Source organism: Andrographis paniculata, unplaced genomic scaffold, assembly GCF_009805555.1.
Source record: "Andrographis paniculata isolate CXL003 unplaced genomic scaffold, ASM980555v1 Contig86END, whole genome shotgun sequence".
Lineage (NCBI taxonomy): Eukaryota > Viridiplantae > Streptophyta > Magnoliopsida > Lamiales > Acanthaceae > Andrographis > Andrographis paniculata.
The window spans coordinates 3795660-3867748 of NW_026137624.1; the positions used below are offsets into that span (position 1 = coordinate 3795660).

The following is a 72089-nucleotide window of genomic DNA, read 5'->3' on the forward strand; positions in this document are numbered from 1 at the left end:
TGATGTAAACGAGGTATTCAATCACTTGGACTACAATCTCTTTAGGATTCCCTTATGAGTTTTGAGTGGCATGAGATTGTCTATTGTAAATTGAGTGAACATATGTGAAATTTTTTATATTAACGGGTCAAGTGATAAGGTATTTTGTGAGAGCATTTGTAACATCCTCGGAGTTCGGCCGTTGATTGGCCAACTTCCGTATGTGAATGAGCCGGTATTAGGTTATCCGAAGTTGATTAGAGATTTAATGGATTGAATAGACTACTCATGGCAACAATGTGCACATTCATTTTCGAAAGTCTTATTGAAAGAATTTTAAAGTTAAACGTGTTTGCTCCAAAGTAATTTGAGGATGAAGTCTCCTAGAGTGCGCACGAGTGACAACAGAAGTGCGCTGAAAGAATTCGTGTTGACTTATGGGGCTAGTTTCCAATCTCAACATGCCCGACTTTGCATGGTTTGCGGGCCGAGGTGTCACAGTGTTTAAGACGACGAAGGTTTTTGATAACGTTGTGTATTGCCGATGACACAATGTTTGAGTCCGGTTCAATTTGCTCGTGGGTGAGTAGGCAGGGACAAGCCACCTTAATATTATTGTTTTGGATTGAGGCTATATATTTTTTACATCTTTTTAAAAATATTCTTTTATGTTATGATTGTTATCAATAAACTTTTCCTCGAGGAAAATTTCTATCATATATTTATAACAATAATCCATATGACCTACAATCTCTTGTCAACCTTTAGTCTATATATGTGTATTTGTATTTCTTACTTTATTTGTATATTGTATGCTTTATAATTATAAAATATTCCTTCCAAAAAATATATTAAATTTATTTATGTATTGTCTTATTAAAAATATTATATTAATATATTTTTTATTAAAGTAATTTAAATCCAAACACTACAAAATAATAATTAAAGAAAAAGTTAAATTATATAATATTACTTGTGTTTTGGTAAAAATACATAAAATATTGTTGATGCCGATTTTCAACAATAAAAAGTAAAATTTGAAAATAGAAATTATTTTTGAATTTGATAAAATAAATGCCGAGATTAAAAATCTCTAGGCACCGTACAATACATAAGTAAACTAGAAAAATAAATACTACAGATTGAAAAAAAGTAAAAGGATGATCCCCAAAGAAATGCACTGATTTTGATGTCGATTGAAGATGGTTTCTTTAGGTCATGAACAGATCTATTTAAAACCTATGTCAACTGCCACAACCAGGTCGTGCCTTCATATCCGCTCGCTGGTTGTAACTTCTCTCAACCGTCTTAGAACTGCTTTTCGTCCGACCAGCACACCTGCTACTACGTCTCCTCTTGCCCGCCTTCCACTTGTTCAATCCGCTCGCCGGTTGTAACTTCCCTTAACCGTCTTTTCAGATGGATCATAAATCACCATCTGACTGAGAAACCATCTGGACCATCCACCGACTGCACCTACCGAATAACCCAACGATTGACCAACCGACCAATCCAGATACTAACTAGTCGCTAGACCAAACGACTAATCAGTTGCCCACTCGAGCGACCACTATTCAGTCCCTTCAAACAGCTGAACAACCATTCGTCCAGACGATTCATCGATCGCGCAATCAAGCAACCACCATCCAGTCCCTTCAATCGGCTGAACAACCATTCGTTTAGACGATTCATCGGTCGCCCAATCAAGCGACCACCATCCAGTCCCTTCAAACGGCTGAACAACCGTTCGTCCAGACGATTCATTGGTCGCCCAATCAAGCGACCAACTGACCGCCCTTTCAAGCGACTGAACTACTGTTTGACCAAATGACCGGTCAATCGATCAGACGATTAACAGGTCGCTTAATTAAGCGACCCATTAACAGACATTTCTTTCAAATGGGCCCCTAAAAGCCCATTTTCCTCTCGTCTGACCCCTGTATCAACCGTCTCATCTTTCTTCGTCCGATCTTATCTTGTCCGACCTCCTTATCGGCCGTCTCATCCTTCTTCGCGCGACTTCATTTCGTCTTACCTCCATATTGGCCGTCTCATCCTCCTTTGTCCGACTTCATCTTGTCCGACCTCCGTATCGGCCGTCTCATCCTCCTTTGCCCGACTTCATCTTGTTCGACCTCGTTATCGGTCGTCTCATCTTTCTTTGCCCGACTTCATTTAAGACCCTACTACCATTATCAGGCCCATTGGACTATACATCAATCCAATTTATAAGCTTTTTTTACTCAACAAATATCATATGTTTTTATTTATTGTCTAAAGTCTTTTTGTGTTCAAATTAAATTATGCGCAAAACAGTTTCTTCGTGAAAAGTTAATACTTGAGTGTAAATACACACCAAATTATGCAAGATTTAAATAATAAAAATAGTAAGATAATTTAAATAGTATTTTTAATAAAATAAATAAATGAATAATTCATTAGCCATCCATTTAATAGTTTTCTTTTTTTTTTTTTGATAAATTGTTACTTAATTTATTTAAAAAAGATTATAAAATGAAAAATCGATCATTTTTTATTATTATTTTATTAAAATAAGATTATTTAAGATGTTTTTATTCATTTTATTTTTATAAAATTTACATAATTAGATGTCTATTTACCAAAAAAATAACTTTTTGAAGCCAAAAAGTACAAAATTCACAATAAATATTATATAATTTATCATAATAATAATTAAAAAACACACGTACCAAAAAAACTGTTAATCTTTTATATAATAGAAAAGGCATCGTTGATTATTAACGTAGCCACAACCTACACTATTAATTTATTTAATTATTAGTTTGTTACCAATCAAAATTCAATTATATATGAAAGTAAGTGCCTGCCAGAATTAATTAACCAATAATTTGTTAAGGTGCAACTGTCGAATTATTATCCTGCAATTAAAAAGTCAACTCTACAAGTTGCTACTATTCCTCTTTATTTAATATTCAGAATTAGGAATTAGTATCGACATTGGGTGGCTAGGATCGTTGCATTATTATCTAATTTAAATGTTAATATACAATTGAATTTAAAATCATAATAATATGTACACCATTAATATTTTAATTTAGCAATAAATATAAATTTGGTTGTGATTTAATTCAAACTAAAATTAATATACGTCTATCTCACGTACCGTGTCTGCTACACTGTAGACACAGTATTTTATGAAAAGTATAATTAGTAGATAATTAAGAATGTATCAGTGAAAATAATTATCCTATAATATAAATAATTATACATTAAGATTAAGATAACTAATTAATTTAATTAAAATTTTTAAAAAAAATAAAATTAAAAAGTTTAAAATGAGATTAAAGTGTGTAATCATTTTCCAAAAAATGAAAGTGACATAGTATGTGGAACGGATAGAAACGAAAACATGGACATGGTATGTGGGACGGAGGGAGTATTATTTATTTTGTACAATTATTAATAAAATATATTTAATTGGTTTCGAAACAATAGTTTTATTTTGTCATTTTTCTCACTCTCAAAACAATAGTCTTATTTCTATTTTTGGTAACTACATTTCCACATTTTTAGAAAATTGTCCCCATTTTTTCACAATAATTACATAAAGTAGGACATTTTGGTCTTTTAGAAACACTTTCTCACCCGCTATCAATATAATACTATTATTTTTTAATTCTAATGTTAATTTCAAATGTATCTATTATTTTAGGACGGAATGAGTATTATTTTTTATTTTCACAAAATATTACATAAAAATATTATTTAAATAAAAAGACAAATTAAGATTTTATTTTAAATCAATTTTAAACAACCAAATAAACTTTTAGTGTTCATTTGGCACATGTTGGTAATAATATATATAACGGTTAATTCTCCTAAAATTTCTATTTTGCAAATTGCTTTCCTTTTCGGTCTTTATTCATATATTTGTTTCTTGTAACTCCTTATTTATTCCTTACAACTCCCCATTTATAATTTTACACATTTTCATCTATAAACTTCCAATATTGCCTTCAAAATAATATTTTATTTATAATTCTATATACCTAATGTAACATAAAACTCTTGATTTATGTAAACAATTATCAATTTTATTATTTCATTTTTCGCAAAATGACGATAAACGATACAAAATGTTCGAAGTACATGTTCATTAACTTATTTATACTTTATTCAATCAAAGATTAATATTCTTGATAAATATTTTGTATTAAAATTTAATAGTTATGAATATTTAAATATATATATATGTAATTTATTTGTAAGAATTCATATATAAAATTAATTTACTTATTGTTTAACAGTATTTGCAAAATTGAGTATCACATTCATTGATATTTTCTATAAATATTTTGTATTATTATTTAAGGGTTGCAATATATATAATAATTATTTAATTTTCATATTGTTGTCTACCTACTTATTTATTTTTAAATGATAAAAATGTGAAATTATATGGTAGAAATTAAGGCTTATATGTGAAGATAATAAAAAAAATCGAAGTTAATAAAAATAAATAAGGGTATTGTAAAAATTTTAAGTGAATAGGGAGTAAAAATGAATAAATTAATAAGAATATGAAGTAAAAGAGAAGAATTTAGTGTATAAGTAATAAATAGGAAATTGAATTTAGAATTACGAAGTTTAATGAAAGTTACCCTATAAACAATAGGCAAATGATACAAACAACACATCTAAAACTTTATAATATATAAACATATAATTAACATTCATTCAACATAGAATTATAAACAATCTTTCATAGAAAGGGTTAAGTTAATTTGTCTCACAGTAGATGTCAAATCACGTTCTAATGTATATCTTTCCGGGTCATTAAAATCATGTGAATAAAATTCACTTAACATCACTAACTTTGATATATCAAACATAAATAATGAATTGCATACTGAAAGCAGTCATATTAGTGAGCAAGTCAGTACTAACTTTAGTAAATCGATTATCAAACTCTTGAATTTGTATATCCAAAATAGTATTGAAAATGTCTACTACAAAATGGTGTCGATTGGAGATGGTGGTTTTTCAATTTCTTGAATTAACATAGCAATCCTTTATATTTAAGCTTTCAAGACCATGCTTAAAAAAAAAAAATGAATAGTCCGGTCTCCAAAAGTGTATCAAACTCATTTTTTCTAAACTCTTGCTACAATTTTTTTGTTCATTTTATTAATGAGACTGTTTTTATGATATCTTGGTCTTTTATTTATTTATTTTCTTTTAAGAGCTCATGACAACACATTCATTAATCTTGAAATGTGCAATACCATGTGCAAATAGAATTCAAAATCAAATGACTGAAAATATTCTAGAAGATCGGTTGCAAACAAAATACTCAAACCTTACAGTGTTCTTTGATGAGAACCTCAATGTGTATCTTCTACACAAATGAAAGAGGGTTCTTGATTTTATCGTCTTCTAGTTTCAATTTCACCTCTACTAGTAGTTTCTTATATTATCTCCTATAAATTTCTCGAATCATATCTTTTCATTTGCACGAAGCACAAGCCAGATTCATCATTATTGCTAGTACGTCAAAAATATTCCCAACACCATCGTGATTTTTCGCTACAACAACAACTACTAACTGAAGTTGATGAGAAAAACAATGCACATAATATGAAGAGTTTTTCTCCTTCAAGATCAAAGCTTTCAAACCACTAAACTCCCCTTACATTTTGCTTGCTCCATATCCTTGACCTCTTTACTTATTTTAGTTAAAGTAAAAAATTGTAAATATAAATTCACTTATAAAATATATGCATTTACTAAATGTAATTCGGGATGGATCGGTACAGTATACTGAAAATCATACCGCATACTGAACCAAAATTTTTGGTATGATATTTTCCATTATCGTACCATGCCAAAAATTTTGTATGATAGATATGCATATCATACCGTACCAATAATTCGGTATACAAAAATTTTTGGTATATACCGATATATCAAATACCAAAATATCAAGATGATATACGGTATATTTGGTATATAACGAAATATTCAAAAAAAAAAAATGGTATTTCGGTGTATACCAAAATTTTCAATTTGCATACCGTTATCGTATAGAAAAAATTCGATATGGTATTAAATTGTACAAAAATTTTGGTATTTTTGATATTTTTTGATACGGTATGTGCAGTATTTTGGTATTTTTTTTCCACCCCTAAATGTAATACTGAAAAGCTTACCTGATTCAAACTTAATTCATGCTTAGTAAATAGAGAATCGATGATAGATTTAAGAGTTGATGACGGATTTAAGAGTTGATGACGGTGTCTCTATCACATGAACTACATTAATAAATCTCTCCTAAACAAGTTCATATGTATCTAGCTTGCCAACACTATGGACCTTTATGATGAGAGCCAACCGAGGATTTTCATTCCATTGTAAAATGATTGTCTTTTCGTCAATAAGCCAAAAGATCGCGATTCAAGATAAATTCATGAGGAAACAGTATTTCTTTAGGATCCACTCTTCCCTAGGGTTGTACGGCTCGCACAACCCTAGAGAACGAAAATCATTGGAAACATCTACCCATCATTATCGAAAGAACATGTTTTCAAATTGGCAACTATTGATTACTTTATTAGGTTTGTTGAAGTCATCCACTAACTCAAATATGCCAAGACTATGTTATCAAATTTGTAAAAAATAACATCATTAATCGATTTGGTATATCTAATATCATCGCGACCAATTAATGGATAACCTCTATGAGTGTTAAGGTTAAACATTTCATAGTCCAGTACGGGATTCAAAACATAAATTCTTGACCATGTTACCCTCATAGGCCAATGGGTAGACTGAAGTAATGAAGAAGAAGTTGATCACCCAAAAATACATTTGAGGACAACACGAGAAGATAACATGGTACTTTAGAAAAAGTATTATGAGCTTATCGAAATTCCAAGTCAACCAAGGGATGGTTGTAGCCCGTCCCATGTGTATGAGCCCCTGTCCTGTACGACTGACTGATGACCTATATCTTGGTGCAGGTACGTGTTCCCCATGATTCTTCCATATTGCATGGTATATCTCGAGCATGTTGCGCACATGAGACGGTTGGTCTGGGCCTCAGCACGGGCATGGCCTAGGCGCCGGACGTGTCAACTTCCGGACATGTTACATATAGTATCAGAGCGGACCTTGACGCTGGTGGCGAACGAAGCGGCGAAGTGGACATTGCTCCGAGAGCATATCTGTGAGCACGTCAAGGATGAGCATGTCCCAAGGGAACTGGACATTCCAAATAGGGGAGTGCTCCCAAGGAGAGGGAGTACGCTCGACGTTGCTGAAGGGCCAAGAGGGCTGACCTTTGTTCGTGAGGGCAAAACCACGTTAAGGACGATCTTCGGGCGAATATCGCACAAACTGTAACAACGGATTTCCCGGATGGTGTGTGGAGATGCGCAGCGAAATGTGGGTTGCATTTGGGTTGATTATGGCAAAAGACCTCGCTAGTTGTTGGTGAGTACAAAGAAAAGGGTATGCAAGAAATGGTCGACGGAGTGACACCGGAGGCATACCGAGGGTGCAAGAAATAACGTCAGTGCACTTAAGTAGCATCGCACGAGGGCGTTTGCGACTTGAAGTGGGGGAGTATTGTCATGGGCTGACATTCCTACCCCAGGTTCTCGGCCATAGTCCGTCTCATATTTGCGAGCCCTTGTCCTGTACGGTCGACTAATGACCTATATCTTGGTGCAGATACATGTTCCGCATGATTCTCCTATACTGTATGGTATATTCCGGGCGTTTTGCGCACAGAGGAAGGCCTCAGTGCGGCGTGGCCTAGGCGCCGAGTGTGTCAGCTTCTGGACACGTTACATAGTACTCCGTAGAAGCTTACTTGATGATGTCGTCCTACCTTTGGGAATCACTGTACCATTTCTCAAAATTTGAAGCAACAACAAACGAGCACTTGACCACATCCACCTCAACAAATAGAATACAAATAAAGGATTCATCATGCATGTCCAACCTTAATACTTCTCAAAAGCGATATAGTGTGGAAAGTAATATATCCGAGAACACTAACGATCAAAAAATGGGAAAATACTCCCTAAATTTGGAAGAACCGTAAAAATGAAAAAATATTCCCAAAATTATCAGGTTCTGCACATTATCTCAGTGACAACATCAAATGGTTCCTACAAGTTGATAAAACCAGATAAAGATGAACTAAAGACATTCATAAATGACAAATATCTAAAGAAATTATATTCATCCATGTGGAAAATAATAGGGGATAAAAGCTTTGTACATAAAGAATCAAAATAGAATACATATCGGATGTGTAAAAAAAAAAAAAAAATCAAATTCCTTGCATAAAAGTCAAAAGACCTAAAATTCTATTCAAATCGTGCTATGTCAAACTACCGAGAAGGGATGTCCCTAAAAGAATCATCCTAACCAACACCTACATTAAAAAGAGAATACCCACTTGAGGCACTTCATGAGGAATGGTGTAATGCCTCGGAGTTGGGCCGGTGCTAGGCCAACTCCCGTGGAAGATTCAGTGTCAGACTATCCGATATTGAATATAGGTTAACTGGATTGAATAAACTACTCATGCCAACAATGTGCACATTTCTTTTCAAGAGCCCTACTGAAAGAACTCTACAATTTACGTGATTTTCCTAGAGTAATTTGAGGATTGGTGTGCGTGAGTAAGAGCAAAAGTGCGCTAGAATGACTCATGTTGATTTGTGGGGCCAGTCTACAATCCCGAAACGCCCGGCTATACGTGGCTTGCTTGCCGGGGTGTCACAAACGGATAGTATAGTTTCCAATTCATCATTATAATGAAAATCACTCTGAGTAGCAATTGGAAGATCGGTCATAACTAGTGCAGTCTGTATTACCTGATCTAAAGACTTCTTCAAAGATTATTACACCCTGACACTAGGATGAGAAGTAGAATCCTTCTGCAATATATCCTAGGTAAAAATAATATTCTTTAACGAATTGTGCAAATCTTTCAATCCATGCTTCTGACTTCTTGAAATTCTTCTCATAAATGATTTTATTATGACACAACTTGAACAAAGAGAGAAAAATCACAAAATGGAGAAGAGAAGATGATTTTAAAGAGGAAATATATATCATTCACACGTAATATGACGACCTTCATCAACAGGAATAATATTTTATCATACTTGGACAAAAATATTAAGCTTCCAAAAATTGAACACTTAGACGTATTTTCAATTAAATATGTTTTTCAAGTGAGAAATATTTATTACCTTTGGCTCCAAATTTTAAAACCCGTCCCAAAATCATCAAGAAAGAAGCTTGACTCACAAATAATACAATAATTTAAGAACTCTTGAAAAGCCTAAAAAAACGAATAAAAATATAAAGTGCATGAGCCAAAATAGTTAATAATACATTATATAGTAGAATCGTGATCAAACTCGAGTCATGATTAAATAAATGAGTATAAAAAAACTTCTATAAACAAACACAAAAAAAAGGACAAATAAGTGAAAAAAAAAAATTGATAAAAAAACAAATTTTCAAGACTAAAGAATTTGATGATTATTCGTAATTTCCTTGGTGGTTTTTTGTTTTTTCCTTTCTAGTTCAACTTCAAACATTTCAGTTTAGTTTATACTCCCCCTTGTCTTGAATGAAAGTACTTTTGAGGTTTTGTAATAGATTGAAAAATAATAATTTTTTCCGTTCAAAATATTTTGTTTTTTCCGTTCAAAATATTTTGTAACATTTATTTTTTGGTATATTTCAAACATCATATAATATTTCTAAAATAGAAAATAAATAAATATACTTAATCTCTACTCCACATTTTATCCCATCACATCACTTAAATAAATATACATTTTTCTCTTTCACCATACCACATAATTATCAAATTATCATATTCAATACTACCTACCTAAATTTTCGTACCGTAAACAAATGTTGCACTATTTTTAGGATGGAAGGAGTAGTATCTTATTGATTAGTGAAAGTGTGTATAATATTTTAATATTCTTTCCTTTTAATTTTATGTATAAAATAATTGTATATGTAATAGTATGTTTATAATTTAAGCAAAAGTCAATGATACTTTGATATTAGTTTATGATTACTTTTATTTAAATAAAAAAATATGATACTTGTAAATAGGACAGATGAAAATTGTAAAAATAGTACTTTGAGTTGGAACGGATGAAATACAATTTTAGTTGACACTATATTGAAGTGTAGCCTTTATCTTATCGATGTAAGAATTTGGATGTTAAGCCTCTTCAATTGTTGCTCGCAAGATTAATTAACTTTAGATATTTTTTTGAATAAGCTAGAAAAGATGAATTTTAATGCAACAAAATTAAAAGTTAATATTCAAAATTTGATGTAATTTTATTATAAATTAAGAAAATATATATAATAATAGATATTGTTCATGTTTAATACTACTGTTAACATTCATTCAATACATTTTACTAAATACTTTTAAATATATTAGAAAATTTATAGTGTGTTTTTTTTAATTTTTTTGTAAAAATTATATTTTCAAAAATACATTTCTTTTAAAAAAATTAATATCACTCTTATAATTTTTATATTATTTACACATTTTTTTTATACTTTATCTTTTCAAACTATTTTTCGCACCAAACAAACCATTAAAGTTTTATATTTATATATATATATATATATATAAACAATAAGCATTAATATTTAATTTAAAATATATATAACTACAGAAAATATATTATTACCATCTATTCAATATATTTTAGTAAAATAATTTAGAATATGTAAACAACATAATGTTAATATCCAAACAGAAATATATATACAAACAAACAATACCTAATTTACACCTGTTTAATATCTCATTAAGAATTATTTCAAGATAAACAACACAAATATTATCATATAAGCCATAATAATTCTTAAATAGTAAATATCTATAAAATTACAAATTTAACTTTACGGAAAAAAGAAAAAAACATCCAAACAATAATAACTTCTATATTTGGAGCAAGTATTTGTTCTAAAAATAAATATTCTAATCCAAATTATTCACTTTCTTTTATTTTATTATAATTTTCTTTTTTAATAATAAATATCACATCTTTTTTCTTTTTTTATTTAACTTTAAAATAAAATTTTTTATTTTTATTTTTTTTTAAAAAAATTATGTCTGATTAAATAAACACATAATTAATATATAACGCATAAAGTATTCTATCTGTTTAATTGAAATGTTATCATTTTCGATTTTTTTTCTGTCATAAAATAAATTTTTTTTTATTTAATAATTGTACTGCATACTTAATATAATAAATACTTTTTTAATTTATAATATATTATACAAATATTATTACTTTTATACTCCATTCGTCCACTTACCATGTTTACATATTTCTATTTTGGGATGTCCAAGTACAAAGTTTAAGTTTCATTAAATACATTATTTTTTTTTCACAAATACCCTTACTTTATATTACATCGTTACTTTTACACAAAAAAAAGTAAGGGTAAAAATATCATTATACTACTTTTAATTACTCAGTATAATTAAAATATCAAAAATATATGTAAATATTGCAAGTGGACATAAATACGGATAATTTTATTTTTTTTATTAAAAAATTTATGTGAAAAATAAAGATAGGCCTTTGAATAGAAAGGAGACCGTATTTAGTTTTGGAGTGATAATCATTATATTTTATTATTATGGTAAGAATAAGTTGACTTGCTATTGTTGAATGTCGATCCCAATAATGAAAACCACACCACCACCGGCCTTGTACTTTCCCCACGTACCAATTACCAACTCCAACTCCAACTCCAACTCCCCCCGATTTTTAAATACAGTATTACTAAAATTTACTATAAATTCACCGCAGGCAAAAATCAACCACCATTTCTCATTTATAAATAAATTTACAGATAAGCATGGCAGAGGAGGAGAAGGAGAAGGAGAGCAACGTAGGAAGAAAGTGACAGCGACTACGCTTTCACAGGTAACGATTTTTTGTGTGGTTGATGTGCTCGTGGTGATTCATCCATTTCCAATCGATTTGAATATTTGATTGTTGATCTGTGATGGAAGCAGGCATTTGAGAGCAGAGAGGATGATTTAGAGCAGAGATCGGAGGATATAATAGTATAAGGGAGGCAGGGAGTTAGTGAGAGCAGACAACGATGGTTTTAAAATGGCGGAGAGCATTTTGCAAGTCAATTTCAAAGGAGGATGATACGAGAGGCTCACCGATTATTAAGGAGAAGTTGGAGCCTGATCCGAGCCCTAGGCTTGGCTCTAGGTTTGGTGGAATTTTCTCAAATCCATCGACGCCGCGGATGAAGTCGAAGCCGGCGGTGAATGTGTCGGTTCCTAGCAGTTCTGCGCCTCAGAGTCCGAAGCTTCGTTGCAGAACCCGAGAGAGTTCGGATTTATTCACTCAGAGTCAGAGCACACCTTCTTCGCCTCGATCGCCATCTGCGTTTAACTTGCTCAAATTGAGTATCAATCGCGCACCAAAGGTACGGTGTTCGTTGCTATAATATATTGATGCTTTTGGTGTTAATTTTTTCATGAATATAGTATTCTGAATTTTGATTCTGGATATTTACAGAGTAGATGCGGAATTTGCTTACAGAAGATGAACTCAGAACAAGGAACGGCGATGTTCACGGCGGAGTGCGGCCATACTTTCCACTTTCCGTGCATGTCGGCGGCGGTGAACAAGCATGGAGCCCTAACGTGCCTCATTTGCAACTCCACATGGAAGGAACCTCCTCTTCTGCCGTCCGATGAACCCTACCAAGGACGAATTAGAACTAGAAATAGAAGCGAAGCTGTTGCGAGAGATTCCAATCCGAAGAACAGCTCGAGATGTTTGTTGAAAGTCTACAATGACGATGAACCGCTTTCTTTCCCAGCCTTCGGCGTTCGATTCAATCCAATAATCGAATCGGATGAGATAGACGAAGAAGAAACGGATGATTTTCCTAATTTTCTAGCAGAGAGTTCTAGAAGCTTCGAGATCTCTCTATCACCGGAGGCGGCGTCGATTTCAGTGACTAAGAGCAGCGAAACCTGCGCAGTTGTACTGAAAATCAGAGCTCCGGCGGTGCCTGCGCGGAGAGCTCCGATCGATCTGGTTATGGTGCTCAACGTCGGCCGGAGCATCACATTTGAAAAGCTCCATCTATTGAAGAAATCAATGAGGCTGATGCTCTCGTCTCTCTCCGAATCCGACCGCCTCTCCATCGTCGCATTCTCCGCCGCCGCTTCGAAGCGGTTGCTTCCGCTCCGGCGGATGAACACAGCAGGAAAGAGATCGGCGCGTCGGATAATCGACGCCGTCGTCGCATTAGACACCGCCGCAACCTGCGCCACCGACGCACTCAAAAAGGCAGCCAAGGTAATCTCCGACCGCCGTGAGAAGAATCCGACCGCCGGCATCGTCCTCCTCTCCGACGGCCACCGCAACGCCGCCGTCGTGTCCTCCACAACCTTTACAGGTATTCCCCTCCACTCCGTCAACCTAACCGCCGCCGTCGACGCGGCCGACGGAAACACCTTCGCGAAATGCATTAGCGGTTTATTGAGCGTAGCCGTACAGGATCTGAACGTTAAGCTAGAATTCCGTGCCTCCTCTGCTCCGGCGGGTGTCGCCGCCGTCTACTCTCACGAAATTAAACCTGCATTACTCGCCGGCGGCGGTTCCGGCTGGTTTCGAACCGGCGGTTTCCGGTCCGGCGAGGAGCGAGAATTTCTTATAGAATTGAAATCCGGTCCGTCACGGCGGCGGGAGCAGCGGCGCGTGCTGTTCATACAATGCTCGTACAAAGATCCGTTAACGCTACAGTCTGTACGGCACGATGACCAGGTGGCGCTTCCCGTGCCTCCGCCACGCGCCGGCGGGTCATCGACGCACCTCAAATGCTTATTCATTACGACACGCGCCGTCGCCGAGAGTAAAAGATTAGTCCAACGAAACGACGTCGTAGGGGCGAAGCGTATGTTGGTTTCGGGTCGGGCTTTGGTTCTAAAATCGGGTTCGAGTTCGGATCCGGATTCCGTCGTGCAGTTTGTCCGGCGGCTTGATGCGGAGCTGGCTGAGCTGAGCTGGACGGAACAAGGGCAGCTGGTAGGAAGGAGCAACTCTGGTAGCGAAGCCGGAAGCGTGGAGGACAAGCCCGAGCCGCTTACGCCGACGTCGGCTTGGAGGGCGGCTGAGCGGCTGGCAAAAGTAGCCATCATGAGGAAGTCATTGAATAGAGTCAGCGACTTACACGGCTTCGAAGACGCTAGATTTTAAATAGAAACTATTAAACAAATAGATAATAAAAAGAGTAATTGAATTTACATTATAAAGGACAAAAATTTAGGACAAGTGGTGGGAGCATTCTGGAAAGCCCATGTAGCGGCGCTTTAATTTGTGCACAACACATTACTTTTTATTTTCATTAAATTAGATTTTATCTTTTTCTTACCCATTTTTTTATAAGAAAACCATCACTCTTGCAAAATATTATTTCATCCGTTCATAAACTAATGTCCTACTTTTTCATTTGGGATATTCAATAACTATTGTCCTATTTTTTTTAAACACAAATTTTATATTTTTACCCTTCATTCATTTATTACTTTTAATCTCTATCAAATTTGTCAATTCATAATAGAAAGACAATCACCTAAAAAAATTGTACAAATATATTTAGGATAATAGAAATTAAACAAGGGAGTACTTTTTAGATCAATCCCTCTTGCAATAAGATTATAAGAACATCAATGTTTTGTTCATGTTATTAGTGTTTTTAATGTTCTTAATGCAATCTTTAATTGATGTTTTGTTCATGTTATTAGTGTTTTTAATGTTCTTAATGCAATCTTTAATATCAATTATATCCTTTCACAAGTATATTATATTTAAACTATATTATTCAAATAAAAAATTAAAATTAACATTTAAAATAAATCACTGAGCCAATACATCCAAAAAATAACTTTGCTAAGTTTTCAATAAGCATGCCAAAGAAATAGAATGGTAAATAGTTCTTTTATTTTTTATTTTTGGAAATTTTGTATTATACAAATATAGTGTTCTCAATAACAATATACATATATTTATTTATATATATAAACTATAAAACATAATACTTATTTTAGTGATGATTGCAGGAGTTGTTTATTTGTTTAAGTTGGGTTATAGTTTTTGGTTGGGTTAGGGTTTAGAGTCTAGTTTTTGTAAAAAATGTTTTGAATGAGAATTGCATTTTGTAATAAGCTAAAATTGTTGTAATATTATTATAGGATGAGCGAATAGAAATATTAATTATCTTTACCGTTAACCACTATTTTATATATTGTATATAATATATAAGTAAATATATATATGTATGATGCGTGAGTGTATATATATATAATATGTACCTTTATATATTATATTATATTATTAAGTAGGATAGTATTAATATGAATGAAGAGGCAGAGAGAGATTGAGAATTGTATTGTGTTTGTGCATGAATGATCCTTTCATTCCATTCCATTTATATACATGTACAGGTAAAAGTTTGGTTGTTAATAAAAGCATCCACGTATCCTCCGTGTCGACATCGTCGTGTACACTTCACAACACTCCCCCTTTGATGCTTTTGTACGAAGAATGTGCCTCGTTAAAACCTTACTAGGAAAAAACTCTGTGGGACAAAAAAAATCCTAGTGAAGGAAAAAGAGTACAACATTCTCATATCGATTCGCTCCCCCTGATCTGAGCATTATTTGAGATCCCTTAACCGGGACATCCCAATCTTCTTCACCAGTTTTTCAAATGTTACCGTCGGCAATGCCTTGGTTAATATATCCGCCAAATTATTATCTGATCGAATTTGTTGCACATTGATTTCACCATTTTGTTGTAGATCAAGAGTAAAAAAGAATTTTGGTGAAATATGTTTCGTTCTATATCCTTTAATGTAATCCACTTTCAATTGGGCTATACAAGCCGTATTATTTTCATACAATGTAGTTGGGGAAATTTTATCGTTAGGTATTAACCCGCAATTTTTCAGAATATGTTGAGTCATTGACCTCAACCAAACACATTCTCGACTAGCTTCATGTATTGCCAATATTTCAACATGATTTGAAGAAGTGGCAGTTAAAGTTTGTTTCATTGATCTCCAAGAGATCACTGTTTCGCCACAAGTAAATATATAGCCAGTTTGTGACTTGGCTTTATGAGGATCCGATAAATATCCTGCATCGGCAAATCCAATTAATTCATGTCGAGAATCTTTCGAGTAAGATAACCCGAAATCAATTGTTCCTTGGAGATAGCGAAAAATGTGCTTAATCCCGTTCCAATGTCGTCGAGTAGGCGATGAACTGAATCTTGCCAATAAATTTACAGCAAATGATATATCAGGTCGGGTGCTGTTAGCAAGATACATTAATGCGCCTATAGCACTCATATATGGCACTTTTGGGCCAAGTGTTTCTTCATTTTCCTCTTTTGGTCTAAATGGATCATTTGCTGGATCGAGTGCTCTGACGATCATTGGAGTACTTAGCGGATGTGATTTATCCATCAGGAACTGTTTTAGTACCCTTTTGGTATAATTTGATTGGTGGATAAAGATTTCACTTTCCAAATGCTCAATTTGCAGACCAAGGCAAAACTTAGTTTTTCCAAAATCTTTGATCTCAAACTCCTTTTTCAGATATTCAACAGCTTTCTGGATTTCATCAGGAGTTCCAATCAAATTGAGATCATCGACATATACAACGATGATTACAAATTCAGACCCATTTTTCTTTATAAAAACACATGGACAGATAGGGTCATTTATATAACCTTATTTGATTAAGCTTTCGCTGAGACGATTGTACCACATTCGGCCTGATTGCTTGAGCCCATACAAAGATTTTTGCAATTTGATGGAATATGATTCTTTTGGCTTTGATTTAAATGATTCAGGAATGTTGATCCCTTCTGGGATTTTCATATAGACGTCATTGTCTAAAGAGCCATAAAAATATGCAGTAACCACATCCATTAATCGCATATCAAGATTATTGTGTACTGCTAGGCTCACCAGATACTTGAATGTTATCCCGTCCATGACCGGCGAATATGTTTCTTCAAAATCAATACCCAGTCTCTGGGAAAAACCCTGGGCTACAATCCTTGCTTTATATCTTGTGATATCATTATTTTCATTTCTTTTTCTCACAAACACCCATCTGTAACCAACAGGTTTCACATTTTCCGGTGTTTGGACTATAGAGCCGAATACTTGCCGTTTTTTCAATGAGCCCAATTCAGATTTAATTGCGTCTTTCCATTTTACCCAATCATCTTTTTGCCGACATTTATCAACTGCTTTTGGTTCATAATTCTCGTCATCTTTAATTATATCGAGTGCTACATAATATGCAAATGCATTATCAATATTTGTTTTCTTTCTGTTCCAATATTTTCCACTGGTGGTATAGTTAACAGAAGTTTCAATAACTTCGTCATCACTTTCATCAGAATTTTTAGTATCAACCTCTTCAGGGGTTGTACTGACATTTTCAGGTATCTGATCATTGTTGATCTTTTCACCAGTATTTACAATTTTATTCTTTTGTGGATTCTTATCCTTGGAACCCAACGGTCTGCCACGTTTTACGCGGGCAGTATGCTCATTAGCACTCGGCACTTTCCTTTCTGGGATATTTATTTTGGCTGGTGCATTTGTTGCTGCAATATATGATTTCGTAACTCTGGCAGCATCATTAAAAACATCAGGCAATTGATTTGCAATTTTCTGCAAATGCACAATTCTTTGAACTTCAAGTTCACTATATTTCGTACGATGATCAAATTCAAGTGGTATTTTCCACAAAATTTCTTTTTTCAGTTGATTACTGTCTCCCCCTAATGTCGGGAAATGTGATTCGTCAAAATGACAGTCTGCAAACCTTGCAATAAATAAGTCACCCGTTGTTGGTTCAAGATATTTCGCAATCGAGGTTGATTCATACCCGACATATATACCCAACCTTCTTTGAGGTCCCATTTTCGTGCGTTGAGGTGGCGTAATTGGAACATAAATAGTACACCCAAATATTCGCAGGTGAGATATATTTGGTATTTTTCCAATAACCAATTGAGTAGGGGAATAACAGTGATAACTTGTCGGCCTTATTTTCACGAGGGCTGCTGCATGCAATATAGCATGTCCCCAACATGATACTGGGAGTTTAGACCTCATTAACAATGGTCTAGCAATTAATTGCAATCTTTTGATAAGGGATTCAGCCAGGCCATTTTGCGTATGTACATGGGGAATAGGGTGTTCCACAGTAATCCCAATTGACATGCAGTAATCATCAAATGTATGTGATGAATACTCTCCAACATTATCTAGACGTATTTTCTTTATCGGTTGATTTAGAAATTGTGCTCGCAATTTAATTATTTGTGCAAGTAGTTTAGCAAAAGCTAGATTGCGAGTAGATAACAGACATACGTGTGACCATCACGTTGACGCGTCAATTAGTACCATAAAGTACTTGAAGGGTCCACATGGTGGATCTATTGGTCCACAAGTATCACCCTGAATTCTTTCCAGGAAAGCTGGGGATTCAAATCCAACCTTTGTTGGAGATGGCCTGATTATTAATTTCCCTTGGGAACAGGCAACACAAACAAATTCATTCGGACTCAAAATATTTTTCTTTTTCAATGAGTGGCCATTTGAATTTTCAACAATTCGCCTCAGCATTACATTGCCAGGATGCCGAAGTTGATCGTGCCAAGTTTTAAATTCGCTAGTAGCCATTTGGTCTACTAGGTGATACGTTTCAATGGCACTGATTTTTTAATAATATAAGCCGGAAGAAAATGATGGCAATTTTTCTTTCACAATTCTTTTGCCATTCACAACCTGAGTTATCAAGAGATACTCATTTTCTGCCTCATTCAATGTTTCAATGTGATACCCATTTTTCCGAATATCACTGAAGTTCAGTAAATTCCTTCGAGCTCTGCTCGAGAACAAGGCATTTTCAATTGCCATTTTTGTCCCTTTTGGGAGATATACAATAGCTTTTCCCGAGCCTTCAATCATTTTCGATGCACCACTGATAGTAACAATTGTGGTCTTTCCCATATTAAGATAGGAGAAATAACTTTTGTTTTTCAGAATGTTGTGAGTCGTAGCACTGTCGATAAGGAAGATGTTGTCATCGGCTCCAAAATATTTGGCATCCATATCTTTGCAAGAAGGTAAAAATAATAAAAGACATGTATTAGTAACATAATCAAAATAGACTTATATTATAGGGGGTAATACAAAAAGGGGGCAGAAAACATCAAATTAACAAAAGAGATACAACATCATTTTATCATTTAACATCATCAGCTATATCAAGCAGATCATCGGCATCCAGGTGCGTGATATTTTCATTCATCACATCGTCAAATGTGTCATCATGGGCAGCGTGATTTGTTTCGGGGGCAATTCTTCCCTGTCTTTCTTTTGAGGCCCGATACAGTTCAGCCAAGTGACTGGCTGTGCGACAAACATGGGCCCAATGGCCTTTGATTCCACACCGGATGCATTCCTCGTCATTATTTATGTTTCTCCTGGTGTTGATCCTCTGTTGAGGTCTGTACGGCCTTCTGTCATTATATCGCCGATTTGGCACATATCGGGACCTGTTTTGATAATTATTGTGACTGTATGCGTTTGCCCGGCCCCCTCCGCGATTCTGATTTCGATCGCGATCAATTCGCTGATTTCTGACTTGCCCACGACCACGCACCAGATTTGCCGGATGTATTGCATTTGCCTCTGGAAATGGATTTGCACCTGTCGGCCGAGATTCGTGATTTTTCAACAGCAATTCATTATTTTGTTCGGCCAGCAAAAGACAGGTGACCAGCTCAGAATATTTCTGGAAGCCTCTTTCGCGATACTGTTGCTGCAAAACCATGTTAGAGACATGAAAAGTGGAGAAATTTTTCTCCATCATATCAGATTCAGATACATTTTCGCCACAATGGCGCAACTGTGATGTTATTTTAAACATTGCACAATTATAAACTTGGACTGTTTTAAAGTCCTAAAGCCGTAAGCTTTGTCATTCGCTTCGTGCCCTTGGCAATAATGTCAGCCTCAAATGATTGTATCTTTCTTTCAATCTCTCCCACAATTCGAGTGGGGATTCCAGCGTGACATACTGCATTTTTAGTGCCTCATCAATGTGATGGCACAAAAAGATCATGGCCTTTGCACGATCTTGGCTCGGGGAGTTTTTATCCCGGGCAATGGTATTTTCCAAGCCCATTGATGCCAGATGCATTTTAACATCGCGAGCCCATGCCATATAATTTTGGCTATAAACGAAGAGAGAGAGAAATTCCTGTTTGGCAAGGTTAGTCATAATAAACAGATAAAATATAAAATATTACCTTACAGAAAATAAAATATATAATCTACTGATAACGTGTTGTAATATTATTATATGATTAGCCAATAGAAATATTAATTATCTCTACCGCTAACCACTATTTTATATATTGTATATAATATATATAAGTAAATATATATATATATATGTGTATGTTGTGTGAGTGTGTATATATATATATATAATGTGTACCTTTATATATTATAGGGTAAACTGTTTTTTTAGTCCCGTAACTGGACTCCTTTATCACTTTAGTCCTATAAGTGGAGCCTATCGCAAACTAGTCCCATAAGTGAAAAGTTTTTCCTGTTTTAGTTCTCCGGCGCCGGAGACGCCCGCGTGGCTCGCCGGAGGTGACGTGTCCGCCAGGCGTCCCGCCAGGTCAGCGACACCTGGCGGACACGTGGATTCATTTTTTTCATTTTTTTTAATTGTACCAAATAAAAAAAATAAAAAAATACAAATAAAATTTAAAATAAATTAAAAATAAGTTTTTTAAAAAATTTTAAAAAATGAAAAAAAAATAAAAATCCACGTGTCCGCCAGGTCAGCGACACCTGGCGGACACGTCACCTCCAGTGAGCCACGCGAGCGTCTCCGGCGCCGGAGGACTAAAACAACGAAAATTTTTCACTTATGGGACTAGTTTGCGACATGCTTCACTTACAGGACTAAAATGATAAAGGGGTCCAATTACGGGACTAAAAAAACAGTTTACCCTGTATTATATTATATTATTAAGTAGGATAGTATTAATATGAATGAAGAGGCAGAGAGAGAGATTGAGAATTGTATTGTGTTTGTGCATGATCCTTTCATTCCATTCCATTTATATACATATACAGGTAAAAGTTTGGTTGTGAATAAAAGGATCCGCGTATCCTCCGTGTCGACATCCTTTCATTCCATTCCATTTATATACATATACAGGTAAAAGTTTGGTTGTGAATAAAAACATCCACGTATCCTCCGTATCGACATCGTCGTGTACACTTCACAACAAAAATTATATTTTTTGTTTTTATTTATATTTTTATTTTTTGTTGTAAGCTAAATTTATATATAATTCATTTATAATAAATAATTTTATAACTTATAATTTTATTATTTTTATTTTAAACAAATAATAATCAATTTGTTACTTATTTTTTTTACTTATTGTATTATTATATTTATCAATCATTTGATAATTTTTTTTTATAATATCTTATTTTAATATTAAAATATTATTATTTTTTAGTTTTTTTTGTACTTAACCAAATTTATATAATTTTATAAGATTGAGAGAAATAAAAAATAATTGAATTAAAATTGATAAAAGTTATATTGTAAAAAATTAAATATGATATATAAATTAGAGTTGGTATTAAATATAATTATATAAATGTACAACAATTATTAAATGAAAATAGATATATTTCATTAGGAAAAAAAATGTAATTGATTAGGATTAACGAATATAATGCAGATTAAATTGAATGAAAATTAAATAGTGGATGTATTTGATTTCTATATTTAGTTTGAATTCTTATAGGATAATATGTTGTCATATAAAAAATAATATTTATATTTGTTATTCAATTTTGTATTCATTTTTATTTTTTAACTTTCATTTAAAAATGTCTTCATTACTTATTTAGTAAAAAGTACATCTGCTCTTCGAAATTATTATTGTTAATGTTTATATATATTTACTAAAATATCATTCATTAAATATAATTAATCACATATCCTTAAATACATTTTTAATTTAATAATCCAAAATTAAAATTTAACATACTCGTCCATTCACCCACTTCCTCTCACTTGTTCACCTCCTCTCACCCCGATACGTGTTCTTCGCGATCTAGGGTTCCATTTCATTGTCGTCGTTCGTAATTTTTTTGGCCCCTTTAAAACATTTAGTTGTCATCTCAACTGCTCAACCATCATCCCTAATTTCTCTTCATGATTGGATTTTGAGAAGTGATGCCAAAATTTAGAAAGCCATTACATAATGGAGCAACTTCTTCGGACATCTAACATGGAAGGTAGTTTCATTGAATGATATGAAACTGAGATACATGTCATTCTTTTTAACTTGGAGACAATATTCATATCCGAATTTTTCAATAATACGGAACATCTTCCAGTACATTTGCCTTACGAAACAAGAATAGCACGTCCAGTTCAATTTGGTTGGATATACTCCTTTGAGGGGTAATATCTCTATCCTTAAAGTACGTTGAAAATACCATGTGATTGTAGCAAGCAAATAAAACAACGCAAAGTTATATATCGTTTGAAACATGTGGTGAATAATGAGGCACAAGTTAAAGGCTCAATTCTCAATTCTTTTCTAATTCGGGAGGCTAATTTCTTTTGCTTTTATTACTTCGAATAACATGTGTTCACAAATGCAAATAATGCACCTAGATAAGATTATGAAAGACCGAGATTAACTCCTGATGTTGGAATGACAATATTCACACATTCTTGCCGCTTGCAAGCCAAGCGGAAGAAAAAATACTCGTTGCCTCAGGAAAGGGAGAGTAAAATTACATGATTGAATCTATTTTAAAATTTTGTCCTCTCTCCGTCCCAAATAAGGTGCAACATTTATTTTTGGCACGGGTTTTTAGGTGGGTAGTATTAAGTAAGATAATTTAGAAATTATGTGATGTGACAGAGAGAGAAATATATATATATATTTTTTTATTTGGATGATGTGAGGAAATAAAGTGTAAGGTATATATTAAGTATAATTAATTATTTCCTATATTGGAAATGTTGCAGGGTATTTTGGACATACCAAAAAGGAATATTGCAGGTTGTTTAGGACGGTGTGAGTACTTTTTAAATGTAGATCTTATTTAACTTTAAATTAGATAATTGCTTATTGTTTTGTTATAATTTCATTATATGGATATTATATGCATGTAATCTGATTGTTATTTGAATAACATACACGTTATGTTATGACAATTTTTAATTGTATTCATGAAGTATATATTGGCTACATAGTACTTAAACTTAATGTTGGAATAAGCTCACCCCTTTCTATTTTGAGGTAAAATTTAAGAGTGTATTTATTTAATATTTATAATTCTATGTATTTTTATTGTAAAATATGAAGACTTATGAATAACTTTTGGTGATTTTTATTGTTACGATGAATGGTTCTCTTTGTCTTGAGCATAATTAGACTTATATAGACTTGCAAACTCTTAGAAGCAAGGCTAAGAGACGTTCGAGGATTTTGAACTCATTATCTTACGGTCACAAGTCCACTTCTAATCCCGGTAGGCCACCTCTTTACAAGGCTTTCACAAATTAAATTTAGTAGGCCACCTCTTTACAAGGCTTTCACAAATTAAATTTATTTGGTTGAATGTATGATGATAGAAGATCAGCATTGAGTTGGTATCAAGATATAAATCTTGTTTTGGATTGAATTGGACAACTATTTTTGTTGTCAACTCATTACGCTGTACTGATTTGATATACATGTAATATGATTGTTGTGGAAAAAGACCACGAAAGAATCCTTAACTTAGAAATCTTTCCTAATTCCCATGTATATATATATATATATTAATGATTTGGTAACCCGCAATCGTTACCCGAAAAAACGCACTAGATAAACCCTCGATCGAACCTAATAACCATGTATATATTTTGTTTGCATGGATACTGAGGCTAAGAAAGATTAAGGGGACTAATAATTCCTAGACCATATTAATATAACATGTAATTATTTTAATTATTTTTTTTTTCACATATTAACCAAATTAATAGGTATAAGTTATAATATTAAAGTTATTAGTTTTTAACTATTATAAAATTTTTGTACTATTGAATTATTTATAATACTACCTTCATCCAACTCTAAATGTTTCATTTACTTTTTGTGTGTTTATATTTGAATATTAATTATTATATCAAAACGTAGTACAAATTAAGAAAAAACGGAAAAAAAAAAATACTTTTATTGGTATCTTATAATACTAATAGAAGGACATTTGTACAAAAAAATCATACAAATATAAGGATATTTTAATGTTAAGTATAATGACACAAAAAATAAATATGACTCCCTTAGAGGCGGACGAACGAAGCAATATTTTATAATAATAAGTATATTTATCATAATATTTTGTAGAAAAGTGTGGGGAATACAAGTGTTTAGTTATGATTTCAAATATTTAGTTTAACACTATTTAATTGTACGATTTATTAGAAAAATATATTAATTTTTTCATAATATATCACATCAAAATATTACGTGTGGTGATTATGATGGTTTCTCTGGCTTCGGATCAGTAGAAATTCTTCTATCGATATTGCCAAATGGATTTTGTGCGGCGATTATGATGGTTTCTCTGGGTTCGGACCAGTATGAATTTTTCTCTTAATAGACGAAGAAAAATAAGAACTATTTGTAGATTCAATGAAAAGATAAATAAATATAGAAATGAATGGCGAAGATGAGAATGCCATATTATAAATTAATATTTTGGCTGAAATTATATTAGATTTACAATTTGAAACTCTTTATATAGAATCATTTTGAGAAAATTTAATAAGAATGAAACAGTCATTTTTAAAAATAAATTTATAATAATAATATGGTAAGGCTACTAATTAGTTTTGCATATTTCAAGAATATAAAATATAATTTTATTTAAAGATTAATACCCTTGTTTGTGCATTACTTTAAAGATTAATACCCATGTTTGGTTGATGTTTTTATTTGAATTGTAGATTTTTTGAATTAGAATAGTTTTTTGATGTGATATAAATAGTTTTTAATATTATATTTTAAATATAAATTAATTTTTAATATAATATAAAAAATAAATATTAGACGTTTAATTTGATATTTTTAAGAAGAATTTTAATAAATTGTGAGAATTCACCCAAATCACTCGAACAAACACAAACGTAGTTATGACTATTACAAAATTATTATATTAATTTTATTTATTTATAAAAAATATCTAATCTAATATTAATATATATTATATATATATATATATATATTTGACGGTGTATGAGTCATACTCCGCAATAAGATTTTTATAGTAAAATTCTTATAGTAAACAAGGAATTACATTTCCGTATGAATATATATAGTCAAATTCTTATTGTAAAATTTTATGTTGTTGTTTTTTTTTAATTTTAAATTTGATTAAGCGAAAATTAATTATCATATATTTTTATATCAATTATTTTATTTTCATTAATACTAATTTTTAAGAGTAAACTAATTTTTTCCCGTAACTACATTCTTTTATCATTTTACTCTCATAACTGGAACATGTTGCAAACAATCTCGTAAGCGGAAACTTTTTGCAATTTTAGTCCTCTGCTGCTGAAGATGCCTACGTGACATCTGTGTGGCTCATCAGATGATGCGTATCCGCCAAGTCAGCGACACCTGGCAGACACGTAGATTTTCATTTTTTTCTTAATTTTTTTTAAATTTTCAAAAATATTTTTGAAGTTTTTCAATTTTTACAAAAAAAGATAAAATAAATAAATAAATTTTATTTTTATAATTGTTTTTTTTTAAAAAAAAAAATCTACGTGTCCTCTGGCAAGCCACTTGGGTGTTACGTAGGCATCTTCGGCGCCGGAGGACTAAAAGTGCGAAAAATTTTCCACTTACGAGAATAGCTTACGACAGGCTCCAATTATGAGACTAAAATAATAAAAGACTCTAGTTACGGAGCTAAACTATTTTTTTAGCCCTGTAACTAAGCTTCTTTATCATTTTAGTTTCATAAATTGAACTTTTATATAAAATAGTCCCCTAATCGGATTTTTTTGGCACATTTGGTCATTTGTTGCCAAAAATGTTTTGTAGCACATCGGAGGACACGTGTCCCCCACGTAAATGCCACTTGGCGGATGTGTGGAATATTATTTTTTTTGGAAATTATTTTTTACATCTATAACTAATCTCCCTTATTATTTAGTTATGTAACAGAAGCTTGTCTAAAAATAGTTCTGTAAGTAAATTTTGTATGATTGTGTACACAAACACACAATCGTTTTTGTTCTACACGTCCTAATACATGGACGTATCCAACCCCCTAGCACTATTCTATTTTTTTTTAACATGGTCGTATGTATATTCAACATAACGTGTTTCTTATACACGGTCTGGTACATTGCCGTGTCCATCCCCTCACAGTATTATGTTTTAACAATACGGCCACATTGTTATCAACATGGCTTTCTCGTACAAGGCCTGGTAGATGGGCGTGTATAACCCATTGTACACCCCAAGTATTTTGTGTTAACAATATGGTTGTGTTGTTATGAACAAGGCCGTGTTGATCATACATGGCCTGGTACATAGGCGTTTCTATTCCCTCTACATAATTTTATTTATTTTTTTAAATACAACCCTGTTATTTATAAACACGCCCGTGTTTATATAAACACAACTATTGAAACAGTTGTGTTGTAAAATTAAACATGGGCGTGTCTACTTTAACATGCCTATGTTTTTTGGTTTATATGGTAATAATATAATTGAAATCAAATATAGTTATATAATAAATATATAATTTATAATATAAATATACAACTATGAAATTATAATATTATTTTTGTATTGTTGTAAATTTATTTCGAATCATTTGGATTTATCGAACAAACTTCGTATACAAGATACGAATCAATTAATAATAACGGAAGCAAAATTCGAATAAAACTCAAATTAAACTAAAATCGAATCGAAATGAATTAACACATATAAAAGTAAAGGCATAAGTCTGACTATAAAATTGGGAATTTAATCAAAGAAAGAAAACTCCCTTAGTATGCTCTCTCTATTCTTGTCTAATGCCGAAATCTTCCCTTCCTATTCGTGTTCAAAGAGAAAAGAAAGACAAGTCAATCCGCCGACTACGATGATGACGATTCCCACCGATAGACACCTCCGGCGGACAGCTCCTCCTCTGGCGACGACGCGACTTTTGTATTCTCCGGCAAAAATCGACGTACAACTCCAAATCAACGGACGATGACAACGACCAGTGACTCCTTCAGATTCACACCGACGAACAGCGGGACAACGGCAGTGAACTCCGGCAGTCATCTTCTCCAATCTTCATTCCTTTCACCGACGAGAGGGACGGCGAAGTAAGGCTCAGCCCATGGTGCGAGAATGGCCTGAGGTAACCACGTCTCAAAGTGGAGGTCGGCTCTTTACTTCAAGCCTCGAAATCCACCGGAATCGGCACAAGAAAAGGGTCCCGAACCTCACCGGGAACTCACCGGAATCGCTCGACAGTTTCTCTCCCTCTCCTTCACTCTCTAACTCTCGATCTCTCTCTCGGTTCTGGTGTATCTCTCTACACTAAACTGACTCACCCAAAAACCCTTTCAAACTAATCTTTAATAACTTCCCCAAACAAAAAAATCATACACGGTTATAACCAACATAACAACCAAAAAAATTGACTTAGGGTTTGATATATGGGTTTGGGTCGAATCCGATTGGCCGGGCTAAGGAGTGGGTCAACTTATTTATTTATCGAAGGACTTGTCAGCTTAGGCCTCGAACGGCCAAAATTCCCAACATGTATATTACTAATAATTTTCAATATTTATTAATATTACTTCCTCCATCCCAATTCAATGAGGTTTTTGGGATTTTGTAGTAAATTATGAAATATTATTGTTTTATTGATTAATGAAAATATGTAAGAGTTTTTAACATTTTTACCATTTGACTTTATATATAAAATAATTGTATGTGTAATAGTATGTTTACAATTTAAGTAAAAGTTAAGTGTATTTTGGTAATAGTGTATGATTAATTTTTATAAAATATGAAATAGATACTTTAAGTGGTTCGAATAAACATCTTTGTTTCGTTTTGACTTACTGATTGGAATATGGTCTAGTGTTTGAGCATTTTTGGGTTGAAAATATTGTTATTATTCAATTTGTAATCTTCTGGTTTCATTTTCATAAATGTTCCTTGCGGCTTCTTTTCCGATATTATTTTTCTTTTGATTATTTCGCTTTGATTTGATTCTGTGAAATTTGTTATTGTTTTAGTACGACAACTATGTATGTATGTACGTCTGTTGTTTGCGGCTACGTCTGCAGCCGATAGAGAGAGGCTGCGAAGGATGTTGTGGACAGAGCGTTGCTATCAGCCTGGCAAAATCACATTTATTTTATTTTATTTTATTTTTTGAAAAAGCATTGCGGTTTTTTCAGTTTTAATTTGTTTAGATGGATCTTAATTTTCGCGGATTATTGAGGTTAACAGAGTATTAGAATTGCCAACGATCATGTTCGAGAATGCATTGTATGAAGTTAAATTGAACTAGTAATTGACACTGCAAATATTTTTTAATATATTTGCTTCTGTTTTGTTTTTTGATAGTTTTCTTGCACATTGTGTATTCATCCCCAAATATTTATTTGGGGAAGAAATAAATAAATGTATTGATTGATTTAATTGGATATCAATTTCCTTGGGTTTTAAGATCTGAATTTTTGGGTTTTGAGTTTGATGTTGTATGGATCATAGGAAGACTATAAGATTGACTTCTTGTCAATGAATATGTATTATGTCATGTTTCCAAAACATTTAGTTTGAAATTCGATTCTTGTTATTTACTTAGAATATTTTAAAGAATCAACTATGAACTAGCTTTGGTGAAATGTGGTTATTTGGTTATTTTCCTTTTGTAGGAATGTTATGCACATTTCTGTTCTAATAGAATGAATGGGATATTTACCCTTTCATATAGTCCAAAAGTAACTAATTAATGCAAAAGTGGGTTTCTGTCAATTTTTCGGAAAAGTTGATCGCAAGATTGTTAATTCACTAATTAATGTTCTCAAGTTTTATACTAATGCTACAGAGCCACTTTTCTGTCAAAAGATTTGCTTACCATCGTATTTCATTAATGAAAACTATAATTTAGCCATGAAATTATGTGATGTATCATGAAAACTAAAGAATTCATCAAATCTGATTTTTATTATTATGTTTTTCAAGTTTTGAGATTATGTTAATCTTTTCAAAAAAATTTGGTACTAAAATTGCATGTCATCTTATTCGATGAAAGAAAATCTGAGTTAGACTTGAAATTTCGTATAAAGTATCATGAAAAGTACATGTCGCGTAGCTAGCTAATAAGGTCAGATAAAGATCACTCACAAACTTAATTCCAGGGGGATTATAGTTTTGTTTGTTTTAATATATTTTAGTGTCTTATTATTACATATATTGTGACTCAAGATTGCATATTTCGATTGTACGGAAACTGTTGGGACATTATATTACAAGAAGTATATGTGAAAGAATGTAACAGCGTTCGTATCTATTGTTGTTGGTTGACTTTAATTTTATGAATCTTATATTTTCATTACAACTAATGTGCTATGTAGATGTGCACATTTATTAGCCAAATTTAAATATTTTATTAGCCACATTTACAACTTTTGCAGTTTCAAGAAAATGAGAAAGTGATATATAATTTGGATCACTGAAGGCTAACATATAATAGAAGAATAACATAAGAGCAGTAGTTAGAGTTATTAATCTTATTTGACATTACTGAAAATTTCTAGTGCACTAGAATTAGAAAACAGAAGGCTATTACACATCCCAGGGCATTAAGGCAATAACTTTAACATGCTGATGTATAAATACACCAATGCAAAATAAAATTAGCAAGTTATAATTTCAAATACATTTAACCATTTCCCTCTACTATAGTACGCGATACGCCTACATGAAAATTATTTTTACAATTGCAAGTACAACTACTCCAAACACTACAAACTCGAACATCCTAAATCGTTGATTGAATTTCTTCATCTTTGCAATCAATTATTTGTTGTGAACCTTAACTTCATTCAGCACTTGAATGTCGATGGATGGCGAATTAACTTCAGAGTCGTTCATATTGTTAACATGTTCATTCCACTCGCCATAAGTGTTGTTCAAAGGATCCAACCAACGGAAAAACTTGCACGCCACCATTCGACAATTACAAAATAATTTACCTTTTGTCTCTTTCGAAGGTCTGACAACCCGAATTGCTGCTACTACCCCACACTTGCACCGTGGACACTTGTACCGTGGACACTTGTACCTTAGATCCAAATCACCTTTGCCTCCTGACCTAGACTTTGCCATGTTAAACGAGGACATCTGATGTTATTAAACTAGTAATTAAGAAATCAAATTTTCGAAGCATGTTCACAAAAATTATAAATGCCAAGTTAAAAATTCTAATTTTCAAATGATTTCCTGTCTGTTCTATTGAAAATAATCACACCATCTCAAGAACCAAAGTGGATTGTGGAATTTCTTGAAAATTCTAGAACAACTAGCCGATTTTACTATAATAAACTGGTTTGGATTGCAAAAAACAAAACAAAAAATCTAAAAAAAACTGCAGACAATACCAAAAATATATATATATATATGCAAACAATACCAAAAAAAAGGAAAAAACGCAAACAATGGCCAAATCCGGTTAAATGTTAATCCTATTAAATTTTTTGGTGCCCATTAACCTAAAACCCAGAGAACATCGATTCGAAATTACCTCATCAAAACACAGATTCAAAGTTCCATACCAAAAATTTCTTATTGCAAATCGCTATTACCTACCATTTCCACAAAAGTAAATGGACATAAATATAATTTCTGAACAAACCGAACTTACCCTATTGACGAACGAAACGATTTGGGCAATCCAAGAGAAGAATTTCAAACTGGCTTCTAGGATTTCTGTGCGAGTGAATACCAACAAATGAAGTTGAAAAGAAAAAAAAAATATGGTATCAAGGGTATATTTGTAATTTTATATGCCCAACTGTGAATTCACTTTGCACAGCCAGCGCGTGTCATCAACTGCTAACGAAATGGGTGTAGGGCGTAGGGTTTTTGGAACTATAGGGGTATTTGATGCAATTTACAAACTATGGGGTATTTCGCGCAATTATCTGAAACCACAGGTAAATTTCATGCATTTTTGCCTATTTTTTACAAGTAAATCAATACAAAATAACATATGGAATTGGAAAAACACAAACCTCAACAACACCCAATATCCTCAGTATAATTGACAACGCGGGGTTAATTGACAAATTTAGTCATACTTGCCTATAATATTACAACTTCGTACAACTGCTCAAAATAACAAATATTACACTATTAAGGGCATTTACGTAATAACAGGTAGTCATCCGTACAACTTCTCATATATATGTGTTTAACGATATATATCAGAACCGTGCGGGCTACGCCTCCTTAAATCAAGTTGGTAAGTAAGTGTTTAAGTAATATTTTGAATGTAAAAATATTTTTCTATTCAAACAAAAAATAGGAGAAATATATATATATTTGTGCTAATTGTGATAATGAATAAGGAACGGTAATATTTAGCTCCATACATGAATATGAATATTTTTATAGCTTGAGTAAATTGATGATTCTAAAAAATACCTTTAGATATATTTTGGGTGATTGAAGATGTTTTGACAGAATTGATTGTTAATTTTTATTATCTACACAAAACTTGCTCTAATTGTATGAACTGACTATGTTGTTTAAGTGCAAGTAGGTGGAGTCGCAAATTTGAGTGCTTCAATTCAAATGATTTGTGTGCGCCAAAGAGAAACAAATATCTTCAATAAGGCACATGCAAGAAATAGGAAGACATTAATTGGTTATATCCGATATGTGAAATTGTGAAAATTACATGTTAGCATATTTTTTATATATTGTTATTTGGGGCCCACATAAGCCTATATATATGACTCTCTTTCTAGGTTAAAACATAATTTCCATTTTCCGCAAATATTCAAATATGGTATCAGAGCCTATTTTTCTTCTGGGATAGACATAGCTACTAATCCTCATTGCTTTCGCCGCCAACACCAGCACATGGCAGCCGCAGTCTGCTTTTCTGCACGATTCTTTTGCGCGCTCTATACTATTCTTGATTTTCTCACTTTATAGTATGGCTCTTAATATGGATCGTGTAGACGCTTTCAGGATTACTATTATTCTTTCTAGTGATAATTATGATTTGTGGGTTGAATCCATAAAGAGTTTTTTGATTGGTAAAAGATTATGGCGTTATGTTACTGGCGATTTTTCTGCACCGGTTGCTCCTGTTGTCACTTCTACGGTGCCCCTCAACAATAAAGATCTCACAGACTATCGGACTGCCTTGAATGAGTGGGATAGTAAGAACCACATTATTCTTACTTGGATTCGGAATACCTCTTCCAAGTCCATTCAGATTCAACTTCGCCGCATGGACACTGCCAAGAAAGCTTGGGATTATTTGTAGCATCGATATCAGGCCACTGGAGGCATGCATTATTATCAGATTATAGGGTCATTGAATGCACTGACACATGACTCACGCCAAGATATGAATGAGTTTCTCTGTACTATACAGTCTATGTGGGATCCCATTGATGAGGCCAACATACAGATTGAGCACTTTCGGTTGATTCAGCTCTTGATGAACCTTGGTCCAGAATATGAGTCTGTGCGTGCTTCCTTGCTTCATCGTCATCCATTGCCTTCCTTGGAGACAGCGATGAAGGAGATTTTGTTTGAGGACACCCGCCTCAAGATGCTCAAGGCTTCTACTCTTGATTTGGCCTTGGCAGTTCCCTCTTCTACTCCTTATCACTGAGATAATCGCAAGGATGCCCAACCACCGCAGTCTGATTGTCGTAGTTGCCCGAATGTTGATCATCTTTATATCTATTGCCCTAAGGTTGAGTGTCACTACTGTCATCAGAAAGGCCACATCCATCCGCATTGTCCCAAGAATCCCCGAGGCTGGTCAGTCCTCTTCCGGCTCTTCCTCTGTCATTGTTGCTGCCACTAGCGTATCACAGTCGCCTCAACCGCCTCCCACTATTGAGGACCTATTTCACATGCTCACTCAGGTTTTATCAATTCATCCTTCATTAGCCTCGACATCAGGTAATAACACATGGTATATTAATTCTGCCTGTTGTAACCACATGACACCTGACCATTGCCTTTTACATTCCTCCCAACCCGTCACCTTCTCCCCTCCAATAGTTACCGCTGATGGCACCTCTATGCGCATTACCCATACTGGCCATATATCGTCTCCCCACCTCGATGATGTTTATGTTATTCCCAAATTAGTCCTAAACCTTGCGTCCGTCGGTCAGTTTGTTGAGCAGGATTTTACTGTAATTTTTTTTTCTTCTGGTGTGCAGGTTCAAGATACAACACAGACGGATCAGATACTTGGGACGGGTCGCAAGACAGGCCGCCTATTTGAGCTTAACCACCTTTGTCCTCACCAGACATGCACCGTCTATTTCCGTTGCAGTCTCTTCTTCGTCTTCCTATTACTAGCACCTCAGACTTGGTCATGTCTCCCTATCTAAACTCAAGTCTCTTGGAAATACAGGTATTTTAGGCACAGTTTGTTTAGAGTCTTTTGATTGTTTGCATTGTAAACTTGGAAAACAACCAGCTTTACCTCTTTTGAATAGCTTGTCTATTGTTGATAAACCTTTTTCGTTAGTACATTCTGACATTTGGGGGCCCTCTCTTGTTGCTACTCTTACTGGATTTCGTTACTTTGTGCTTTTTATTGATGATTACTCTCGCTTTACTTGGATTTACTTTATGCGTAAGCGGTCGAACTTGCTTCCATATTTTCTATATATTGTTATTTGAGGCCCACATATATATGCCTATATATATGCACTCTCTTGTTAGGTTAAAACATAATTTCTATTTTCCTCAAATATTCAAACATTACATAATAATAATAATAATAATAATAATAATAATAATAATAATAAAGTATATTTTTATTTACTTCTAATTGGAAAGATTAATTTCCTTCCGATTTCGCAAAACCAAAAGACCGAAACAATTAAATCCAAAAACAGTGGGAAAGATTCCCTTAAAATGGAGAGCAACGCTGAGTGTTTCATGGTATATGGCAACTATCTTTTATATCAATAAATTCGCTTGTACTAATTAGATCAAATCATTATGGTACTTATTTCACCAAATTAGCAAATGTCTATAAAGAAAATTACAAATACTAATATAGAATATAACACATTTTTTAATAGCTCATTATATAGTTATATATAGAAAAATAAATTTTGATTTTAGCAAAATATATTTCAATTTCATCACAATAGTAATTGATCCAATTATAAAATGTTCATAAAGAAAATAGCAAATCATCATCAATTATATAACACAATATATATTGTCTTATGATGATTTGTTAATTATTTTAAGTTAATGTACTATATATTGTATAATGATTTGCTAATTTCTTTGCGTTACATTGTTGTGGACCAAATCAGCGCCCTAACCACCGCCCTATAAAATATATTTACATATATAAATCTTTTCAGATTTCTTGTTGTATTAAGTATTCTTGTAACATTCTACATTAGGATGGTGTATAACGTTCGGACAGAAAATGCTGGATCAAAACCTGATACAAAGTTTGAAAACAAGACTTAGGTAGAAACATTGATTTTTGCAAATATATATAGATGGTGAAAATACATCGAATTCTAAGCTGGTAAGCCTACAATTTGTAGTGAGTTAAAGATTGAGGATTAGATGAAACTCTCAGATAAATCCAAGCAATTTTAATCATCTTCTTCAACTATGAAATTAGGGTGTGTTTCTTTAGGGGGATTCCGCGAAATTTGGGGTTGAGTTTGGTTTTTATTTGAATTTTGGGATGAGTTTGAATTTTATTGTTTATTTTGTGTTTGGGTTTGATTGGAGTTTGGGGAATTTTGATGTTTATTGATTTGATAGATAATGAATAAAATAATATAAACGTGTATTAAATTTGATTGATAAAATTTATATTGTATGATTTGATTATGAATTTATATTATACCCAATATATATATTTAAATTTTTATTTATTTGTATTATAGAAAATTTTATTTTCTACAAAATAATATATATTGTATATATTTTTTTCCCTATAATTATAATCAATATTTAATTATATTTTAATTTTTTAAAAAAATATATAAAAATAAATAAAATAAAATCTACAACTTGTCGGCCAAACCGTGGACAATCCCAAATTTGGGTTTGAAGAAACAGACCCTTATGTACAGACCCATAACAATTCAGTTGACATATATAGGATTCATATTAAATCAATTTATCTATATTTAGGTAACCTATGTTAGAAAGAAAACTTTTTTGTAAATGGGAAACAGTGGAGTATAATCTCCCACTTTGTTATCTTGATGATCAAAACCAACATTATTTTTCGAACTCCCAACATTCATCTACATAAAAAAGTTATTATATATATATATATCTATTATATCAGTTCACTGATTTCTAAAATGGTTTAATTCTGTTTAAAAGATTGGAGTAACCTTTGCTGATATTGGTGTTCTGGATGAGCTTATAGAAATATCATATGACACACCTTAGCAGTTACAAGATAAACATTAACATCTCTTCTCTTGAATCTAGTTTGTCATTTTGATTGTTGAGGACTCCCGTTTGCGGGATATGTAACTAATGGCTTAGTTTCCCTAATAAGTTCGAGCTTTTAGGTGAGACGGTCATTAGTTTCCGACATGGTATCAGAGTCTAGGCTAGGTCTCGAGTTCGAGTCCCGCCCGTCCCCATTTGTGGGCGAGTCCGAGGGGGTGCCAAGGGGGGCGAAGTCCCTCTTTCCTGGGGTCCAGGAGCGCCGAGTGGTCCCCGACCCGACAGTATGTAGTATTGGACTTTGGAGCTGATATTGGACTGAACTCGTCTGATGTATTCTTTTACTTTATTTGAATATATTTAGAGACATGAAATCTGTAATTTGTAAGACAATCGTCCTCAGAAAATTTGTTTTTCGATTTTGCAGATGTTGGTGAACTATGTAAATTTGTGTCACGTTTCTTTGTTATTCGATCAATAATTCTAATCCGTCGCAAACACAAGTAATCATGCTTCAACAAAAATAGTCTCAGTAAAAGCAATCTGGTGAAGGAAAACCAACCAGACAAAAATAGTTAATCAGTTAGTTTGTTACATATATATTTGGAAAATAAAATAAACAGCTATCGAGTTTGTTGAATTAATTCTCTATCTGGCACTAAATTTAATTACGTGAGCAACTAATTTAGCAGTTGCGTGCCTCCATCATAATACAATATGACCTCTATAAATAACAGACTAAAAACCCTAATTCTCTGCAACCCTAACTTAAACATCTCAACTCCAGTCCCCCCGCCCCACCCCACCCACCCAAATTCTCTCGAAATATAATATTCTCTCTGAACATGAAGAAGGTCGGAAACAGGTGGTCGTTGGCGTTGGTGGCATTGATAATTGCTTGTGTTGCAGTTTCAGTTTCAGTTTCAGTTGCAGAAGGGAATGGGGCTGGATGCGACCCGGTGGCGCTGTCGCCGTGCCTGCCGGCGATAACGGGATCGGATTCTCCGACGGAGGAGTGCTGCCGGCTGCTGAGGTCGCAGGAGCCGTGCTTCTGCAGCTACCTAAGCAACCCGGCTTTCAAACCCTACATCGACTCCCCCAACGCCAGGGCTGTCGCCACCAAGTGTGGCGTCCAGATTCCCACCAAATGTTGAGTTGATGCTTGCTCAACTAACTTCATTCATCTGTCTGTCTTCTCTTAATTGCTGTTTAATAATCATTTTGAATTGAGATTCTTCTCTGGTTAGATCGTTTGATCGATCGAGTGCACTTAAGCTTAATTTCAATGACCATGGATTATTGATTGAATAATGTCTTCGTACCGATCGATCCATCATGCAAATTAGTCATTAACTTCAGACCCATTATATTATACATATATATATATAGGGGCGGAACTAGACCGGGATGAGAAGGGGGACTAATTTTTCAAATTTTGAAACGAACATAGTCGTTATCCAATAATTTTATCAATTGAGTTATCATATTTCGAAAATTTTACAAAATATCAATATACAGTAACAGCTATATATTACAAAATTAATTTTCTATTATATAAAATTGATAAATAGTAAAAAAATTTATTTAAAAAAAAAAAGCTCTTAGAAATATCATCTCCTATATATTTGGTTAAGAATTTTTTTTGAATGTATTTATTATTATTATTTTTTACCTTTTATTTCATATTTATTTCTATAGCGTCGAATAATTATCATGATATAATTTTTTTATTATTTAAAATTTAAAATCAAATTTTAAATTTTTGCATAAAAATTCATAAATTTTTAGCAATTCTTTAATTTGTTTTTATTGTTTTTTTATATTATATACTATAAAAAAAAATCAAAAAATTAAAAATAAAAAAAGAGGGGGGGTGGAGGGAGGGGCCTGGAGCCCCCCCCGCCCCCAAATACATCCACCGTGTATTTACACCAACAATGAATGCACAACGACTAATCATACGATAGTTATTCGTAACTGTTACAATTATTACAAGCTACAGTTTTAAATACATTTATTATGACAATATTATAACTGCTCGAAATTTAGTATCGCATTATTATTATTATTATTATTATTATTATTATTATTATTATTATTATTATTATTATAAGTTAAGTGATTAATGTTGTAACTAAGCTAGCAAACCACATGGGAGGAACTTGGAAATTCATTGGAGATGTTATCTAGTTATGAACATGTCAGAGCAATCTATTGAGTGTTGGCCAAAACTAAGGATATTGAATATCATTTGATGATCGAAGTTGCAAAATTATTGATAAGAGAAGCAATAGCATCATTGCCTTTGTCTATTCTGACGAATCACAGTAGAGTGTTTCCAATAGTTATATAAGTTGGTATACTACAAAAAAATATCAATTTTGTAACAAGATTTTTTTGTTGTTAAATTCACTTTTTCCATTACTAATGATATTAGAGACGGAATTTGAGATGGAATTACGTTAGCTACGTGAACTTTAGGAACGAAATTTCGTTACAAATATACCATTTTTTTGTAGTGGTATAAAAGCTCATGTTTTGTTACAATAATATATTCATTAAATTTGTAATGAGAAAATTCTAATTTGAACTTAAACAGTTTTTTTTAAAAAAATAATAATAAATATTGATTTGATATTTTAAATATAAAATTATGATGTATTAAGGTTTCGATTAGTTTCTTCTTTAAAAAATAAACAAAATATATTTGTATATTGAGTTTAAGTGTTTATGAAGTAAAATAATTTTTAAAAATAATATATATTGTTTAAATTTTCCATAGTTAAAATGATAAACTACATGGAACAAGCTTATATAAGCACATATTCTCATATTAAAGAAAATTAATTTGTTTCCGATAAATAAAAAAAAAAATAGTTAATTTGTTAATAATAGTTGATCATGTACAATGTAAACAAAGAATGCCGATTTTTCGAAATTATTTGTGCAATGAACACGGATACTACTACAATAATTTAATTAAATACATCAAACATTTACATACAAGACGATGTTTCTTTTAAAAAATATTTTAAATTACTCCCCGTTCTAGCTCTATGTACTATTTTGGTCCAGTGCGATTCAAATGTATACCATTTTATTATAGAAAAAGCGATATTCATTAATATAAAAAACACCCTTAATTTTTAAATTAAATATATATTAATATACTAATACACATTATTACTTATACATGAAAATCTTATTAAACGCTTTCATTGTCTATTTTTGTATTATTTCTAATCTATGGCAAAAAAGAAAAAGAATAAGTAGAGCTGGACGACGGAGGGATTATTATATTGGTAAGTATCTCCAGAAATTTCAGCGGCAACAGAAAAGCACTAAAGATGATCAACTTCTCTCTGGTGGATTTCGCAAAGCTTGAGGAGATTTAGATAGAAGTTAAGCTTCGTCTATCGCCAATGTTTAACTTCTCTAATAATGTATGAATAATCTCCTCGTCTTCTTTAATGAAAACTTTTCTCACGTTTTGGTAGAGAGTACTAGAAAGAACCACTTCTCTCGTCATTTCAATCCTCTCATTTGAGTTTAGAATCGCGGTGACGATAGAAGGGACTTTAAGCAAAAATTTGGCGAGCCAAAGCAGTTGGCCTTTTGTCATCATCGCAGACGATAGAAAAGAACTTTTTGTATCTTAAAATCAGAATGCTCCTTGTCTCGAGCCATTTCTTTCGAACTTGAAGCTCCTGTGTTTGATTATATGTCATGTAAGGAATATTTGTTAAATATTGATATTAAAGAAACTTATGAACCAGTAGATGATGAAAAACTATGTGTATAATTATTTCAGAGAAGAAGGAATACTCACGTTAACTCGTTGGCTACCAGCATTACATTCAAATTAAATAGGAAACAGACTTAACAGAATGCTCCTACAAACTTGACACTAATTAAACTATAATGCCACTTATTTAAAAACTACTAAAAATAGAAAATTGCTCCACGAAAACTTGCTCCAAACTCCTGAAGACCTGTTCCACACCAGGACTAATTCCAACAAACTCCCCCTTAGTCCTGGTGTGGTCCAGCATTACGCACACCAAGTAGATGTCGCATTGTCGTCAGTTTTGTTGTCGGTAACGCCTTTGTCAAGGGGTCGGCTCTCTGCTCATCTATGCGAACAAACTGGACAAAAATTTTCCCTTCCTCGATACATTCACGTATGAAATAGAACTTAGTGTTGATGTGCTTGTTGCGGCCATGGAAAATTGGGTTCTTCATCCGCGCAATCGCAGATTTTGTTATCAACATATAGTGTCACTGCTTCTTGTTTCTTACCCAGTAGTTCAGTCATAAGGCCGTTTAACCAGATTGCTTGACAAGCTGCCCATGTTGCTGCCATAAATTCGGCTTCGCAGGATGAAAAAGCTATTGTCTTCTGTTTCTGCGAATTCCAAGAAATAAGACAATCATTGAAATAAAATGCCATACCACATGTGCTCTTTCTATCATCCATATCACCAACTAGATCACTATCTGTGAAGTCGATAATTGACTCATCGCCGCCTCCTCTGTTGTACAGAAGTCCATAGTGTATCGTCCCTTTCAAATACCGAAGTATTTGTTTCAGAGCTTTATGATGCATCAGTGTGCCTCTTCATGAACCTGCTTGCTACGCCAACCGCAAAAGAGAGGTCCGGTCTTATATACAGAAGGTAGCGAAGACATCCTATGATGCGGCAATACTCCGTTGCATCAACCGGACATCCTTCGACATCTTTGTGCAACAGTGTTCTTGGCTCCATTGGAATTTTTGTTGAATTGCAGTCAAGCATACCAAACTATGACAACAGTTTCATGGCATAAAATGTTTGTTTGATGGAAATTCCTCCTCCGTATTGTCCCACTTCAATACCAAGGTAGTAGGTGAGTAAACCGAGATCACTCATCTCGAATTCACCCATCATCTGTTGTTTGAACTTAGTAATAGCTTCTGGATTCTGTCATGACAGAATTAAATCGTCAACATAAACACCAACAATTACCCTCGCATTTTCAATGCCCCGAGTGTACACTGTCTGCTCTTGTGCACACTTCACAAAGCTAAGTTGTTTTAGGCTTTTGTCTAACCGGGTGTTCCATGCCCGTGGTGTTTTTCGGAGTCCGTAAAGCGCCTTATGCAACTTGAGCACTAAATGCTCTTTATTTTTAACGACAAACCCCTCCGGCTGAACTACATACACCTCCTCCTCCAATTTGCCATTGAGGAATGCGGATTTGACATCTAGGTGATGGACCTGCCAGCCACGGTTGGCGCAATTGCAAGAATAACGCGCACAATATCAAGTTTAGCAACTGGTGCGAATACTTCATCAAAATCAATCCCTTACTGCTGGACATAGCCCTTTGCGACCAACCGGGCTTTTTTTTTGATAATCTCTCCATTATAATTCTTATTCAATTTAAACATCCATTTGAGTCCTATTGCCTTGTGACCAGCAGGTAGTGATGTGAGAGACCAGGTTGCATTTTTTTCAATGGACTCCATCTCTTTGGCCATGGCTTCTTCCCAGGCTGGTTGTCCAACCGCCTCATCATAACAGAATAGCTCCTCCATCTCTGAGAGGATGGCCACCTCCACGTCGTCCTCCACTTCCAGTTCCACGCGCCGCGTATCTCTCATAATATCTTCAATATGTCTGTACCGGAGAAGCCTGTTGTCACTGCTACTACTCTCAGATAGCGGTGTTTGAGTGTTGCTGAACACCGGTGTTGATGGAGTATTTGGGCAGGGAGATTCCGCAGGTGTTGGCTCGCTTGCCGGGTCGACTTCAGATGGCACCAAAGCTTCTACTATTCGTCCAGTGTTAGTCATCTCCTCAGCAATTAACTTAGGTGAGTCATCATTTTCTGCAACACCGTCCCACTTCCATTTCATATTTTCCTCAAATATGACATCACGGCTTACATGAATTTTGCCACGACGTGGTTCGAACAGCCGATGTGCCTTGCTACCTTCCTCGACACCAAGGTATATGAACGATTGACTTCGGTCGTCCAATTTCTTCAAATGAGGTGTCATCACTTTGGCGTGCGCAGTGCATCCAAACACATGAAGATGAGTTACGTTCGTCTTTCTCCCATTCCATGCCTCAAATGGAATACATGTGCCCATACCCTTGGTCGGTAAGCGTTTGAGTAGATAAACTGCATGCCTCACTGCCTCACCCCAAAATTTTTCTGGCATGTTCATGCCCTTGAGGAGAGATCTAGCCATTTCCGTCACAGTCATGTTGCGCCGCTCAACTACACCGTTTTGCTGAGGCAAATATAGCGCGGTCAAATAGCGCTCGATCCCCGCATTCTCACACATTTTTGCGAACTCATTTGAAAGAAATTCGCCACCACAATCGGTCCGAAGTGTCTTGATACGATGTCCAACTGCATTCTCAGTTTGCGCCTTAATTTTTTGGAATGTTGAACATGATTCGTTTTTTGTTTTGATCACCTGTAACCACATCCATCGAGAATAATCATCAACAATTAATAAGAAATAACTATTACCAACATGAGTTAATGGTGTGATAGGTCCACATAAGTCAACATGTATGAGCTCAAGTGGCCTTTTGCCCGATAGTGTGTTGCTACTGGAAAGGGGTGTCTCGTCTGCTTAGTAACCGTGCAGCCTGTGCACAACTGGTGAGGGCGCGATATTTGCGGCAGTCCTACCGCCATTTCTTTATCAATGAGCATCTTCATCAATTGAAAATTCATATGCCCGAGGCGTGCGTGCCACAGCCACGCTAGGTCTTCCAAATTCGCCATAAGAGAACTGGACGTACTAGCTGCAACTTGATTTGATACAGTCGTTTTTGAGTGTGCTTCACTTTCATAATCAGTCGTTGAGGAATTTTAATAAACACCTCTAGTTCATCTTCATTCATTATCACTCGGTGGCCATTCTCAGTGAGCTGGCCGAGACTCACCATGTTGCTGAGGAGCTGAGGTATGTAATACACCTCTTGAAGTAACCAATGGTCACCATTCTTACAGGCAAAAAGATTCGACCCTTTGCCCATTATTTTTACCATTGAGCCATCGCCAAATTTCACTTTACCAATGACTGCCTCGTCCAGCTCATGAAATTTATTTTTGTCACCGGTCATATGGTTGTTTGCACCATTGTCTAAATACCAAACATCTCCCACAACCAATGCCCAATGACACCAAATCCACTTCACCATCTAACCGGGCTCTAATACCACTATTTGCTAAATATTGATATTAAAGAAACTTATGAACCAGTAGATGATGAAAAACTATGTGTATAATTATTTCAGAGAAGAAGGAATACTCACGCTAACTCGCTGGCTACCAACATTACATTCAAATTAAATAGGAAAGAGACTTAACAGAATGCTCCTACAAACTTGGCACTAATTAAACTATAATGCCACTTATTTAAAAACTACTAAAAAAAAGAAAATTGTTCCACAAAAATTTGCTCCAAATTCCTGAATACCTGTTGCACATCAGGACTAATTCCAACAAGAAATTCCTTTTACTAGACTAGAAAAATTAGCTGAATAAATGGCCATGAAGCTCTAAAGGAAACGGGTTATCATGAATGATTTGTCGGATAAGAAAACATAGGCCATGATACAACATCTAGGGTTTTCTGAACCATTTTTCAATCTAAACGGTATAATCAACAAGTCCAAATCAGGCCAAAACTAGGAATGGTAAAGACATAAAAACATGGGAAATTAGATGAGGAGTGAAAGTCGAAAAAATTATGAATAAAAATGAAGCTTGTAATCAAGGAAAAACCTTCCAATTAGAACCGGATAAATGAACATATTATGGAATACATCCAACATCATCTCGGTAAACTCTAGATTTTTCATCCTCTTTTTCTATATATTTTTTTCTTTTTCCTTTCGAGCTTTTTTCTTATTTTTGTCTAACTCCTTTGTCTATCTCGATATTGCTTTCTTCTTAAATTCAACTTCTAATTTCGAGTTCATTTGAATTCAAATTCCACATATATTTTACTTTACTTTTTAGTCATTCGATCCGAAATTTTTTTCATTTTTAGCATATTTGTTTGGTTCCAACGCTAATCATCGTAACAGTGTCTATCCATATATGTTAGACGGCAAATTTTATTGTGAGACCGAGCTCAAATTCTTTCTTCGGGCCATCTCCAATGGGTCGCCTTTTTTTGTGCAATTACTGCATATATGGAGCTTTTGCACTCTAATGAACCCTATTTTTTACACCAAAATGGTGTTAGCCATTTTAAGGCGTTGGCTTGTTTCATTTTTAGAAAAATAAATAAATTACATATTAATCCTTTTATTTATTTTTTAATTTTTAAAAATATAATATTAATTGTCGATATAAAAGGTAGTTTAAAATTATATATAAAATGAAATATTTTAAAAAATAATATTTTTGGAATAAAAAAATAGAATTGTGAATTGAAATTAAAATATTATAAATAGAGTTTGTGAGTTGGAGATGGCCTCAAAAAGATAGAGGAACCTACTTAACATCGATTTCGACATGCTTAAATTTATTGGACCGTTATATATAATTTTTAGCGACAATACATATATTCTTAAAAATTATTAGAAATAAAAAATATTTTAAAGATATATATATATATATATTCTTTATTTGTTTATTGGATTTGACAAAATATGGTTAAAAACTGACAAACAACCAAACACATCATTGAGGCATTTGAACTGACTATAAATAATTTGACTAGTATTTTTTGTGATATATTTTCTTGAGAGTTGGTGGATTAAATTGAATTTTAATCTAAATTCATTAATTTCCATTCGAGTTCAAAGTCAAAATACTTATAAATTTTAATTGTACTTATTATTATTATTAGAAAAATATAATTCTTTATGTGAAAATGATATTCCTTCCTCTTCCAAATGCATCAATTCTTTTGGACACTATTATTGAAGAAAAGTATGGATTTCAAAGTTAATTATTTTAATTTAGTTGATGTGATATTTGTAATAAAGTGTAATATTTTTATTTTTTAAATAGTTTATAAATAAAATAGATAGTTATTACTCCCTCCGTCTCACATACCGTATGTGCTACACTTTAGACACGGTATTTTAAAATAGGTATAATTAGTAGATAATTAATAATGTATTAGTGAAAATAATTATCCTATAATATAAATAATTATAAATTAAGATTAAGATAACTAATTAGTTTAATTAAAATTAAAAAAATAAATTAAAAAGTTTAAAATGAGATTAAAATATATAATCATTTTCCAAAAAAGAAAAGTGACATGGTATGTGGGACGGACAGAAACAGCAATGTGGACATGGTATGCGGGACGGAGGGAGTATTTTTTATGCAAATCATTTTTAATTTTGGTCAAACTATTAGTATAATTATTAGTAACAATACAATATTTTACAAATATAAATTTAAATTTAAATTTAGATTTTTTTATAACAAATTATTGATGTAATTATTTAAACCATTGCCTTTGGCTTTTTCCTCAAAATTTTTTTACTATTCATCAATTTTCTTCCTTAAAAATAACAAATTAAAGTCTTACTTTTTTTTATATATTTTATAAAATTAATTTTGAATTTAAAATATCATATTCATATTTATTTATATCACATTAAACAACTATTTAAACTAAAAAATTTTACTATTCAAAATTCAAACTCTTAAATAGAGGATTTGTGTTTATTAATTATGCAATATATTGTTTAAAATATTTAAATTAAAAATATTTTTAGTTTTAAAAAAAAATTAGCTCGGCCCTGCCCCACTTATATTTGATTTTTTGTATCATGTCTGAATCGAGTTTTTGAGTAATGTCTATTTTTGTTGATTTTAATTAAAGATAATTAAATATAAATGATTCGAAATGGTATACCGAACGTACTGAGCCATATTGTATTGAATTTTTCAATATATTAAAAAACTATCACAAAACCGTACCAAAAATTAAATCTGCTTTGAAAATTCAGTATAACAAATAGTATATATAAGTATATAATTATTATTCCCTGTATCGATAATACCGTTTTCAACCAAAATATTGAAATTAAAAATAATTTTATAATTTTACAAAAACATTATAGTTAATAAGTTTTGTATAAATATATCGAACTATTGGTATATAAAAATATACTGAATACTAAACTATCAACCATATATTGTATTTTCGGTATACACTAAAAATGTTAAAATATATAACGATATTGTACCGAAAAAATTCTTACTATATATTTTTGTATTTTTTGGTATCACAGTCACAATATTTTATCTATTGATATTTTTTTCATTCTTAATTAAAAATCAATTGTTGAAATAAATATGAATTTAAAAAAAAAAAAAAAACATGGTGTGTAACAAAAAAAAATTATACACTTCACCAATAAATTTTTTTAAAAATAATACAATATAGCATGCATTCACACAATATATAATATATATTCTACATTAAAAGAAAAAAAAATATCAATAATTAAATATAAAATATTATTTATATTACTGACACGATTTTTCATACTTACCATAAAAAATATCTATAATTAAAATACTAAACAAATACTTTTAAAAATATTTATTTGAATTAGTTAATAAATACTCTTTTTATTCTAATTTAAAATATTATTTTATTGTTTTAGTCCGCCGCACTCAAAAATACATCTTTTTATTTTTAATTTTTATTTAAATTGCAAATATACTGTTACACATATAATTACTTTATACAAAAAGTCAAAGGGCAAAAATTTCACAATTTCTTACACATTTCCACTAACCAATAAAATAATAATACTCCCTCCGTCCCGAAACTAAGTATCTATTTGTTTTTTGCACGTAATTTTAGAAATATTAGTATTATATTGGGATATAGTAGGAATAAAGTAGAAATGACTAAAATAACCTTATTAGTATGTGTGATACAAAGGTAATGACATTTGTGTAATATATTGCAAGTTGTAAGGGTATTTGTAATGTTAGGTAGAAAGTACAGTTACTAAAAAAAAGGAAATGACTACTTTGTTATAGGACGGACTAAAATGGAAAAATAGATACTTTGTTATAAAACGGAGAGAATATTATTTTTTAATTTACTACAAAAACATCAAAAGTCTCTTTTAAAAAGAAGGGAGGAAGTATTATTAAAATTTGTTAATTTTTTTATATATAGAAAGTGACAATTTCAATGAGACAAAAATAAATTGGTATATTTTGTTGAGACAAGTAATATAATTTATTTTGATATTTTTAAAGTATTACTTAATACGTTTTGATTCAAATAGATTAATTGGAGTTTTGTAATAAATTAAAATATTATAATATTTTATTGATTAGTGAAAATTTCTAAAATAATTCTGATATTTTTTTATTTTTTATATATAAATTAATTATATGTATAATAGTATATTTGTGATTTATTTAAAAATTAAAAAGTATTTTATTATTAGTATAATTATTTTTAATTCAATAAAAAATAAATATTGTCTTTTTAATGGAACGAATAAATAAAAAATATTAAAAAAATAAATTAAAAAAATTACTAATACTACAGATAAATAGTAGTATGACTATTCTTAATTACTCCTTCCGTTCCATAAATATAGTTTTAATTGGGTTGGACACTATTATATTAGTAGTTGGTAAAACGTATGGATAAAAGACTTTTTTGCCCTTGTGAGTGTATCGGTGTAAAAAGTAGTGACAATTGTGTAGTAAAAATGAAAAAATAGAGGTACTTTTATCGTGATATGGTTATTTATGAAAATAAAACTATTATTTTGAGACGGACAAAAATAATAAACAAAACTATTGTATTGAGACGGAGGAAGTATATTATATTTATAAATATATATATATATATTCATTGGTATAAAATGTGTGTTCATCCGCCGTTAAAATTATGTTTATTATTTTTATTTTAGATATCCGTTAAACTTGTGTATATTCTTTTTATAGTAAAATATTTTATTCAGTTATAAATTTCTTATAATATTTTAACTTTACTTTTCATCTGTCATACTTTATTATTATAATACTATTTTATTATTTGTAGTTTATTTATCTAACTAAAATTATAGTATAATTCTTTTGGACAGAAAAAAAATATTTGGTTACAAATGTACTTTTTTTGTCCACTATTATATTTAATATTAAAAATATTTTTATATTTATATATTTTTTTTTTATAAATATCCTTATATCGGTATTATATGATACTCATGAAAGTATTTTTTAATTTTTTTTAATTTATACTATATTTTGATATAATTATTAATATTCAAATAGCAATACACAAAACTAAATAGAGCCCTTAGAGATGAAAAAAAGTAGTACTCTCTCCGTCCCAATACAATAGTTTTGTTTACTATTTTTGTCTGTCTCAGAACAATAGTTTTATTTCTATAAATAATCATATCAGCATTAGACTACCATTATTTTTTTTTTATTATACAATTGCCACTACTTTTTAGACTAGTACACTAACAAGGGCAAAAAAATCTTTTATCTATATTTTTTACCAATGTCCAACTCAATTAAGACTATATACTCAGAAGAGGAAATTTCACCTCTACCATCAATAGGTTTCTGAAAAGGATGGAGTATTAATTAACAATAAAATATCAAATAAAAATTAATTATATACACTATGTTTAATACCAAATATATAATGATTCGCCTCAGGTCATGGATTCAAACCCTCGAAGTCTCGGGTCACCTACCACACATTGTTCGCCTAGTGTGACTTTCCCGTCGGACCTAGTTTGAAGAATATTAGGTTCAGTCGGGGGTTATCCATTGTGTACTTTCGGGTAGCGACTGCAGGTTCCCACGTCATAAAATAAAAAAAAATAAAAAAAAAATAATTAGATATATATATATATAATGATAATAATAATAATAATAATAATAATAATAATAATATAAGTTGGGCCTAACCATCCCAGGATGAAAGCGCACCCAGAGAAGGCCTCCCCCACATTCCGACGAATCACCGCCATTCATTCCCCCAATGAACCAACGGTCATTGTTGACTTACGCCCTTCCCTTTTCTTTCATAATTAGTCGAGATCCGTGTCATACACGGTTCTTGTAAGGATTTATTGTTCCTTTTCTTATTCAATTCCTCTTATAAAAAGGATTTTATTTTTTACTTTTGTTCGTTTAAAAAATAAGAATATTAAATTTTTAATATGATAATTATACAATACTAGTAAATATATTTTTATCTTTTTAATTATAATTCAATATAATACGAACTGTAAAATATATTTTTATCTCTCTTTTTGTAAAAACTTATACTTATTTCTGTTATTCAAAGTTATGTTTATTATTTTTATCATAAAAAAAATGTTTTATTTTTAATAAAAAATATTTTATTTTAAACTTCATATTCAACCAAATAGATCTAATTTTCATTGACGGAAAGAGTACTAGTTTTTGTATGATTTTTATTATAGGACGCAAAAAGTAACATAATATACACACGTTAAAATTTGTGTTCAAAAGTTTGAACAGATGAAAATAGTACTTCCTTTGTCATAATACAATAGTCTTGTTTGTCATTTTTGTCTGTTACAAAACAATAGTCTCATTTTCATAAATAATCATATCACCATAAAATTATTCCTATTTTTTTATTATTATTACACAATTGTCACTATTTTTTACACTAATACACTCACATGGGTAAAAAAAGTCATTTATCTTTATTTTTTACCAACTACCAATATAATATCAATAATTCTTAAATCTTGTGTCCAACACAATAAGACTATACTTTTGGAACTGATGGAGTATTATGTTTTGTTTCACATATATATATATATATATACCATAATACTAAAACTATTTGACATAATTATTGAATAATTAAAATTACATTATTGTTAAGAAAATAAGCAAAAATATAGATTGTAAAAGTTTTCGATTAAATATAAATTTCATCACAATAATGAGTATATAATCAAAATTGAAAATTATAACTAAAAAAATATGTAGAATATTCTTTTTATTGTCTTTCTATATATTATTCACTCTAATCTTGCTTATTATTCATTTTACTATTTGTGTATATTTCAAATTAATAATCCCATTATTATAAATAGTAATGTCTTTCAAATCACTCTAAAATTATTATTATTATTATTTCATAATATCACTATTTTTTATTTAAATTAAAAAATATATTCAATATAAAAGGTAGATAAAATATTGAAATATTACTTTGTATCCAATATTAATTAAATATTATTCCTTTAGTTCATTTAATAATTTTATATTTATTTTTTAAGTTATTATACTTAATATTAAAAATATTTTTATATTTGTATAATTTTTTTTATAAACGTCATTCTATTAGTAATATAAGATATTAATATAAGTATTTCTGTTATTTTTTCTTGATTTGTACTATGTTTTGATATAATAATTAATATTCAGAGATCAACACAAAAAAAACAAATGTAAACTTTACAAGTGGACGGATGAAATATTATATTTTTAATTTTATATCGAGCAAACATTTATCAATTGAATTGAGATAGAGAAAATATTAATTTTATTTTTATTGAGTGTAGATGTCACTATATATTACAAATAGTTTTAAATTAATACTCTTTTCATTCCATAAAAATTGTCCATATATTACTGTAGATACAGAATTTTAAGAGAAGTATAATTAGTAAATAATTAACGACTATAATAGGAAAAATAATTATGATATAATACAAATAATTATAGATTAAGATTAGGATAATTAAATAGTTTAAATAAAATTTAAAAAATATAAATTATAAAATTTAATATGTGATTAAAGTGTAAATCATTTTTAAAAAAAAAAAAATTGACAAATTATATAAGACATGACGAAAATGGAAAAAATAGACATTTTATGTGGGACGGATGGAATGTTTATTTATATTAATATTCTTATTTTTACATATCTAGCATAAAAATACATTCATTCAAAAAATACAAAATAAACACACTTTTTACTATTTTAAAATATAACAAAGGAAAAAAATCAATTTTAGTCTCATATAATTGAAATTAATTAATTTTGGTCTCAATATAATTGAAATTAATCAATTTTGGTCTCAATATAAAAAATTTATCAATTTTGATCTCAATATAAATTACTTTAATCAATTTTGGTCTCAATATAAACAATTTTAATCACTTTTAGTCCCACCATTTAAAATTTAACGAAAATTACTGACGTGGATGCTGATTTGGACAAAACACAGCGTGTATAATACAACACGCCCGTATTGTCACAGTAAAAACATGTTGAATTAGAATATGAGGCCGTGTTCCATTATACACGCTATGTACATTCTTACGGCCTGTCTGTTAACGGTGAAAATACAAGAGTGTCTTTCTGGCGTAGTCTCTTGGATCTTCCACACAAGAATCATAGATCAAGATTGAAATTAACATATTAGAGAGAATCATTGAAGGATCTATTCTAATGAAAAATGAAAACTCTTGAACTTGCTTTTTTTTTTTTAATCATCTTCTATACATACATACATATATACATATATGTGTTTATAGATTTGTATCTTATGATTTGCATATATATAGACTTTAATAAAGTTTAGGTTTTCACTTTTCAGGACAGTTTTTACAAATCAAAGTTTGAAGTAAAAATTAAAATCTAGAAAAGTAATTAGGTATTTAAAAGAACGGTGTTGAAGTTTTCGAATCGAATTTAGTTTCTCATTCTTATGAAATTAAATCAAATCAAAATTGCATAAAATGATAATTCAAAATAACCTTCTTTTTGTTATACGGTTGAATTTAAAATTTAAAATCATGATGAACAACACATCAGTGTATTAACAGACAACACACAAGATATGTTAATATAATACAAATGCATGAACTAACAGTACATACTATAATGTTATACAAGAAAAACAACATTGATTTCAGCACATGACATACTCTTAACAGAATCATTGTAATTATGAACAAACAAACATGTCTTTATTACACACAATGTATATTATATGTAATAATTACGTGTGTTATTTATATATTTTACGTATATTGATTCAAAAAATTAGTACCATGCTAATCTTTTCAAATTGATTGTCCTATATGATACATTCTTATATTATATAATAATACATTATTTTTTTTGATAAAATATTACGTTTAACAACCATTTAAATATAAATATAAGAACAAGCAAAACACATGTTTTCATGTGGAACAAAACTCCTAATATGTCTGGATCTTGTATATCATATATGATTCGTTCTTGCCGATTTAAGTTGCATGTTATTAAGTTCAGTAAAAAATCTATCTAAAATATACTCGAATAGTAACAATTACAGATTTTTTTAAAAAATAAAAATAAAATAAAAAAATAAAAAATAAAAAATTGCATAATAGAAAAAAATAATAAATCCAAGAGAATATAACTTTATACTACGGTCATCACTTCAAAAGAATTTTTCTTATTTAATTCAACATATAATTTATATAATAAGTTTTTAATTATTTAAGATTATATTTTAATGTAAATTCAGCATATTCACCCCAAACTTCATTTAAATAACTTTCCTAACCATTATAACGTCGTATCAATAAGGAAATTGACATGATATTTTAATAATTAATTTTGATCTTAATTTTATTTTTAAAAAGTCAACGAAACTGTTCTAAATTTCATGTAATATTAAATTAATATGTTTGATAAAGCATTAGTTAAATTAATTGGTGACTAAATTGTCAAATGTGTTTAAATACAGACATCTCTAAAAATTATTGGCCATAATTTGCACAGTTGACACTTGACAAGATGTGTGAAGTGTGAACACCTTTTTATTTATTTTTTTTATTATTATTATTGGTAATATATACTCCCTCCATCCAATGTAATATAGGTGTATTACTATAGACACAGAAATTTAAGTAAAGTATAATTAGTAAGTAATTAAGAAGTGTATTAGTAAAAATAATTATTATTTAGTAAAAATAATTATAGATTAAGATTAAGATAAGTAAATAGTTTAATTAAAATTAAAAAAATTGAAATGCGATTAAAGTGCATAATTACATTTCCAAAAATAAAAAGGATAAGTTATATGGGACGGACGAAAATAAAAAATAATGACAAATTATGCGGGACGGAGGAAGTATATATATATATAATTTTTTTGTGAACATCTTTTACCTTATAGGCTTATATGTAGATATTTTAATAAAAAAATTAAAGTCAGCTATATTTTTATTTATATATTTATTTTGGGAGTGTTTGTTAAGTTTTTTTTATTTATTTTTCTAATAAACTATATATAGCTATATATATGTATATATTAATATGAAAATTGTAAAATGTGTTTACTTCAGGTAATTAGTTATACTTTACTGAATTTAATCATTTGTTTCTTTTATTAGAATCCACAATTAGTCAAAGTCCATGGTAACAATAACTAATTTATGAATTGTAAGTAATTGCTAAGTATATGTAAAAAATAAAAAAATAGCTTAAATTATTGTTTATATTGATCGGTCACTTTACTCTTCATTAGTAACTAAATTGTACTCCCTCCGTCCATGGATAAAGTATACATTTACTTTTGGCGTGTTGTTTAAGAAATAATAATATTTTAATTATAGTGGGTAGGTAAAAGTAGTGTAATGACATTTTTGTCCTTGTTTTTTAGTATAAAAGTATGATGTGATGTAAAGTAAAGGTATTTGTAGAAAAAAGTGAGGTATTTAATAAAATGTTTACTTTGTAATTGGACATCCTAAAATAAAAATGTGTATACTTTCTAACTGGACGGAGAGAGTATAATATAAATCAATTTGAGAAAATATATAATAATCATATTTAATAATTCATTAAAATAAATATTAAGGATGTGTTTCTTTACCTCAAACCACTCAAATTTTTACTATTTGATCTTCGTGTTCCTCGAAAAGAATACACGTTTTTCTTTTACGAACATCCCATAAAATATTATTTTAATACCAAACTCAAACCAAATTTCTTTCCAAGCTAATCAAAAGAAACACACTCGTAGTTATCTTATCTTATGATAATATAATCCATTCAAATAAGACTCCCTCCGTCCCAATACAATAGTTTTGCTTACCATTTTTGTTCGTACCAAAACAATAGTCTCATTTCTATAAATAACTATATCACTATAAAACTACCCTTATCTTTTCATTATTATTACACAATTGTCACTACTTTTTACACTAATACACTCACAAAATGGCAAAAAAGTATTTTACCCGTATTTTTATCCACTACCAATATAATATCAATATTTCTTGAATCTCGTGTCAAACACAATCCAGACTATAATTTTGGGACGGAGGGAGTATCATATAGTATAATCATATTATACAAAATAAACACATATTTATTATATAAGTTACATTTTTTATTGTACACAATAACCTGTAGTGTATCAGAAAAGTTACTCTACAAGTTATAGATTGTAGGTTTGATGAGAAAATATTAATCAGGTTCAAATTGATAATCTTTCTAGTGACATGTTTGAGTGAGAAAACAATGACAATGTTCGAACCAGCGGTCATACCACATCAATTCAGTCATTTTTTTATGGGGTTATTGTATAATTTAACTCATTATTATTATTATTATTATTATTATTATTATTATGCATGGAAATTTATTATCAATATAAAAAGTTATTGTAGAAAAGGTCTAAATTACATTTTTGACTGAGAAGGTATGGACAAGATTCAAATCAATTGTCAGTGGCGGAGCTACAATCGAGTTAGAGCGAGGGCTATTTATTTTTTAAACTAATAAAATACTCTTCCGGTCTCGAAACAATAATGACATTTTGAGTTTGGCTCGAAATTTAAAAAATAATAATATTATGTTTAAAATAAAGATAAAATAGATAGTAAAAAAACTAAAATATCATTAATAGTGTATTTGCGCCCCTGCTTGCTAACAAGAAGTTCGACTGATAAAGCATTACAGGTATTTGAACCGATAATTACACTGCGCCAACTTGATCAATCCTTGCATAACTAAAGCATAATTTTCTTTTATTAATGTTTAAAGCCGTCAAAATTAGTTAGCAATGGATATCCCACACTACTATAACCAGCAAATAAACATATTGTTTTTAGGTCAGCCAACAGTGGAGTTAGATAAAATTTAATCAACTAAACTCAACCCATATGTGGGTAGTGAGTTAGACGAACTAATTCACGAGTTTTTCAATAATATTAAAATTATAAATATTTTAATGATTAATATTTAAAAAATGGCTGTACCATAAATTTCAAATACACCCTATATTCCATAACTAAATATTCATTTATTTTTTGCACGTAGTTTTATAAATATTAATATTATATTTAGATGTAGTAGGAATAAAATAAAAATAATTAAAATAACTTTATTAGTATATGTGTAATATATTGTAAGTTGTAAGGGTATTTGTAATGTTAGGTAAATAGTACAATTACTAAAAAAGGAAATGATACTTTGTTATGGGATGGACTAAAGTGAAAAATTGAATACTTTGTTATGGGACGGGAGGAGTAATAAACATTTCAAAATAAATAACTAATATAAAACAAGTCAAAATTCTTAATATTATTGATTGGTATATATATATATTAAAATTTAATAATAGAAAATATTTATAAATAAATTAGAACTAATTTTACTAATATGTCGATAAATTGTAAAGGAAAAAAATTATAAAATAGTAAAATATAAAATAAAAACAATGAAATTAGAACATCACTCGTCTAGGATTGAGCATGAAATTTAACCATCAAGCATGGATGTTTTACCACTTGATCTACAAGAATTTGATGACATCAATAAGAAAATTAGAGAAGAAGAATAACAACATACACAATTTTGATTAATGATTTAACCTAATGTGAAAATATTGTTGGAATAGATGGGTATTGCGAGAATAAACGTGAAACCGAGTTGAGGATGGATCCTCTTTCCGAAAATTAGATACGCCTCGGTAGTGCCTCGATGGATGACGTTCTAACCCAAAGATAAAACGGTTTCCGTCTCCAATGAAAGTGGCACCTCTAATCGTTGGAGCTCCGGCGAACAAAAAACGAGAGAGGAACTGAGTTGGGGAGGCTGCCGGAAAGCTAGAAGAGTGGAGAGAAGGACGAGAGGAATATTTGTTGGTGGTGATTAGAATGAAGGGAGAGGTCCTTTATATAGGCGTCTCCACTTGGCCAAAATGGCAGGAGATTAATTATGATTATAATTGCGATCTTAATTATTGATGTAATTAATTATAAATTCAAACATTCCGTTTGAAGCAGTCGTAATTGATTCTAATTACAAACCTTCCGTTTGTGACGATTGTAATTTATTCTAATTTCAAACCTTCCGTTTGAAACGATTGTAATTTATTTTAATTTCAAACATTCCGTTTTAGATTATAATAAATTTATCCAACGAATAATATTTTATCCAAATAATATTGTGACTTAGGCCATATACCCGGGTTTAATTTGGGGTTGCACAATTTGGTTTGTCTTGAGACCGGCAAAATAGCTAAAATATTAACCAAATCCCATACACAATAAATAAATAATATTTCTTTCTTTCTTTCAAATTAATTATATTAATTTGGTACACCGGCCCGTCGCATTTTCACTCACAAAAATAGTCGATTGCAAATAACCCGATTATCCAACAAATATTTTAATAAATTAATACATTGATTTAATTTAAAGCAACATATTCATTAAAAAAAAAAAAAAAACCCTCATTTTGTGCACAAAGCAAGCTAGCTATCCTATGCATTATATATTTTAGTTAATGTAAGGTTCAATTGTATGAGTAATAAAATTAATATATGTGTATGTTTAGTATTTATAATTTTTGACATTTTATTGATAAATATGAAGTATTGTAAAAATATTAGAAGGAAATGATATTTTGTGTATTTTATTAACTTCTGTGTATTTTTATTGACTTTTATTATTATGTATATCTATATTATATATTATGTATATTACTTCGGCCGTTCACTAAAATTAGCATATTTGAGGCATGAAGATTAAAAAATATATACTCCATTCGTTGCAATTCAAATTATCTTTTTTATCATTTTTATTTGTTTCATTTCAAAATATATATTTTCTATTTTAGAAAAAATAATCATACACTAATATCAAAATACTTTTAATTTTTACTTAAATTATAGATATACAATTACACATACAATTACTTTATACAAAGTTAAATTACAAAAATATCGAAAACTCTTACCCACTTCCATTAACTAATAAAACACTATTATTTCTTAATTTATTACAAGATCCCAAAGGGCTCATTTGAATTGGACCGAAAGCACTACAAGAAAATATTATTTTTGTAACGAAGTATTTTCTTCCATAAATATACTTTTTCCGTTGCAAATGACAGTAGAGACAAAATTATGAATGAAATTGTGTTAACTATGTAAACTTTAATGACGGAATTCGTTAAAAATATATTAATTTTCTTGTAGTGGGGGTATATTTTATTGAAAAGTGATAAAGTAAAAATTCAGTTGAGGTATTTGGGATATTTAGTAATTAAAGAAAACGAATAAATAGAATTGTAATAAATGTAGTGACATTTTGTCTAAATAAATGTTGAATAAAAAGTAATAGTTAAATAATTGATTTTTTTATTTTGTCAAAATTAGTAATAAGATAAATTTAGCGACGGGTTAAAAAAAATAGAAATAAATTTAGCGGACGGATATAATATTTTTTTCAAAAATCTTGTAGCTTTAAAACCACTATAAAAGCTTATTTTTGGACAATTGTGGAAAATCTTGATTTGAGAGGGATTTTGTCAAATCAATAGCTACAAATAAAATTTTCTTATCTATGTATCAAAAAAAAACTAAATTAATTGAACATGAAACAATTAATATTTCATGAAAAGATAAATATATTATATTTTGTGTTATATAGCACTATGTGTTGTGTGTTATATATTGTAGTACATAAAATTATATAATATGTTATGTTATATATATTGCATTATTATTTGTTGTGTGAATTATATAATATGTTGTGTTGTATAATTTACTTATTGTGTTATTGTATTAAAATTATAATATATTGTACTATATGTAATTATATAATGTGTTATTATATTAATATGTGCTACTTCTTTATAAACATATGCTAATTGGGTTAAATCAGCACGCGTTATATGTAATTATATAATGTGCGACCAAAATATATACTATATATTATATTAATATGTGTTACTTTCATTATAAACATGTGTTGATTTAATCAAATTAGCACCATGATCCAATCGGGATAGTAATCAAAGGGCTTATAAAATTGGATTAAGTTCAAAACTAAATATTCATTTGATGTGTACTTGTTAACAGTAACATTATACACCAATAATTAAGATATTAAATACTTGTTCTACATCAGATGAAAATTCAATCCAAATACTCTAATCCAATAGCAATAATTTGTCTTGCTCCATTCCACATACATTAGATCAAAATATAATCCACTTCCATTTGGACAACTCAATCATCACAAATAATGTAGGAATTATTATCTATAAATATACAATTATGCTCCAATGCATGTAAGAATTTTAAAAGTCAACTTAGGGTGTGTTTCTTTCGGGGTTTGGATTTTGAGTTGGGATTTGAATAGTAAAAATTTTGAATTTGAATAGTTGTATGATGTGATATAAATAGGTGTTGATGTGATGTTTTGAACGTAAAATTAATTTTTAGTATAATATAAAAAAATAAAAAATAGGTGTTTGATTTGATGTTTTTTAGGGAAAAAATTGAATGAATAGTAGAATTTTATTAAAATTCTACAAACGAACACACCCTTACATAATCCCAAAATCAAATAATTGTAATAAAAATATTTGAAAATAAACAATATGACACCCCGACTTGCAAACCAAGTTGGTTGGGTGTGTCGGTATTAGACTAACCTCACAATTTACATAATCCAAAAATCAAAGAATTGTAGATAAAAATATTTGAAAATAAACATTGTGACACCCCGATCTGCAAGCCACGTTGGCCTGGTGTGTCGGATTAGATTGACCCCACAAATCAACACAAATCTTTCTAGCGTGCCTTTGCCTTTACTCACTTGCACCCTAAGCGAGTTTCTTCAAGTGGGCTCTCGAAAAGGAATATGCACATTTTTAAGAATACAACGTCTATTTTGCGTTTTTTCTTCACTCACGTGCACTCTGAAAAACTTTTCAGGTGGTCACCCATCTCAAAACTACTTTTGGACAAGCACGTTTACTATAAAGTTCTTTTAATAAGGTTCTCGAAAATGAATATGCACATTATTAACAAGAGTAATATATTCAATCCATTTAATCTTTCATCTTTATTCAACATCGAAGGTATCACACAAATTTTAACCAGTACTCTGAACAACAATTTATTAAAGTATTTGATGTTATATCATTATTCTTGAGATATTTTATCGAACATATAAAGGGCATCATTCGCACAATCACCTCTCCAATATTCTTTCAGCAAGAAGATAGGAAGAAAGAAGATGTGTAAATCCAAAACGAAAGAAACTACTTGGATTTTCGCCAGTCGAAGGAATGGGTGGCCTGCGATCACAAGGGATAGCATAAGGATATGGTCGAACCATGAGTAATCAACAAAGGGAAGTGACCTACTTGAACTTTGTAAGTGCCGTAGGCTTGACTTCACTCCCAGAATCTATAAGTGAAAAAAACAAAAGTGATAGCAATCCAAATGGAAGGTAATCGATGAACTCGAGCTTTGGAGACGATTTAGGTCTGAAGTGTGGTCGTCGCTAGACTTCCGTTTATGGCGCAAAATTACCGAATGATTTGGGTGGGGGTGAGGATGAAGGGAGACAATGATTTGGGGGAATACGTAGTGAGTTGCAATCAATTTCTTTTGTAAAATAAGAAGTGTAATTAAATAAAGGGAAAATTTATTTTGGTCCCAATATAACCAAAATTTATCAATTTTGGTTTCAATATAAAAATTTTATCAATTTTGGTCCCAATGTAATCAAAACTCATCATTTTTTGTTCCAATATAACAAAAACTCATTATTTTTGGTCAAAATATAAAATTTTTATCAATTTTAATCCCAATATAACCAAAACTCATCATTTTTTGTCTCAATATAATCAAACCTTATCTTATTCGGTCCCACCGTCAACAAACCGACGAAAAATGTTAGACGTGGACTTGCAAGATTGTGCAATTTCTTCAGATATAAATATAAGGTTTGATTTCTTTTCACGTCAACAATTTCCGTCGGTTTATTAACGGTGGGACCAAAAAAGATAAGGTTTTTTATTATATTGGGACAAAAAATGATAAGTTTTGGTTATATTTGGACTAAAATTAATAAAAAAAAATTATATTATGACAAAAAATTATAAGTTTTGGTTATATTGGAATAAAAATGATAACTTTTGATTATATTTGGACCAAAATTGATAAAATATTTATATTTTGACCAAAATTGATGAATTTTGGTTATATTACGACAAAAAATAAATTTTTTCCTTAAAGAAAATACAAGACGAGGACTAAATGTAAATCATAAACTGAAGATGTAGATTTATATTCAATTGTCACCTATAAAAAATACATTGAAAAAAAAAATAATTAATAGTGAAATTAGATCTAGTGCTTGAAAGAAACATAGCCAGATCTAAAATTATTATAGCTTCAAACAATAAATTTAATTGTGTATTCATTTATATCTTTTATTATATATATATATATATATATTGATATCTTCTAGTCTTTTACATAAAAGTAATTGACACATATTGTATGGAATTTTTTTTTTCTTTTTTTTCATTTGTCTTTTGAAAGACTTTCATATTCAATTTTTTATTATTTTATTTCAAAATATTAAATTCAATAATTTTTTCTATATTAAATTCTATAATTTTTTCTTATACAAAATATTATGTCAAATAACAATATTTATCTCAAAATACACCCTTGGCATAACAATTATAAAAAACAAAAACAGAACAAAACACATTCTATGAAAATATCACACATTTACAATAATAATAATAATAATAATAATAATAATAATAATAATAAAATGTATAACAATATAAATAAATGAACTGCCATAAATTGAAAATATGATGGGGTTTGTTTATCCAACTAACATTAACAAGAGGATATTGCAAAATATATCCAATTATCACTTTTGTAATGTATTATCTCGCTAACATAATATATTTTATATGTTTGCAAAAATCGTTATTTTTATCATTTAGCCGTGTGTGATCGCACGTATGACACCATTTCCATTTTCGTTTATCGCGTAACAATTAACATATTTCTATTTTGAGTAAAATTTATTAAATTAAAATATATTTAACAAATTTATCTACGTTTAAATTTTCATCTCTTTTATAAAATTAATTTATGTTAATTATAAATAAATAATAATATTTTTTATTTACTTATATTATTAAAAAAAATTATTCTTTGAAAAATAATATCTATAGTGCACATATTTTTTATTATGATATAAAATTTAAAATAGTTTAATACATTATTTTAATTTTTTAAAAACATATATAAATTTATTTTAAAACTATCAATATTATTAATTATATAAAAAATAAAAAAAATAATACTCCCTCCGTCCCGTTGGAAGGATGGCGTTTGCTTTTTGCACGTAGATTTTTTAATATTAGTATTATATTAGATTGTAGTAAAAAAACAAAAATACCCCTATTATTATATTGTAAGTTGAAATGGTATTTATTATGTGAAGTAGGTAGTACAATTACTAAACTAGGAAATAATAACATTGTTTTGGAACTGACGAAAATGAAAAATGGTAACCTTTCAATTGGACGGAGAGAGTATTATAAGTCATTTTTATTAATTAATTAAATACCATTTTTTAAATATGTGTCCCTAAACTATATTGGGACGGAGGGAGTAATATTGTTGGAGTCTAAAATTCGGATACTCCAAAATTATTCGTTGATTCCGTCGGCATGAGTTCCATAAGTACTTCAAAGAGTCAATCCGTCGTCGGGTAACTGAGATTTCACGCGATTGATCGGAACTAAACTAAGATAATCTACGGAAAGCAAGTAAAACAAATTGCGAGAAACATAAAAATATGTAATTCGAATTAAATTGCATAAAACGAAACTAAAAACATGCAAAGAAGTAGAGAAAAATACGAGTTGTTCTTTTTGTGCGTGTGTGTGGTGTGTGTTGTTCCTAGTTTTAATTCTAAAATAGAAGAATCCTTTCATTGAAAGGAGCAGTTCCAATTATTTCTTCCACCACTCTCAACCACGTGGTAACCTCCTTCGATCAGCTCCTAACCGCTTCCATTGCTTCTGAACCGGGTTCCATTCATTTTAAACATCTGTCATTGCTTCTGGACTGGGTTCCACTCGTTTTGAACATCTTCTATTGTTTCTGGACTGGGTTTTTTTCGCTCTGAACTTCTTCTATTGCCTTTAGATCAGACATGCCGTTTACCCTGACTTGCTTCCATCATATTCCTAGCCGGTCTACGGGGATATGTCTCTAATAGTCTCGAGTTGCATAGAATAATCCTTCTTTTTTCTTTTGGCTTAACCCATGAAGCCTTTCACATAGAACATGTATGTGTCGGGGTCTTCCATTAATGTTGCGAAGTTACCAATCCAGGGCCGATGGAGGTTACGTTGTTGTTGGCCTGTGAAAGCACCACAATCTAATGGAAGTTGTTGCTTCAGCTTGATGAAAGAAGAGACTTCTGAATGTATGGAAGCATCGCTTTCGGATAAAACTTCGACGGTTGAGTGTCTTCTGTACTTTGAGTCACTTGGAATTGGAGTCCAACAAATAATTTATAATTCATAAACAAAAATTATTTTATAAAATAATATATATATTTAATATATTTTATTAATTTAAAATTTAAAAATATAATTATATATTATTTGATTTTATAAAACAAATCAATATTAAAAAATAATTTTTTTTATTAAATAAAATATAATTATATATTATAAAATTATATAAAAAATAAAAGAATATATGTATATATTCAAATTTAGAAATAAAAATTAATTAAAAAATTGGAATAAATTTCTTTGTTGTGTTGTGAGTGTAAAGTTCAAAAGAATATCCACTAATATACCATAAAGTCAAAGTAAAAATAATGTGGAAAAGTAAAAAATAGTAAAAATATTCAAATGTGATTATCTCCATTGCCGATGCTCTCGGAGCATCTCTAACCCACCCTATAAAAGTAGCAATTTTGTTATTTTTGGTGGATGGGTTCTCCAATCTACTATACAATTACGGAGTTGTCACCCTTTCAAATGAGAGGGTGAGAGGCAAACGAGGGGCACCTCTAGGATGGGAGATTATTTTTTATTTATTTTATTTTAGTTTATTTTAAAATTAATTAAAATTATTTTAAATTATATTTTTTTAATTTTTAATTTATTATTTTTAAATAAATTAATTTTTTATTTATATTTTTTTTATTAGTATTAATTTTTATGTTGTATTTATTACATTTAATCAAATAATATTATATATTTTTATTTATGTATTTTATATAAATATTATTTAATAATAATAAATTTAATTTAATTTAATTTTTACAAAAATATTTATTATTTTTTATGAATAAATAATAGAAATTTTTTATTTAATTTATTAATATGATATTAAAATATTTTCAAAATTAAAAATATAAAAATAATTAAATATTTGATATTATTTATAAATTTTATAAATTATAAATATATATATACAATAAAATATAAATAAAATATTATTTGATCCTGCAAAAACAGAGAGTAAAGTTGGAGATGAATTAGTATAATATGTAATAATAGAAAGTATGATTGAAAATGACTGACTGTATCACCTTCAATGATAATTCTCTAAATATAGAGTTTTGAATTAGAGATGGTTCAACGGACCAAAATATAAATAGGTAAACCTATTGAAATACTATTCTATTCTTTCCATTTTCATTTAATTTGTGTCGTATTTTTATTTTCGTCATAATTTATCATTTTTTTTAAAAAATATATAATTACATATTTTAATCGCATTTTAAAATTTATAAATTTATAATTTTTTTATTTTAATTAAATTATTTAATCATCTTACTCTATAATTATTATTATTAAATTATAATATTTTTACGAGTATATTTTTTAATTATTTATTAATACCTAATATTAGATGTCTAAGCTAAATTGGAGAGTTTAACTAGCAACCCAATCGAACTTTGCCACGTCACAAGGTGTGGGCCCCACAGTCCATTGGACCGCATATTTATAACATAATATAATAATAATAGTCCAAAATTCGTTGATTCATGGAGATTCTGAATATTCAGCTCCACAATTTATTTCAATTTCACATCGTTTTAGAAAATATATTATATAAGTTATTTATATTTCAATAACGATTTTTAAATTCGTCCGCTTCAGGAAATTAATTTTGTTGATTCCCGTTACGTTTATTAGTCTCCGACCCCAGTTGAATCGACACCGTTAAAACGTGTGGGGTCCAACCGATTTGACGGTGTGGATCCCCTTAAACCTGGGGTCCATGGAGCTGCCAAAAAAGCAATAATTAATACGCCGGCTAATGCAAGCCAGCTTGAGCCTGTGGCTGCTGAATGAGTGAATGCCTTTCGTCAGCTGTCGGCTTCAATATCAACATTATATATTATTAGTACAGGATAAGCGTCCACATCAGCGGCTTATCGTCCGAGCCGATCGTCCAGACAGCGGAGCCGTAATCCAGCGCCGCGTCATCAGCCTTATCAAAGAAATCGCACGAGGTTTAAGTCTAAATCAAACCCGACTTTGACTTTTTGGGACTCATATTTAATTACGTGGGCCCCACTGCCTGGCTGGAATCCTGCCAAAATCGTGCTTTTCGTAACTACGATTTTCATTGTTTTGTGCAAAACGCGACTTTTAGATTAATGATTTGAAATGTAAATTGTAGAATACTTTAGAAGGGTTAAATTATTCAACTCTAATCTGACTCGTTTATTATCGTGTCGAGTTTGTATTGATCCGTATACATAATTAAATCGAAATTCTTGATTCAAATTAAATTATTTTTGTCATGTTGTCGTGATATGATAGTTTTTATTAGTTTGAGCTTAAATTAGATTGAATTATTTAAACTTGAATTTAATTTATGATAAAATTATTAAATTATGATTATTTTACATTTATAATAAATATATTAATCAATATTAATATATTATAATCGAATTGTCGTATCGGGTTCGAGTTGAGAGCGTCAACCCTAACTCAATTCGTTTATTATCGTATCGCGTTCGTGTCAACCCGTATACGTAATCGGGTTAATAACTTTTACTCAAACTCAATTATTTCGTGTCAAATTCATGTCGAATTGTCGTGTCAAGTCAGTTTTTGCTAACTCTAGTATAGAGATAACGGATTTTAGATCATCCGCAACAAAGAAATTCATCTACAAGTATTTCTACATTTTTTATCTTTTACATATTTTTTCTTTCATTCATACTCCCAACAACGAAACTTCTTATTTTATTTTATTTTATCTACATTATTATATATATCTCATTTTTTAAATCAAATATTTTATTAAATTAATGATTAATCAATAATAAATTAATTTGTTTGCCATAATTAATTTTCTAAAATAAGATTTATTTTTTTTTTATATAATTAAAATTTTTAATTAATAAAAATATATTCAATACTGAGATGATTTTATAAAAAATAAAATTGTATTAATTTTAAAAATATTATAAAAATTATATATAATAATATAATTCGATTAAATCATAAAAAATAACATAAATATATATATATATATTTATATAGTGTCGTATATCCCAATTAAATAGCGACAAATGACGCAAAAAATAACATCTCCAACATATCTCTGTCAAGATGTGTTTTGGTGAAGTTCTCTATTTTTATTTATTTATTTTTTGTTATAATAGTGATGTGGAAATATCCATTTTTTCTTTTTGTTATAATAGTGATGTGGAATATTTCCACAATAAAGAACTTCACCATTGCTCATGTTCTTGTGAGTTTGTCCATTTTGGATACTTTACCAAGACTTTGTTCAAATAATTATTTTGTTAGTCTTAAAATAATAATTTTATTTTTAAAATTAATCATATTATTATATTTTTATTTTTTATTTTTTTATTATTATTACAAAAATATTATTATTTTTTGTATTAATACACTTACAAGACACACACAAAAAAAATAATTATTATTTATTCATATTTTTTATTAACTACAAATATAATATCAATATTACTTAAATATCATGTCCAACACAAATATTACTACAAGAGGAAAGAGTATGGTTTGTTTTTTTTTTTTCCAAAATTTTTCCAATATATTTTTTAAAAAAAATTAATATATTACACACATTCATTATTTGTATATTATCTGCACAATTTTCTATATATCATATTAAAGTATTTTCTTCAAACCAAAATGCAAAACAAACGCATCCTATATATCTTATTCTTTTATAAAATATCTTATTCTCTTATAAAATATCAAAATTCAATATAAAATATTATTTAATATATTCATGATACCATATTTTTATATTTTACATGAAAAATACATAAAATTAAAATTCTAAACAAACACACTCCAATCTTTTTCCACTATTAAATACTTCATCCGTTCCAATACAATAGTCTTGTTTATCATTTTTGTCCGTTCCAAAACAATAGTCTCATTTTCATAAATAATCATATCACTATAAAATTACTCTTGCTTTTTCATTATTATTACACAATTGTCGCTATTTTTTACACTAATACACCCACAAAGACAAAAAAGTCTTTTACCCGTACTTTTTACACACTATCAATATAATATCAATATTCCTTAAATTTCGTGCCGAACACAATCTAAACTATAATTTTGGGACGGACGAAGTATTATTTTTTATTAAAAAATAAAATTTTTATAAATATTGTATTATATTATTATTTTTTTTAAAAAAATACAATTTCCAAATCGTGTGGGTGTCGCATCTGACCATAGATCTCCCTCTCTCCGCTGGACAGGAAAGAAACAAATAAAAAATATAGATACTCTCTCGATTTTATTTTAAAGAATTTTTTATTTTTATAAAATATTAAAAAATAATAATATTTTATTAATTAAAAAAATATATAAATTAACTATATGTATAATATTATATTATTAATTTATATAAAAATTAAAAATATTTTAATATTAATATATAATTCTTTTTATTATAAAAAATAAAATTATTTTTTTTAAATGGAATAGACAAAAATTATAAAAATAATATTTTAAGTTGCAATGAATAGAGTATGAAATATGTCTTAAATATTTTTGACTAGATATTCAAAAGATATCTACATTTTTACATATTTATTATAGTTATATTTAATATTTATATTATTATATTATATTTTTTTCTTTCATTTATAATATTTACATATTTTTATTTTTGTTTTTTCAATTTAAAAATTTACATTTTTTTTATATATTTAACTGTGAATTATATCACTAACAAGTAATATTTTTTTTAAAATATTTATCTATCTTACCCTCGTTTTATTATACAATTATATTTAAAAGCAAATGTAATTGGACTTTTATACTATTATATCTATTTACTATTATTAAAATACTAATATTTTTTAATCCAAACTCAAAAAATAAATGTACATCTTAGAATTGGACGGATAAAGTATAAAATACTACCTCCGTCCCTTAATTTAGGGTGTGTTTGTTTGGGAATTTGAATTTTGAGTTGAGATTTGAATAGTTAAATTTTGAATTGGAATAGTTGTATGATGTAATATAAAAAGATGTTGACGTGATGTTTTGAATGTAAATTTAATTTTTAGTATAATATAAAAAATAAGAAATATATGTTTGATTTGATATTTATGAAGAAAATCTTTTATGAATAGTAGAGTTTAGAGAGAATCTCATTAACAAACATATTCTAGTATCCATTTATTTTATGTATGTCGAATTTTAAATATTAATATTATATTCCTATGTAGTACAAGTTAAGAAAAAAAAATAAAAATACCTCTATTAGTATTGTATAATACAAATGTAAGAATATTTTTAATATCAATTAGACTGCGTAAAAGACAAATGAATACTTTGCTAAGGGGTAGAGGAGTATTATTTTTTAAACAATTATATAAATATTGATATATATATATATATAGTCCTACAGTCCAGATGACCAATTCTTTTTGGCGTTTCATAACAGATGACTCATTTTTATTTTTAGTAAATTTATTCATTTTAAATATACTTAACAAATATAAATCAATTCAATCAAAATCCTTTTATTTTTATCTTTCTCCTAAAAATATTTAAATAATATTATAATTTCTTTTAATCATATATATATTTATTCATATTTTTAAAATATCAACAACAAAACTCATATTAAAAATAATAGAATCATATTATAATTTATTATTAATAATTTACTAATATACAGTATCTAAATCAGCATTTTCGGGATAAATTTTGAGAAGATAATAATTTTTTATCGAAGAAAAAGTATTAGCTGGAGGTGAAAAAGATATTTTTTAATGAATATCTTTGTTCATAGTGGTGGAGAGTCAATTATTAATAATAATTATTATTACATAATTGAGATTTGAGTCCAATTAATGTACTATTATTAAATTGCTGGGATATTTTAGGGCAAATAATTTTTATAGCTTGCATCACTACAAGGTTTGTTTGTAGGATGTTAAAGATGTTCTTAGTTATTGTTTTTCATATTAACGTTTTTTTTTTAAATTACTTTTTTAAGGTTATCAAATTTAATATTTATTCTAAGTTAAAATATTGTGCTTAGTTATTATTTAATATAAAAAATATCTAGTAAAAAAATTGGAAAATTTTAGTCTTTTTTAAATGGAATTTATTAACATTTTCGAGTACTAATTTTCTATTTTCTAAAAAAAAAAGATTTTATCTTCTAAAAGTTCATTTCTTTTATTGTTCGAAGAGTTGTACGTGACACACGTACATGAGTTAAAGTATATCCTCATTGTTGACATGTGTGTCATGTGACAATTTTTCGCCATTGACTAGATAAGATTAAATTTGAAAAAATAAATAAAAATTAAAATTTCAATTTGATCCCAACTCAAATTAAATCACACTTAAGCCCTAGGATTCATTCTCTCTCACGATCGATCGAAGCTTCTCATTCTCACGGAATTGGAGCCCGTCGACAGTTTCACACCTTCCCGCCGTCATAATTGAACCACCGTGCAACCCCACGGACCCGACGCTGACGAGTGGTTCCAAATGAAAAATAACACGAATTCTATGGGAGCTTTTCATATATTTGTGGGATGTTTGTATACAAAATGTGGTGTGTAGGATGCCCTGTATTGTGTTTGCCCATAAGTGGTGTTTGCTCCTAATGCTAAAGGTGGTTTTGTATTTATTTGTTGGTTGATGTCCTTAAAATAACTGGTTTATGCTCGCGATCTTGGGACAATTTGGTCTACTAGTACTTTGAAGAGCTAACCTAATCATTGATTATTGAGCTGATGATCTATTTCTAATTCATACTTTACTACCTTTCGAGTCGTTCTTATTGACACTCATGACTAATAACTCAATTGGTTAAATTTCCACCTACCCTTTTACTATATTTTTTGAGTCAAATTGTGTGTGAAAAGCTACTTTCGTGAGCATCTTGGATTTACCTAGCAGCGTGATTTTTCTCCGAATTTATCTAACTAGATTCAGTTAAATGACTTATATGTGTTTCTAGTCCTATTAAATTGAAACACTTTGAAAACATTTATCTCAAGTTCATGCTATCCACGGGTGAGAATGCAATGAAGAATATATGATATTTCTTTACTTGAGAATTAAATGAATTAAATGTTTCAAGTACACTAAAAATGTAACATTGTGATTTATGTATAAATTTAACATCCGTGAAAAGCTTGTAGAATTATCTAAGTACATAATTTAAATGATATGGGTGGCGATCACGTGACTCCTATCACGAATGCTGCTAGCCACCCGCTTTTAGCGTTAAGAGCTCTTTACAGCTTAAGCTCTTCTCCAACAAAATGAGAATTTCAGATTGTGAAATCTCTACCAATGATCTCAAAGTTGGGTCTTCCTATCTATAAGCATCGGCCAAGATTCTAGAATATGGCACTTGCTACTAACAAGTGGTGAATTAACTACCCACCGTCCGATCCTGTAGATATTAATACCTAATCAACGGCCAATATGGCTTTTGATATTGATTGAGACTTGGATCTTAGTCAATTCGGTCTTCTTCTATCGGATAGAAAGCTGGCCTAGCCCTCATTTTTGTCTTAATTGATTCCTACATCGCGGTCAACCAATAAACAGTCTGGCTCACATTCTCATTTCGCATATGTTTTTTTCAATTTTGTTCAAAATGCAGTAATGTATCTATTTTCGCGCCTGAAATATCTCAAAAATACCAAAACGCATCAATTTGCACCAAAAAGACACAACACGCAATTACCAGAGCATTTTGGCACATATTATACCAATTTCAATCAAAAATTGCAAAATATTCTTATAGAAATCACTAATAAAATATGTCCAAAATTAATATTATCATAGTACAATTTTTGTATGGCAATTTTATGTATTAGGGACAAATGTAGTAGTTGTGCTTATATTTAATATTTGGACATCTGGTCTTTGTACCCTTTATCACAAAAGAACGAAAAAAAATTTATGTGGACCTAAGTTATACTAATTTTAAAAAATAAATATTGAATAACCAACATAAGTGTTCCGTATAGTCAAAGTTTTAGGCACTTTCGCGTTGCGGCTGCGGGTTTCCACTTAAAAAAAAAATAATAATAATATATCACAGAATAATCCAAACGTTAGAGTTATCATTTTTGTTCTTAACCACTAAGGTCATGTTTCTTAATTTTTCTTCTTTCTAGGCAGTTGGAGGCCATTTCTCCTATCGATTTTTTTTTCTCTTCGACGAGTTTCAATAACTCTATTTGACGCATGTATGCCAGCAGTTCATTCTAAGGAATGTTTTGCATGGGCAAAGAAGGTGTCCTTGGGTTGCGTTGTGCATGGGACATTTGAAATTTTCTAAACATGGTAGGTTCAGTTCGAGGTTGGATATCCATCTACGCTCGAACAATCAAACAAGCTTCTTACTGTTCGTGACTAGACATCTGAACTCTGTACCGAACCTGGTGGTTGAGACTTGGACATTTTACTCAACTTTACAACGTGAATTCGATTAAGATTTTTATTTGGTCAATTGAATGAATGACTATGTTGTCATATAAGGAAAAATGAACAGAGAAGGCATTCACGCACACTTCTCCATGGTGGCATTGACACAAGATTTGAGGTTTTAGTTGGCATCCTCGAAAAGCTTGGATGTGTGCAAAATGGTCCTCTACAGGTTGGTCCTCCCCCAAAAGTCTTGCCAAAAAATGCAAGATTTTAAGGTAATTGTATATTGAATTCTTAGAAGAGAAAAAAGATCAGTTAAGTTGCGTTTGGGTTGAAGCTGACGACTCACTTTGTGTTTGATGGGCTTTTTGCCCTTAGATTTGGTCTGTCAAATGTAAATAGTTGGTACACAAGAGTAAATATGTGATTGAATAAATTCCTGAAAAATCATCATGTGTTGGTTGAATTTCAGTTTTAACGAACATATAATTGAATAGCAGTTGTATTGAACAATGGTTGTCATGTGTAATGACTTTTGTGTGACAATTTCTACTGGAGCTTGGTTTTGGTTTGGTCCGTCATGTGGTGGTTGCATTTAATAACAAAGTCCTAAGCACTTTCTAGAATATGATTTTTAAGTTGAAATATATTGGTAAATGGACTTACCTCAACAGTTACCGTCTTAGTACTCATCGGCTTGACGCACTCTCCCATAGAAGCTCTCATTGAAGTATTGGAGCATGTGCGTAAGTAATTGCTTTGGGTTCTTACCTGCAAAGATATGTATATATCGAATACATAGGTGCATTTATTTACTTACATGTAACACCACGAAAGTAAAAGTAAACATCACTTATATTTCTCCGTAAGGACACATTAGGTGTGATTGGGTTTTGACCATCCTCATCTTGGGTTGAATT

At 30.3% G+C, this 72089-nt stretch overlaps 3 protein-coding genes across 3 annotated transcripts; 2 read left to right on the forward strand and 1 right to left on the reverse strand.

Moving 5' to 3' along the window:
* The first annotated feature begins 11769 nt into the window (after window positions 1-11769).
* On the forward strand, window positions 11770-14548 carry LOC127242360 (probable E3 ubiquitin-protein ligase EDA40). Its single transcript, XM_051261872.1, has 3 exons — window positions 11770-11966; window positions 12059-12486; window positions 12579-14548. The coding sequence occupies exons 2-3, from the start codon at window positions 12148-12150 to the stop codon at window positions 14268-14270; spliced, it is 2031 nt and encodes a 676-aa protein (XP_051117829.1). The 5' UTR covers window positions 11770-11966; window positions 12059-12147; the 3' UTR covers window positions 14271-14548.
* A 15466-nt stretch (window positions 14549-30014) lies between these two features.
* On the reverse strand, window positions 30015-32775 carry LOC127242040 (uncharacterized). The gene is made up of 3 exons (XM_051261373.1): window positions 32538-32775; window positions 31111-31175; window positions 30015-30566 (listed from the first exon to the last, which is right to left on the reverse strand). The coding sequence occupies exons 1-3, from the start codon at window positions 32773-32775 to the stop codon at window positions 30267-30269; spliced, it is 603 nt and encodes a 200-aa protein (XP_051117330.1). The 3' UTR covers window positions 30015-30266.
* A 3903-nt stretch (window positions 32776-36678) lies between these two features.
* On the forward strand, window positions 36679-37205 carry LOC127242288 (non-specific lipid-transfer protein 2-like). The gene has a single exon (XM_051261767.1). The coding sequence runs from the start codon at window positions 36740-36742 to the stop codon at window positions 37046-37048; it is 309 nt and encodes a 102-aa protein (XP_051117724.1). The 5' UTR covers window positions 36679-36739; the 3' UTR covers window positions 37049-37205.
* Window positions 37206-72089: the final 34884 nt, after the last annotated feature.

Excerpts from the sequence above, each read along its gene's own strand:
- LOC127242360 (XM_051261872.1), top strand. The coding sequence starts at position 12,148 with ATGGTTTTAAAATGGCGGAGAGCATTTTGCAAGTCAATTTCAAAGGAG. Across the intron at positions 12,487-12,578 it reads GTATCAATCGCGCACCAAAG|AGTAGATGCGGAATTTGCTT; the intron begins GTACGGTGTTCG and ends GGATATTTACAG.
- LOC127242040 (XM_051261373.1), bottom strand. The coding sequence starts at position 32,775 with ATGCATGCCTCCAGTGGCCTGATATCGATGCTACAAATAATCCCAAGC. Across the intron at positions 31,176-32,537 it reads CCGGTGCAGAAAAATCGCCA|AAATCCTAGAAGCCAGTTTG; the intron begins GTAACATAACGC and ends TCACTCGCACAG. Across the intron at positions 30,567-31,110 it reads TCGTTTCGTTCGTCAATAGG|TCTAGGTCAGGAGGCAAAGG; the intron begins GTAAGTTCGGTT and ends AACATGGCAAAG.
- LOC127242288 (XM_051261767.1), top strand. The coding sequence starts at position 36,740 with ATGAAGAAGGTCGGAAACAGGTGGTCGTTGGCGTTGGTGGCATTGATA.